This window comes from Nicotiana tabacum, chromosome 6 (assembly GCF_000715075.1).
Source record: "Nicotiana tabacum cultivar K326 chromosome 6, ASM71507v2, whole genome shotgun sequence".
In the NCBI taxonomy this organism is placed as follows: Eukaryota; Viridiplantae; Streptophyta; class Magnoliopsida; order Solanales; family Solanaceae; genus Nicotiana; species Nicotiana tabacum.
In genome coordinates, this window is record NC_134085.1 from 129,367,826 (window position 1) to 129,439,914 (window position 72,089).

General features: G+C 36.7%; 2 protein-coding genes and 1 long non-coding RNA gene across 3 annotated transcripts in view; all 3 read left to right on the forward strand.

Moving 5' to 3' along the window:
• Positions 1–3,986, forward strand: part of LOC107831840 (uncharacterized) — an 8,614-nt gene extending 4,628 nt beyond the window's left edge. Inside the window, exon 2 of the long non-coding RNA XR_001658450.2 lies at positions 3,443–3,986. This is a non-coding gene — a long non-coding RNA (uncharacterized LOC107831840). The remainder of the gene's footprint in view (positions 1–3,442) is intronic.
• A 2,528-nt stretch (positions 3,987–6,514) lies between these two features.
• LOC107831838 (transmembrane ascorbate ferrireductase 1) lies at positions 6,515–9,848 on the forward strand. The gene is made up of 4 exons (XM_016659633.2): positions 6,515–6,989; positions 8,222–8,270; positions 8,388–8,587; positions 9,260–9,848. Exons 1-4 carry the CDS (start codon positions 6,846–6,848, stop codon positions 9,560–9,562), a joined length of 696 nt encoding a protein of 231 aa, XP_016515119.1. The 5' UTR covers positions 6,515–6,845; the 3' UTR covers positions 9,563–9,848.
• A 32,355-nt stretch (positions 9,849–42,203) lies between these two features.
• LOC107824746 (remorin-like) lies at positions 42,204–45,243 on the forward strand. The gene is made up of 5 exons (XM_016651559.2): positions 42,204–42,693; positions 43,149–43,196; positions 43,286–43,373; positions 44,533–44,614; positions 44,813–45,243. Exons 1-5 carry the CDS (start codon positions 42,483–42,485, stop codon positions 45,005–45,007), a joined length of 624 nt encoding a protein of 207 aa, XP_016507045.1. The 5' UTR covers positions 42,204–42,482; the 3' UTR covers positions 45,008–45,243.
• Positions 45,244–72,089: the final 26,846 nt, after the last annotated feature.

Below are 72,089 nucleotides of genomic sequence, written 5' to 3' on the forward strand. Positions count from 1 at the left end.
CTAAGTTTATTCCACAACTCTTCCCTTTCAATGTTAGTGTGTGGCCCATAGACCCAACTAAAGCACCAACTAAAGCACCAACTGAAGACCTCATTTAGACTTTCCAACATACAAGAGATAGAGTAAATCCCTTGCTGTATTTGAGTGCAATTCCACAGTCTTTTATCCCACATGATGATGATCCCACCCCTAGTACCACTAGCTTTGAGCTCAACCCATCTGTTTTCCCAAATCTGCCTGTTAAGAATATGTTCCACTCTTCTAATTTAGTTTCTTGAAGAGAGAGAACATCTGGCTTCCACTTACTGATTCGTGATTTGAGAGTGTCCCTCTTCCCATTGCTATTCAACCTCCTTATTTTCCAGCTTAAAATTTTAACTTTCATCCAGAAAATGATTGGTATTTCCTACCCCTGTTCTTCTTTTCAACCCCATCATAATTCACGGAGCAGATCAACCTCTTGACTTCAGTTTCTCCCTTCGTCTTCTTTGTTTTCTTGTCCCTATGTCTTGCTTTATTGATTACCAGTTGTTGTCTTTTTTATTCCATTCTCATATTCATGTCGAAGATTTCATGATCAAAACCCTTTACATAGATTCCAAACACCTTGCATGCTTTCCCCATCACCAATTTGGTCCACTTGGATGCTTCAATTATAAAAGGATTCTGAATTCTCTGGTCTACAGAGTCGTACCATGGGAGAGATGGACAGTCGTTGAAAGAGAGAGAAGAATGAGCAGAATCAGTGTCACTTACCAATGGTGAAGTGATCCCCATAGTTGGCCCAGGTAGAAGAAGAGGGTAGTTCCTTTCCTCTAGATCATCATCCGCTTCCAGGTGTTGTTCTGTATCTTTTGGGAGGTGAGAATATGACGAGGATTTGATATGAAGAGTGGGTAATATAATAGGTTGGCTATGAATTGGTGTAGTAGTAATTGGGCCTTTATATTTCCAGATTTATTTGGGCCTTTTATAAATAAATTTCTCCTTTCCTTTTCCCCTGTGTTTCGTGCTTTTAGAATAGTATGCCTGATCCAAACTTTTCGTACCCGAAGGCCCAGCATCATCCAGCTTAAATGAAAATTGAACCGGCATCGGTTCTTTGCAAAAGCTGTCCATCGAATTTGGATCCCTACTAGGTCTGACCCCCACATGATCCTCCACATGCTTGTCAATAGACTTGACAATAGGTTTGGTGGGGTTCGAGGTGTCCTTTCCCTAACCCATCCCCTTCAAAGAAACGGCGACTTTCTTTCCGGCGATTCGTACGTAATTGCTATTTCATATCTCCAATCACCCATTTCTACCTCCACCTTGCTTGGAATCTCTGCCAGCGATTCTTTCACGCAGATCCGAGCCCATATCAAATTGGTTCTTGATTGTGTATCCATGTCAATTCCGATAAAGCCTCCACATTATTCCCCGATAGACCGGAAATATGCTTTCTGACCAGACATGTAATGGAATACCCACGGCTCTAATATCCTGTTTGGCCAAGCTTTTTTTGGGCCAAAAGTGCTTTTTTTGGCCAAAAGCACTTTTGGCAAAAATTTGAGGTGTTCGGCCAAACTTTTGGAAGGAAAAAAAGTGCTTTTGAGGAGAAGCAGAAAAAAGTAGCTTCTCTCCAAAAGCACTTTTCTGAGAAGCACTTTTGAGAAAAATACACTTAGAAGCAGTTTTCAAAAGCTTGGCCAAACACTAATTACTGCTCAAAAGTGTTTTTCAAATTAATTAGCCAAACACAAACTACTTCTCACCAAAAGCACTTTTTTTAAAAGGTACTTTTGAAAAAAACACTTCTCAAAATAAGCTGATTTTTGAAGCATGGCCAAACGGGCTATAACCCATGTTTGATCTGAGCGTGACTTTGCCATGTTAGACCCAGTCACCGGCGACCACCATTTAAGTGATAACTTTCTTCCATTCCAAAACCACTCCCCAGCTTTAACTCTCTCGGCTTCCTGATGTGATGGCGGTCGAAAAAGAAATTGATTGTGGGTTAGACTTGTTACACTGATTCCTGCTGTGACTTGCCATTTCTTAACAAACTAGTTTCGTAACACCTCTAGTGATGGTGAAGGACTGAATGGGTCGTTGAGAGTAGCAATCAGGACCATAGACAAAAAAAATTGAGTGTTGTTGCTTGCATTTGGTATGATTTTGACCATATTATCCTCCGCCACAGCTTTCCCTCTTGAACCTTGTTCTGTCCATTCTTCCTTGCTAGCAGCTTCAAAGTATGATACTTCTGGCTTAGTGCGACGATGTATGGTGATGCGATGATTACCCAGAAATTGCAGAATTTTACCTGCAATATCTCTCCATCCAGTATTATACCCCTCTTCTGGAATTATCACTCATGATTTCTTATCCCCTAGGCATGCTTCAATCCTTACAAAACGACCATAACGGTTGAAGTTATGATATACTCGATAGGTGTAAGCTTGAATCTTTCGCCCCCAACGTCTGCATAAATCACCTGTATCCATTGAAGCTTGTTGAAGCTGTTCGCAGGCCTATCTGAGATTATCCTCGTCGATCTTTTAGGCTGTTTGTGAAGCGTTTGCTGTTTCTACTAATAAGAACCATCTGTTGAAATTCAAGTTAGTGATTATTAGATCGAAAGATTTCCCTCCAACTGGGAAGGAAATCTTCTTATCCATAATAAAGAGAAGAAAAAGTCAACTGGAAAAGGGGTAGGAGGAAAGATTTCCCTTCTGCTGGGAAGGAAATCTTTTTATCCATAATAAAGAGAAGAAAAAGTCAACTGGAAAAGGGGTCGGAGATGGCCATCGGAAAGAGAAAAGTAAAATTGCACATTTCCCAAGTCAGAGCTTCTCTCTCCTCTTTCCCTTGACTAATTCTAGCCATACATGCCTTTGAGATTCCTTGCTGTTATATAATTTGAACCCAGTCAGCTACATATGGTGTTTTTTCCCCCTATATACAACACTTTTTCCAACAGACATAAAAGTTCTCTTTTTTAGACTACGAAAGCTTTGCCATGTATATACAATTTAGGGAAAGAAAACTACATCATTTTAATAATTTGTTTTGTTGACGTTTTTCTATATTTACTTTTTTGTATTTTGAATCCGCTTGATAAAAATTCTGGGTCTGCCAATGATGTTGAACGGGTGTATATATGTATGGTCACTTCATTTCGGATTTTCATAAATTTTACATAAGATAAAAGCTCTTTTCATATCAGAAACAACCGGATTTCCGACCTCTTGCATTGCATTACCATAATGAAAAGAAAAAAGAATTGAAAAAAAAAGCTAGCGGATTTTTCAAAACATCTAAAGTTAGCAGAAAATTTACGTATTTGTACTGGATACTTGAAAACATACATATTGAATATGTACCTATGATGAGTCCATGTAATTAGAAATATGCTGATCAGGAGCTTTTTCTCATTACTTGATGACATAATTTGCAGTGGATTTATGGCTTTGTGGTGTTCTTCTACCCTGGGGGAAGTGATGCAGTTAGACGTGAGTCACTTCCGCGGCATGTGCTTTTCGGGATGTTTGTGTATGTTATGGCTGTTGGCAATGCCTGTCTAGGATTCCTTGAGGTTAACGGTTTGGCTAAATATGGTTCTGAGGCTTTCCTAGTCAACTTTACTGCCATTGCTACAGTTTTTTATGGGGTCTTTGTGTTTCTGACCATTCTTTCTCAGGCTCCTAATGAGGATGGTTTTAGTTACTCTGCCATCACATTATTTCCACTCAACTATTGTTGCATATTGTGTTCTATTGCACGTTGACTAGCAGATACTCTTATTGGTGCCTCTACCTTTCTACTTTGCGCTTCTTGTTTTGATATCTTTGATTATCTACCTGTATAGTGGAGTATGATCCGATTTCCTTGCTCTACTGTAATCATGCAGCTCCATCTTGACGATGGCACAATCTTGATGTGTATGTTATTATATGGGAGCTAAGATTTGTATTTAAAGGATTGTCGTTGGAGGGCTTGAATACTTTGAATACTTGTTCTTTTAACTTCTTTTTGCTCAATTGTCTGGATTACTTTAACTAACTTCTCTTTTGTTTGAAATATTTTCCTACATAAAATGGATGAAAAGGCTGGCACCTGCTTTTACCTTTGCGGTTGATATATAATATTCGAACTTCAGACTCTCATCTGAACTGATTTGAGTTTTTCCAGATGTGCCCCCAAGACCGAACAAAGACGTTATTTGTTAAGACTATCACACTGTTGACTTCTTAGTCTATATATACCATTGTTGGTTTCTGCATCCTTGCAATTGTGATCTGTAAGTGCGTGATGTAACGTGGCATCCCTACCCTATCCCCCCTTTTCTTCCACAAAAGAACTCATCCTTCTATATTTTTCACAATGATGAAAACAAGATTAAAGTTTTAGAATTTATACATATTCTCAATAATGTAAAGACTTTTCATATGTTCGTTGTAATTTTGATTTAACTTGCTGATTGTTTCTTTGGTTGATTGATTCTTAAAGATAAGCATTCAGACAACAACATGGGTCAAAATACAAACCATGTTTTACAAAAGATCCATGGGGCATCATTTTCTGCTTCCTCAATACCTCAAAGCCTGTCATTGATATCTTCTGCTCAGCCAATACCGTATGATTAGTAGGGCCCGTATGAAGGATTAGATGCAAATAGAAATGGAGTAGTCGTGATTGATGGAACCAGGTTGGTCCAGGAATACATTAGTGTAGGGTCCATCTAATCCTATTGATATCATTGATTACTTCAACGGCTACATAACTCCAGTATAGTTCTTCATCTTTCTTTGTATTTTCGAAATAAATAACTTTATCATCGTTAGGTGCCATTATCAGGCGCTTGTTTAAGTTTTGGAACTTGTTAAGTTTGCAAATTCGATTTTTAAATTTTTGTATAAAAATCTGGATGTTGCTAAATTTGTAAGGTTAATTTTTCAAATGTTTCAAAACCTAAAACAGAAGTTTATAGAGATTTTTTGAAAATTTATAATAATTTTAGCCATAAAATTGTGTGAACATATTAATGCTGTTTGTATAAAAATTCCTCTTCTGTTTCATTTTAATCATTAAAGATAATTAAGTTCTAAAGCATATGGATGCAAAGTTATCATTTGACTTATGCAAGTGCATAATTATCATCTCATGTAAATTCATTATATTATTCGCCTTTGTTAAACTTAAATTGACATTTAATTGTTTCAAAATTATGATGAAATGGTAAATTGTCTTGTATACTTAGCTAAAGATCTCGAATCTACCCTCAAGTATGGAGTCATCTTTACCCCCAATCTATATTAAAGACGGGTGTACGTGGACCTGGTTGGTTCAGTTTTTATCAAAATCAAACCAAACCAACTATATCGATTTGGATTGGTTCGGTTTTGTCGGATTTTTCGGGGTTTTCGGGTTTTTTTTTTGTTACTTAAATATTATTTCAATCTTACTTTATTAATTTTTTTATAAGTAATAAATATATGTTTAGTAAAAATATAAAAATTTGACAAACATATTATCTATTAAAATATTCTTATGAGAGAATTTTCTTAGTAACACATAATAGTTATATTTTTAGTCGTCTAACAATAATGTTTCATTGATGTACACTTTCAAGGTTAACCGAATTTAGTAATTAAACATAAAAATCAATATGATACCTAAATAATAATAATAATCAACTTTACATTCGACAAAGATATAACAATTTAGTAGATCTTAATATATGATACGAATATGGAAGAACAAAAAGATTGACGCATTTCAGCAACACTTGGTGAGAAAGTGATCATACAACCCATTATTTAAGGTTAATAAATATGGAGCACTTCATATATTGTTAAATATTATATCCCGCAAGATAATCCCAAATATTTTTAGACATTTTTTAAAGAAAATTCTATATAAAATCTTAAAAGTATATATAAAAATTATATATTTATATGTTGGTTTGCTTCGGGTTTTTTTACTCAATACCAAACTAAATTAAAGCAAACCTAGTCGGAGTTTTTAATCGGTTTGGTTTGACTTTTCAGTTATGCAGTTTTCCGGTTCGGTTTGTACACCCTACTCCTAAGACTGATAATGCCTCTTCCAAAGGATAATATGAGATTTAAGCACGAGCGGATGTAATGTGTAAATGACGGGTTCAATTGAACTTATAATTTTCGATGCAAAGTATAAAATTATATGTAAAAAATCGTTAAAATTACAAAATAGTAGAGATAAAACCGTAATTTTGATAATTTAATGGGTTTAAGGCTAAAATCTTAAAAATTGACCCATAGAATGAAATTTTGGATATGTTTCTGGATTAAAGTAAAGTTGTGTATATAACGGAGTAATAACAATCTTCAGTTTCCTCCTTTCGAGTTCCCACGGTCCACCTACCCCAACGTGTTCCTTTCTTCTACATATATCGTACCTAATTTTGGAATGTGGATCGAAATCGATTTTACCATACTTGGCCTCTTGTTTTGGACTTACTTAAGATAATCTCTCACGTGTGAATTCAGGGGAGGTAAAAACTAAAAAGCGACAAACGCAGAGGTAAACACGAATCCCGAAACACGACGAAACACGTGTGTTGCTGTCTGAACCTATCCAATTTGGACAATTGTCAAAGACCCACGTATGATGGACAGATCCTCATCATCCGACGGCTTAAAGATTATCACCTGTAAAATTTACAGTTAAAATAACCCAGAGAATTTCCCAGAAATCAAATGCCAATAGCGACTTCAGAGTAATAGGATAATACTCCACAAATTTCTCCGTTTATGTGTGGTTCCACGTTTTAGCATAGTAACACAGAAGAGGAAGAAAATCAGAGAGTAGGAAGGGAGATGGCAACAGGGTTAAAGGCACTGCCTTTCTCATTTGGGGCACACTTTCTGGCCGTAGTTGCGGCTATTATGGTGTTGGTTTGGTCTATTCACTTTAGGGGTGGCTTAGCTTGGGAAGCTGATAACAAAAATCTCATTTTTAATGTACGCCCTTCATCTTTGCCTTCTTTATTTTCAAGTTTATCTCTGCCCCCTTTATTTGACATGGAAATATGGAATCTTGTTGTCTGTCAATTCTGTATAGTTTTTTTTTTTGTTGTTGGTGTCATTCTATGTATTTAATTAATGAAGATTAGAAGATTTGATTTGTAAAGTGATAATAACCTTTTGTAGTGTGGATCATGATATGTTCAGCTGCAATAAGTTTTGTAATACTAGTCAACTCTATTTGAGACGAGGAGACATGTTTTTCTTCTGGTTCTTTTTTGATGTAAAGTGGTTCCTCCTGGTTTTAAATTTTAACAGGCTGTTCGCAACTGAATCTGATTAGTTTCTTCCTTTTAAGCAATTGCCGTCGTTACAAAATAGAAATTCCAGGGTTTAATTTGAGAGAAATCTTCAGTGTTTAATTTGAGAGAAATCTTCAGTGTTGGATGTTATGCGTAGTGCAAGCAGAAGTTTTTAGTGGTGTTTGCCCTGTTGGGTTGGTTTAGGAGAAGGATGAATTATATGGTGATATTTCTCCCTTTTTCGGTGTGTTCTTTTTGTTATATGTATATTTTGAAGTTGACATCCATGCTTTCGATCATTTCACTACCTACCTTAACTCTTTATGGGTAGGTATGTGCCTCTAAAATATGAAACATTGGAATGTACAAATCAGGAGTCTGTTAATCTTGACGCAGTTAGTTGTCCAACAACACCATAGAAGTAGTGATCCCTACATTTCTCTTTCTAATACTAATGTTTAGGCAGCCGGTGATCAAAATTTGATTATTTTACAAATCATTAACATTGATCCAAAATATAGGAAAGTCATTGAATTTATTAATTCAGTGTTATGCGTACCTAAATGCTCTTGGGGGAACCTTATGACTGTAGAAGTTAGAATACAAGAGAACAAGTACTATGTGACCTGCAGCCCTCCTACACTAATGATGGATAATTTGTAGTTGTACAATGTTGCTAGATGAAATTTGAGTCAAATTATGAAAATTAAGGATAATGCTATTGAATTTACTTATAAAGAGAAAACTAGAGGAAGATTTTTTCTTGTTATGGATTCAGCTGGTAAAAACTCAACCATCACTTCCAGATTCTTTTAGCTAAGTACATGATAGTTTTCCCTACTTTAAGCGGTACTGATACTGATGCTTATAACATCATTTTTCCTGTTATGGTATTTTCATCTTTTCTCATTGTTTTTTGGTTTCCAGATTCACCCTGTACTGATGCTTATTGGCTTCATTATTCTTGGGGGAGAAGGTGATTGAGATGTTTATAAATATCTTTTTTTTATTTGCCTTTTTTATTAGTTTTATCCTGTTTCTTCTTGAATAATTCCATTTGACGATTAATGTTTTATTAATCCAAAATGTGCAGCCATCATGAGTTACAAATCTTTCCCCCTGAAGAAGCAGGTGAAGAAAGTAATCCATCTAATTTTACATGCTATTGCGCTCGTACTTGGTATAGTTGGAATCTGCGCTGCATTCAAAAATCACAACGAAAGCAACATCCCCAACCTGTACAGTTTACATTCCTGGGTCGGGATCGGTGTTATTGTTCTTTATGGCATTCAGGTAAACATCCCATATTGAGTACTCCATATACCTGGTAATATGACTACATATGTTTTCATCTCCTTGTTATTTTTTGTCCGATCAGATTCTCTAGCAAATACCTGAGACCATGCTCCATTTTAATCCTCTTATCTAATTTAATAGTGCAGGAGTAGTTTGAGGCTTGTAAATTGTCATGAGATGACGTTCCAGTAGGTTCTTACATGTGTTCTCTGATCCAAACAGAGTTTGACTTCTTTTTAGGACATTTTCATAATATTTCTTGTTTATTTTGCATTTCGTGATCTTTATTCTTCACTATACATAAGTAAATGATAGCCGTTTACAATGAGGCAATACACTACTTAGATGTCAACCATGAAAACTTTGTGGGAGAGCCCCCGTTTAAGGCCCTTTCATTGCAAGTGGACTGATCGCAATATGTCCATTCGTTCTTGCTTGAATCTCCTGGTCTATGTTATTAATCCTTTATCTGCCTTGATGTACCCAATGTAAGGTGTACATAGGTATGGTCTGTCACTTTTAGCGGATTCTTCAAAACGTCTAAATATTAGCAGAAAACACGTACGCTGATCATATAGTGTAGCTCCTAGCTTAATCCAATATTTATCTGTATAACTAGAAATATGCTGATGAGGAGCTGTTTCTCATCACTTGATGACATAATTGCAGTGGATTTATGGCTTTGTGGTGTTCTTCTACCCTGGGGGTAGTGCTGAAGTTAGGCGTGATTCACTTCCCTGGCATGTGCTTTTTGGGATGTTTGTGTATGTCATGGCTGTTGGTAATGCCTGTCTAGGACTCCTTGAGAAGCTTACATTCCTTGAGGTTAACGGTTTAGCTAAATATGGTTCTGAGGCTTTTCTAGTCAACTTTACTGCTATTGCTACAGTTCTATATGGGGTCTTTGTGTTTCTGACCATTCTTTCTCAGGCTCCTACTGAGGATGATTATAGTTACTCTGCCATCTCATGAGTTCCACTCAACTATTGTTGCATATTGTGTTCTATTGCACGTCGACTAGCAGATACTCTTACTGGTGCCTCTACCTTTCTACTTTTGGTCTTCTTGTTTTGATGTCTTTGATCAACTACCCGTATAGTGGAGTATGATCCGATTTCTTTGCACTACTGTAATTATGCATCTCCATCTTGAAGATGGCACAATCTTGATGTGTATGTTATTATATGGGAGCTAAGACTTGTATTTAGATGATTGTGGTGGGAGGCCTTGAATGCTTTGAATACTTCTTTTGTTCAAATTCTTTTTTTTTGTTCTCAATTATCTGTGATTACTTTAACTAACTCTTCTTTTTGTTTGAAAAATTTTCCTACATAAAATAGATGAAAATGCTGGTATCTGCTTGTAGTTTTGCCGTTGAAAAATTTCTAACATGTTTTTGTCTGAGAATAGTTTGGTAAATTGTTGAAATTTCAATTGTCCCCTCTCTCTATAAGTCAAGTGGAATTATTTAATTGGAAGCGGGGAGACAAACAATTATACTACTTAGTAGTCATTACAATCTTTGCTTTCAATAGCTGGAAGCCTGGAACTTAGCTTGGAACTGCACATAAATTTGGTTGAAATTTGAAAAAAATGAAAATTTGAAGATGAGATGAGAGTTAAAGCCACTTTAAAAGTTAAAATTATGTTTGGACATACATTTTACTTTAAAAGAATTTGAAGTTTTGTGAGTAGAAAAAACTACTTTAGAGTTGATTTTGGGACTTGAAGATTTTGTTTTCAAAATGTATAAACAACTAGATTTTTGAAAAAAAACGGGAGCAAGTCAATTGAAAGATGTAAATCTTTGCATTTAATGACAAAAGCGTGAAGATCTGGTTTCATCTATATTTGGTGCCATTCTTTGCATAACTGTAGTTCAAGTTTTAAAGGACATAAAGATCCACTAATTAGTAGTAGTATAGTGCAGGTTAAAAGTATAGCTTACTCAAAAGGGAATATGCTAAACTAACCAACACTTATTATCAAAGATCTACCAACACTGAATCCTTTCTTTCCAAATCAACTAGCACCATTTTTCAAAGTTAAAAGTGGTTTCCAAATTATTTAAGTAGATGAGATGATTATTGATTAGACCCTTAAAGGTGTTGAAAGTGGCCATTAATCTCTTAATTTCTGAGAAATGGTAGATACATTCTTATAGGTGTAATTGTGTAAATGATTATCAAAGTACTATTTTGCTTTTTTGAACACTCACATTAAGGGGAAAGAGAAATGGATATTGTAAGAAAAAGTAAATAGCACTACTTTTGTTAAGTGACAATTAAGTTCTTTCCTTATATTTTGTTTGGATTTTATTTGGACTGTGTAATTAGAAAGTCTTTCATTACCATGAGTCCATGACTATAGTTTTGCGTCTTACTTAATTCATTTTTTCTGTTTTTTTAGCTTGATTTTCAATTTATTTTTCTTGCCTTGATTATTAAATAAATAATCAGAAGTTACTAAAGGTAAAATTATGTACATTAGATTAGACTAGAACCCACAATTTCAAAGTTTCTAACATTTCAGCATCGTCACTTTGATGACCTTTATTCGCGGGCCAATTTTTCATTAATATTAATATGAGGTGGATCCAAAATTTAAATTATATAGGTTTGAAATGCCATTGAACATATTGACTATTTGAGTTATTTGGTGAAATTTGACAATTATACATATTTAATAAATATTTGAACACATAGTACAAGATTTGAGCCAGAATTATTGGATCAATTACTCTACATCCACTCATGATTAGATGGTTATAAGCTGATATATAACAGTAAATTGAAAGATGCAGATAAAATTATAGCTCGCCTATGTTATTGTGCTAAATTTGAATTGCTAAATATCAAAGTCTAATATGCACAAATCTCGAACTATCAATCTTTTGAAGAACCATTTTCCTATAAAATCAATTTGAATTTCTTAATTATCATTTTTTTTACTTAAATACTCCGTATATTTCCTTTACAAATGCTTGATTCTTGAACAATTAATGTCTTCACTAAGAAGGGTCTTTATCCTTTTATTCTGTTCATGTGGTTGCTTAAACATGGTGGGGAGCATAACCTTTTTTTTTATCTGTTTAATTTAATTTTGGAGAATCCATCGCAAAGATACCTAGGGGTTAGGGAAATAGTTACTATAATTTCCACAGCTAGGGGACTCATGTATGAGCTGACAACCGGGGCCCAACAGAAAGATCTACCCGACCCGTTGTCGGCTGATAAATTCCATATTAATTCAATGATTGAAATATGGTTGTGACATAGCCAACGATATCCTCCTATGCTGATAATATAAGGTTAAAATGTCATCAAAAACTTGAGTTCAAATCTTTAGAATTAGAAAAAAGTTTTAAATCAAGATTTTTTCCGACTTTTTTGTAAGAACAAACGCCAAAAAGAAAACTTTGAAGTTTCTAAAAAAAAATGAAAACTATAAAAGCTAGTTAAAAGTAGTTTTTGAATAGTTTTTCCCATTTTGTAAGAAAGAAAAGAAGAAATTTGGGCAAAATACAAAATTGACCACTCGGCCAAAAGTAATACTAGCATTTCTAACCAAAAAATAAATAAAATATGTATATTTTTTTGTATATAATATACATACATACAAAAAAATATTGAATTTGTCGGCTATTATTGTTGGAAACAGCTAAAAATATACATTTGTTAAGAATTTTGTCCGTGTTTGGTTAAAAAGAGTTGTGTAAGTTACTTGAGAGTATAGTAACAATCCTTCTTTCGTGATCAGTTTTGTATGAATTTTCTTCTCGAATAACAAAATTACATAATAAATATATTTAAACCTCCCTTTAGAGCTTTCCCCAACTTGTGCAATTAAATAATGTAGGTGGCTCTATATAAGTTGTAAAGTGTGCAATCCATCATCTTATGTAAAGATAATCCACGCTGTTATGGAAGAGCGATCCAGCAAAGAGCAGACACAACTTCAAAGCAACTATAATCCTTTTTGCAAGAAAAATTATATCAACGCCAGAAAGCTACGGAAATTTAAGGAATAAAGAAATGCAACCTGCAGGTGTGGGGACATAGTTTGGGCAAATCCGAAATCCGATCTTTTTGTTTTTTTGGTCTGGATTTTCAGATTATGGATTTGATTTCGAATTTATTTTTAAAATTTTTGAATTTCGTATTGGATGTTGGATTTGCTACTTCGAATTTTGGATATCCAAAAATTCAATTTTTTTATAATTTATATTTAATTCATTATCCAAGTGCAAATAATAATAACTTCAATACCCTACCCATTAGAAATTATCTCATGTATTCAATATTAACTACTAAGTTATTGTAAGAATACTTTCTATTTGGACATGATTTTACTATTGCTAATTCTTATCGGCTTTATCAACGTATATATTGCATTTTTAATGATTATTTCATTACTTGAATACTTTATTTGAATGATTGCGGTGAGAATGAGGAACTTTTGAAGCAGTTTAACATGAATACATCATTTGGTTGTTCATTTTTATAAGAAGAAGAAGAAACATCTCAACTTATAGGCGCAAAACTGAAAATCCGAAATATCCAAACCAATTAATCCAAATCCGAACTTAGAAAATCCGATCCAATCCGAGCTTATTTGGATTGATTTTGGATTGTTATTTCTTCAATATGGAAATCGAAAATCCAAACCGAACTTCTAATATTCAATCCAACTGCCCGAACGCCCACCCCTAACAATATGTATGACGCCTTAGGCAAATCCACCATTAGAAGGAAAAAGAGAAAAGTAAAGTACTATTCCCTTCGGTCCACTTTAAATAATTTTTTTGGCTCTTTTCACACATATTAAGGAATTTACCTTTTAGCATTAATTAATAATGAAATTGACCATATTAACTTCAATTTGCTCATTGAAAATATAAGAAATACTCATAGGCTCTTTACTCCAAGGGTAATTTTGAAAAGAAGAAGTTAATTCTTTCTTGATATCTGAAAAAATCAAATATTATGGACCACAAAAAAAGGTAAAAAAATTACTTAAAATGGACCGGAAAAAATATATAAAATATATAAAATGGACTGTTCATATGGTACACGCACCTTTGATCTCGATAATAACATTAGCTCGAAGGACAAATCTGTAAGACCAATTGGATCAAAGTGGACAGTATGTTTCATGAACTTGGGCTGGGACATGGCAAGTACTATTCATGCATCACATTTGCTAGAAAGTAAAAAGAAAAATGATAGCAAGCAGAAATTAATACAAATGGATATACAATTAGTATAAGGTTAGTGTGGATAACAAATCGATATGTTTTGCAAGAATGACCACACCACACATGTCGTTTATTTTGGAAAGATTCTGAAGGCTACGTATGCCAAACTGCTTTAATAGGTGGTGTGGGGGGACCCCTCCAATCACCAATTGTTGAGCCAAGCAAATTAAGACGCTTTCTTAATACCAGAAGCTATTTTTTGTTTGTGCTCTTTCTTTGTGACTTTGCCCCCCCAACCATACAGCTACACGTCATTTCATTACGCATGTCTTGACTACTTTTATATATGGTCTTTTTATCCGTCATAATTTTGGGTGAAATCCCTAAAGCTTATGTTTTTTAAATTCATTTGATTGAAATATCATCTTTTAAGTTTAGAGGGTCAAATAGGCGAGTTGTATTTAATCTAAACAATTTGAATTAATTAGCTGGTTGGATCATATTTTGCCCTATTTTTAGGTCAAGATGAGCTGATAAATTTTTGCTAATGGGTCATAACCCAAACCAAACTCATAATATATTTTCATTTGTTTGTTCGTTCTTTTAAAATTTGTTTAACTACTAATTCGAAATAACGAAAATATTTTTTTAAAAAAAATTATTAGGACTATATTTAACAAACTAAACTTGAAAGATTTATTTTTCAAATATGTTCTGATAGTCTTTTTTACGAGCTAACTTGAGTTATGCCTAAATTGATCTGCCAATAAATATATGTTCAACTCAGTTTTGTCAAAATTTTATCTGATCAAGCGAATTATATCTGTATGAGCTAAATTTGATACACTTCTTTGAGAATTTGGGGGACCTTATAGCTCTAACAACATTTATTATATTCCCTCTCTTCTAAAGTATCTTATCATTAAGGTAATAGTTGGCCCTTTATTTTCATGTTCTCATTTTATTAAGGGAAAATGATACTCTATAGTCGCTCTTAAAATAATAGTCGAAAAATATTTATTTTTTTCTTCATATATATACATTCTGTATATTATATAAAAAAGATTATACAAATATTACATATTTTTCAGCTACCGAATATAAATAGTGTCGGGGCGGGTTAAAAGTGGAAAACGCCCTTTCTTAATGTCGGCAAGGGGCTCCTCCTTTCTATATCTTCTTTGATGTTTGGAATACTTTATTAAAGTGAATAATAAGGTTATGAATAACATCCCATTAACACGCACTAACCAAATGCAAAGTGTGCAGATTCTCATTGAAAATTCTGAGACTTTATACCTTCGGTTAGGGGTTTACGTAGGTCGGGTTGGTTCGGATTTTGTAATTACCAAACTAAATTAATTGTGTCGAGTTATTAAATTTAAAGACCAAACCAAACCAATAAAGCTCGGGTTTTTCAATCTCAATTTTTCTCAGGTTTTCGGGTTATTCGGATTTTTTCGATTTTTTTTTTCCGGTAAAATCTTCGTAGCACAAAACATATAACTTATGCTCAAAATATTTCTTGTAATATAAATATTGCTAATTAAAATCTATAATAAAAATAAACATAATCTAAAAGTACTAAGTCATGCTAAAATAAGTAGACTAATAAGGGAATATTAATTACATGACTAAACGTTAAAAAATAAATAGATTATGCATATTTATCTAAATTATTGTAAAATAAAAAATAGATATTCAATACATTGCCGTTCATAGTATTGAATTAAATATCTTTTGTTAGCATTAATATTGATTTTATTGTGGTTTGGCCTTTTGTTAGCATTATTTAAGTTACTAATATTAATGGCTATAAAACTAATTGGAATATTCAAAAGTTCTAAGTCCAACTTTGAAATAATACCTTAAAAGATAAAATTATGAAAAAGTTTGAGAAATGTTTATAAATTACATCACAATAAGTATATTTATATATTAATATATTTAAAATTTCTATATATGTAATGTCGGGTTGGTTTGGTTTCGGTTTGACTTTCTTTAGTTAAAACTAAACCAAACTAAACCAATTATGGTCGTGTTTTTTTTTCCAATACCAAACCAAATCAAACCAAATTATAGTCGAGTTTTTCTTCTCGGTTTGACTCGAATTATCGGGTTAGTGCGGTTTGTCGGTTTACTTTGTACACCCCGCCTTCTCGTGCATGGCAAATGAGTGCATTCCTTTTTTGTGTTTTCTTGATAAGACTATAGTTCAGATAAACATGAATAATTCCCTGTACTCAGTGCTCCTCTTTTTGGGCATGATTTGGAAATTTTGAACAGCTAAGCCTTATTTGGTTGGTGACTTGAGCATGGATTCATTGTTGAGAGGTTTTTTAGGCGATATTCTGTGCCGCATCGAGGCCCGAATAAATTTATTTTCGCATTGGAAAATTCTATATTATGGGGTAAAATAATCCCTAGCAAAAATACTTCCATACCTAAGGATCCAACATGACATCTCCAAATAAGGATGAAAGTATACTTACACTGCACCACAACCTTTGTTGGTTACATTACAGGGAGTTGTGGCAATCAATTAATAGTTCCATGTGGATGAAAGTCGTGCTCACCACAATCTTCCAACCAAATCCTTTCAATTCTTATCATTTAATCATAAAAGAAATCCTACTAGCACAGGCTATTAGAGGCCCTACCATATCAATCTTAATTTCTACTTATCTTTTGATATTGCGTATCTTGTTAGTGTACCATCTTCACCCTTCATTTAGACTTTCGTTTTCTTTCTATACCCTTTCCCTTTTAGCTTATTAATTTTGAACTGTACTCCTTTGCACATTCGACCAAGATCGTCTTTTTCAAGATTTTACAATGGCGAGAATCAAACTTTTCTTTGACAGGACTAGACAGCGAAATTTTATCTCTGATGGAGTATAAAATAAAAAGGTAGATGGTTTAAAATTTTAGAGTAGGCATAGCACTCTTCACCTAGAAGTATATTTTTGTATGGTTTCGAAAATTATTTTGCTTTCCGATATCTTGAACATTTTCATTCGTGAATTATTTTTAAGATGTATAATTGAGTTTGAAGCAGATGCAAACTGTATGGGTCAAAAATTATCTTTGACATAATCAGACCATGTTAACATTAAAGAGGCACTCGCAAACTACCACATGTTATCAGTACAACTTCAATAAAGACCTGCCCAAGGTTGAAGTGGTCCATGAAGCGATGAACGTTGCGTTCGAAGAGTCAGTGAAGATCACGGCCGAAAAGACGTCATAAATCAAGTTCGAGGTCGAGCATCTTAGACAGAGTTATAACGACTAATTTTAAGATATGACACAAAAGAGTTATTCACTTGTAAGAAAATACATTGATTTTAGAGAGAATTTGGCTCTACCATAAGCACACGAGAAATATCTTTTCACTAAGATTCTTGCACAACCTTTCCAGTTTCCACTTGATCTAAGAACTACTTGAATATTCAATGGCTCATCAATGATTCATCATTGTCAGAAGGAATATCCGCAAATCTCACCCCCTTTTCGGGTGACTCACATGTTCTTATTTACTTGGATGCCATTCATCATCGTTTATTATTATTTAATGTTATCTTCTACCTTTTAGGTCATTAAATATTGTTATTGTTGTCCATAGTTATTGCCTTTCGATCAAACATACATATTATCTATTACAAAATCGGTTATTTTATTTTTTGGATATTAATATTAGCTCAGATTGATTCTACTTTATTTAAATCTAATTGGTTGAACCCGGATCTAAATTTTGGGTCAAACAGTTTGCCGCTGACTATCGGGACATCTTAGCTAATTTTTTAGTTTCCTTTAGATCTACAACTCGCGTGAGTCACTAACCTAACAAACTCTTTCTCTTTCTCCGCATGTAAGGAAACCTACATGGCAGGTAACCAAGAAGATATGACTAAAGTGACATGTGACTTTCCCAGCAACCTCATGGACACTATCAACGAGAGCTGTGAAATGTTAGGCGATGACGTGACACCCACTGCCTCCCCTAGGTGGGAGAGGTCGTTTCCCCCCATTGCAGCATAACAAAATGAAATGGAAAATGGGCCTCTAGGTCCACAGGAAAGGGTATGCCATTGGTTATGAAAAAGCTCATCGAAGAGTGGATGACCGTTACGTTAGCAAGTGTGCTCAACAAACCTGCTCTATGCATGACCATAGAGACTGCAAGATCCCACACAGTGCAACAAGCAAACGAGCAGGACGACTAACCAACACTAGGTATTACTCACAGTGTTACTATCACACCTCCTTTTTACTACACCCCCGTAAGGGTATAAAGGAGTTTTTTTTTTTCAATTTAAGTGACAATCGAAACAAGATTCATTTATTATTAAAAATTCAGAGTCGCCACTTGGGATAATTTATGGTGTCCCAAGTCACCGGTTCAAATCCCAAATCGAGGAAAGATTGACTCTGTATTACAGTCCGCGAACACAGAAATCCAGGTAAGGAATTCTATTAACCTGGGAGAAGGTGTTAGGCATTCTGGAGTTCCGTGGTTCTAGCACGGTCGCTCAACTATTATTTTTGGCTCAATTATCTGATTTTAAAACACTTTTAAACCTATGTGCATTTTTAACTTTAAATCGCTTTTAATTATTTTTAAGGAAGATTTCAACGTCATCTAAAACACGTCTTTGGAACACGCCACATGAAATACACCTGCAGTCCGAGATACATTTTATTTAACGTTGTTTAGATTTGGATTTGGGTCACATGAAATGCACACCCGAGTTTAGGAAGGTAATTTTAAATTATGCGCCTAAAGCAACTACGCATTTTTCAACTTTGCGAGGGCCATAGAAAATTCGCTAAATGGCATGCCTCGAATTCTAAGGATTTAAAATTAATTAAATGAGGACCATGAGTTTTGAGGTTTTATTGTGGATGGAGTGGTATAAATTGATAAGTACAAAAGGCCTAAAGAAATAGGTTAGCTACATGTATATCACTGGAGCCTTTTGTTATAGCATACTACAATTCAGAAAGGTGGAGTTGACATTTATGTGAAAATAACAAAAGACAGGTGCCAGCTTTGGGTTCCTCTCCATATCATCTTCAAAAGACCGACTTTTGTTTTCAAATTCTAGAAAGAAACCAACAAAATTTTATAACAACATAATGAATCTTAAATGACCATATGAGCACAAAAAGAAAAGGAAACCATGCTGAGAACTATTCGGATGAACCAGAAGGAACAAAACAAACGTGGACATACAAAAATGCATTTTAAACTTGATTATAACAAAGAACACTTAAAGTAATTAATTTATTTAACACTATGCTAAGGAGAAAGTTGTAGTATCACCACTATAACTTCTACAATACCATTTTGAAACAGAGGAAGTTGAATCTTCACATGGTTAATCTAAGAACATATGCAACCAATAGCATAAATTGAAGATAAGATCCTTCCACTAATGCAATCTATTTTTTTTTAGTGTTGACAAATTGTTTAACTTCACATACTTCTTTAAATTTCAAAATATGAACATGGTCCTACATGGGCTTGAAATCTAAATGTAAACAAAACAATACCTGCTGGTTACAAGTCATAAGCCAAGAAAAATACAAAAAAGAAAAAAAATAAAGAAAAAAAATTAAAAACGAAATAGAATCATGAACATACTAAAATAACGTTAACATTTGCAAATCTCAATTCACTCAATCAAAGAAACATTCTTCATGCAAACAGATCAAATACGAAAGAAACTTTATCAAAAGAACCAAATCAATTTGCTTCTGCTTTAATAAAGATGCTCCGACATTTTTTAACTCAAGAGCTTGAATTACATACCTACAAGAGAGTGAATTCAAATGAATAAAATCTAAAAGTTGTAGAGTCAATACAGCAGCAACAACAAAATCTCTATCAACTCTTCTTCAAACCCAAGATTCAAGGCCCGAAATGTTGAAAGAAAAATTTAATGAAAATTTTCAACCTAAATTTCTCTCCTCCCACTCTCTTCTTTTTTTTTTCCTCAAATTTTCTCTTCTATTTATAGCAAAATTTTCGAGATTTTTCAGATTTGTTTTAAAATATTTTATTATTTATTAATTAAAAGAAATCCCACTTACAAATTGCTTTTATTTTTTTATAAAAAGAAATCCCACCTTTCTTTACTTTTATTTTTTAAATTCCAACTTTAATTACTTTTATCTTATTTAAAATCCCACTTTTTTTTACTTTTTAAAAAAGAATTCCACTTATTTAACTTTTCTTAAAAAAACAATTCACTTTCTTTTGCTTTTCTTTTAAAAATGCTACTTTCTTTTACTTTAAATTTTTTAATTTTCAGATACCTTTATATTTATTTTTTAATTCAAACTTTCTTTTACTTTTTATTTTTTTAAAATTTTCACAAAACTTTACTTTTATTTTTTTTAATTTTCTACTTTCTTTTACTTTTTAAAAGAGAATTCCACCTACTTTTACTTTTATTTTTTTATTCAATACTTTCCTTTTTCTTTTTTTTTAAATCACTCCTGAAAATTTAAAAAAATTAATATTTTTTCGAAATTATTTTATTATTTTAAAATAAAAATAAAAATAAAAGAATATTAATAGTAATAATTTACCTTTTAAAATTTTGTATTTTTACCCTATAATAAAAAAGTGTAACAAAGCTAAAAATTGTAGGTTAAAACCCCTAAAATATTTACATAGAAGAAGTGATAAAAAATTAAATATTGTCAAAAATTAGGTGCTCACTGCTGCCTCTCTTTGTTTGGAAACATGAAGAGTTTTCAAGCAAAGATAAGGTGAGCCATATGACTAATTTTTGAACATATTTTTATTCAAAAGGGAAGAAATAAGGATAAGAGAAAAGAGAAAGGATGCAACCGAGTCTTGGTTTTGGACAACCTACATATCCCGGGTTATAGGGGAATCAGGTCATGTGTAGTTCAAGAAGTTTTGGTAGCTGGTACTACCGAAGAGCTGTGATTTTGTTGCTATTGATGCTATTTTTGCTTACTGAACTCCTTATTACACCGTGACAAAATAAAAGAAGCCAGACTAAACTATGATATACGAATTACAAGAATTCCTATCTATATCTTCAAACTTGAACTTGCAGTTTCTGCTGCCCTGCTGACTTGTACTCTCCGAGTGAGATTCCTTTGTTGCTGACTTGAATTGAATTCTGAGATGCTTTCCCTTTGTTCTTCAAGTGGGCTCCTGACTGTTGTCTTCCTTTGAACCCTGCTGCTTCCATTCGTTCTCCAGGTGGACTCCTGATTACCAACACTTGCGCTGCTTTTCCTCGAAACTTGAACTACTTCCCTTCATTTCTCAAGTGGGTTCCTGATTGCTGAACTCCTTTGAACCTTGCTGCTTCCCTTCGTTATCCAGGTGGGCTCCTGATTTCCAATACTTGCAATGTTTTTCCTCGAAACTTGAACTGCTTCCCTTCGTTCTTCAGGTGGGCTCCTGATTACCAATACTTGAACTGTATTCCCTTGCTCTCCAGGTGGGCACCTGATTGCCAAAACTTGAACTGTATTCCCTTGCTCTCCAGGTGGGCGCCTGATTGCCAAAACTTGAATTGTATTCCCTTGCTCTCCAGGTGGCGCCTGATTGCCAAAACTTGAATTGTATTCTCTTGCTCTCCAGGTAGGCGCCTGATTGCCAAAACTTGAACTGTATTCCCTTGCTTTCCAGGTGGCCGCCTGATTGCTGAAACTTGAATTGTATTTCCTTGCTCTCCAGGTGGGCGCCTGATTGCCAAAACTTGAATTGTATTCCCTTGCTCTCTAGGTGGGCACCTGATTGCTAAAACAGGAATTGTATTCCCTTGCTCTCCAGGTGGGCACCTGATTGCTGAAACTTGAATTGTATTCCCTTGCTTTCCAGGTGGGCGCTTGATTGCTGAAACTTGAATTGTACTTCTTCCCTTCGTTCTCCAGGCGGGCTCCTGATTACTGAAACTTGAATTGTATTCCCTTGCTCTCCAGGTGGCGCCTGACTGCTGAAACTTGAATTGTATTTCCTTGCTCTCTAGGTGAGTGCCTGACTGCTAAAACTTGAATTGTATTCCCTTGCTCTCCAGGTGGGCTCCTGATTGCTTGACTTGAACTGTCTTCTTCTTGAAACTACTTTTCTTTGACTTGTCATCCCTTGTTTCTCCAGGCGGGTTCCTGATTGCTTGACTTGAACTGTCTTCTTCTTGAAACTACTTTTCTTTGACTTGTCATCCCTTGTTTCTCCAGGCGGGTTCCTGATTGCTTGGGTATGAACTGCTTTCTATTCTTTGAAACTAGTGTTGTCCTTCCATGCTCTTCAGATGGGAACCTGACTTCCACAAAATAGACAAAACAAAAGAAAATTTTCTGCCCCAGTTTGGTAGACGGGCATATCCGTGAGTGTTAATTGAATCATGCTACCAAATATCTATAAGAATTTGAACGCAAGATCCCATTATCCAGGAGGGTCCTGAAAACTTCTAGCAAAATGCCTGTTTCAAAGCTACATTATATCTTCTAAAGGTATGACATCTACTGAATCTTGTTATCTAAGACAGACTTAAAACTCATCCCATTATCCAGGAGGGTCCTGAAAATCAAAATCAAGTTTTATCTTAAGAATGACATTTTTATGGCTAAATTATACTCCCTTATAGTAGAACTTACGCTAAATCTTGTTATCTAATGGAGTTCTTAAAGCTGGGTCCCATTATTCAGGAGGGTCCTAAAAATTTCTAGTGAATCCTACCTTAAACATGCAAACTTCGAAGTTCCGCTTATATTCCTTTGGGGTACATTTATGCTAGATTCTGCTACTCATGATTATTTTGAATTTTAAACTAAGTCCCATTTTCCAGGAGGGTCCTGAGAACTTTACGATCAAACCTGCTTGGTACTTGCTCTTTCTTCACGTAGAATTTCACCGAAACAAATGAAATTTTTGCCCCTGTTTCAAATCAAAAAAAAATCTTGTCAGTTTAAAACGTGGTGGTTAGTTGTGGCATTCCTGCTGAAGGTGGTTCTTCCTTTGCCATGCTTTGCTTTGACTGGCTGCCTTGAGCCGGTTGAGAATTGTTTGACCTTATTTATCCTTAACCCTAGGGCCCTAGATGATCTGAGTGCTCTACACCCCAACCGTTGTTTTTCATTTCTGACCTCTGCATCTCCCGCGACATTAGTGAACCATTTCACCGATTTAACTTTTGCTTACACTCTATGTCCCACTTTTCATCACACTATCTCTGGCATGTCCTAGCCGCATTTTGCTTTGTGCAATTTTGAAACTGGTAATAAACTTTGAAACTCCTTCTTATTTGTTGAAACAAGGCTAACCTTGGAAGAACTTTAGAGGAGTAAAATTAACAGCAATGAAATGCGACGATTTTGAGAATTAAGAATAAAGAAGAAAATCCAAATTTGGATGACTGTTGGAGAGAGAAAAAGAAACTTATCTGAGTGGAGTAACTGGCACCAATAATCATGGTATGAATTTTGGATTAATCAACCCAGTCTATTTAACCAATCACTTTTCCAATTGTTTTACTTTGTGCTCCAAGATCTCCGCAACCCGATGTTTACTTTACCGCCAGCTTACAGACCTTGTTCGGCTTGCAGTGCCCTGAAGGGTTTTCATCGACAAACCTCTCTCATTTGTTCATTCCTCAATTCCTTGTCGCCTCATGGTGCCCGTGAAGGTTTTCACCAATAAGACTCTCTCATTTTTACTTTCTCTTAGCTTTCGTCGCCTCATGGTGCCCACGAGGGTTTTCACCAATAAGACTCTCTCATTTTTTGATTTCTCTTGCTTAAACCGGAGTGTTGCCCCTGATATGAATCCTCTTTACTTGCTTGACTTGGCATCTCTCGAAGACTGATCGGTAGGTATTTCTTTGATCGGTAATGTGGGCTTTTTGGATATGTTTGGAAAGAAAAGGGTATCAAAAAGGCTCAAAGCAACTTAAATGGGTCAAAATTACAACTTTTGGAATCTGAGCTCTTACCACAATCACAACTTCTGTCCCAGTTTCTTGCTTAGGGATTTTTTATTTTTATTTTGATATGATATGACCGAGCCGTGAGGCTGCCTACGTATCCTTAACAGGAATCAGGTCAAACATAGTTCACACCTAAATTTCTTTGTCTTCTTGTATTTTCTCTTTTTGCTTCTTTTCTTTTCTCTTTTTTTTCTTTCTTTTCTCTCTTTTTCGTTATTGATTCCAAAAGAGGGGTATGAAATAAAGTAAATAAGGCTCAAAAGGGGAAACAAAGGGTAGAGTGTTTAGATAGCAGAACAAATTGCCTTCGTCATTCCAATCTTCGAAACAATGCCAAGTACAAACAATCAACAATTGAACCAAAGAAATCATACATAATATCTCTTGACTGCATCAGAATTGATAGCCATGTCTACACATTTGCCTTCGATATCTGTTAGATACAAAGCACCATTGGACAACTTTTGTTATAATGAACGGCCCTTGCCAATTTGGGGCGAACTTGCCCTTCGCTTCGGCCTGGTGTGGAAGGATGCACTTTAATACTTGCTGACCCACTTCAAACTTTCACGAACTCACCTTTTTGTTGTACTCTCTCGCCATTCTGTTTTGATATAACTGGCCATGACACACTGCTGCCAATATTTTTTTATCAATCAAACTCAACTGCTCCAAACGGGTTTTGACCCACTCATCATCATCAATCTCAGCCTCAGCGATAATCCGAAGGGACGAGATTTCAACTTTCACAGGTATCACTGCTTCAGTGCCATATACCAACAAATAAGGAGTTGCACCTACTGAAGTACGGACAGTAGTGCGATAACCCAGCAACGCAAATGGTAATTTTTCATGCCATTGCCTGGAACCTTCTACCATTTTCCGAAGTATCTTCTTTATGTTTTTGTTGGCTGCCTCGACTGCTCTATTTGCCTTGGGACGATATAGGGTGGAATTGCGATGTGTAATCTTAAACTGCTGACATACCTTTTTCATCAAATTACTGCTAAGATTAGAACCATTATCTGTGATGATCACCTTTGGGATTCCAAATTGATAGATGATATTTGAGTGAACAAAATCAACCACGGCTTTCTTGGTTACAGACTTGAAAGTTTTAGACTCAACCCACTTGGTAAAATAATCAATGGCTACCAGAATGAACCTATGCCCGTTGGATGTTGCTGGCTCAATTGGTCCAATGACATCCATGCCCCAAGAAACGAAGGGCCATGGTGCTGACATTGTGTGCAATTCCGATGGTGGAGAATGAATCAAATCTCCATGTATCTGGCACTGATGATATTTGCGCACAAAACTAATACAATCTCACTCCATGGCGAGCAAATAATAACCTGCTCGGAAAATTTTCTTCTCCAGCACATACCCACTCATATGCAGTCCACAGACTCCGGAATGCACTTCGGTCATGACATTCGTGGCTTGTCTAGCGTCTATGCATCTCAACAATCCAAGATCTGGAGTTCTTTTATACAAAACTCCTCCACTGAAGAAAAATCCATTTGCTAACCGTCGAATTGTTCTCTTTTGATCCCCCGTGGCTTGCACCAGATATACCCCCATTCTGATGTACTCCTTGATATCATGGAACCATGGTTCACCATCAAGTTCTTCTTCCACCATGTTAGTAAGCATGTTGATCTCGGACTTGAATATGCAGAGGATCAACATAAGCTTTGTCCGGATGGTGCAACATTGATGCCAAGGTAGCCAAAGCATCGGCAACCTCTTTATGGACCCTTGGAATTACTCCACTGATCGAAACCGTTGACAAAGATCATGCAAACATTGTCGGTACGATATGAGCTTCAAATCCCGTGTTTCCCATTCTCCTTGAATTTGATGCACCACAAGGTCCGAGTCTCCCAAGACCAAGACTTCCTGGACATCCATGTCTGCAGCTAGCCTTAAACCCAAAATGCATGCCTCGTACTCAGCCATATTATTGGTACAATAGAAACAAAGCTGAGCCGTAACAGGATAGTGGTGCCCTGTTTCAGAAATAAGCACAACCCCTATTCCAACTCCTTTCATGTTAGCAGCCCCATCAAAGAAAAGTTTCCAACCTGGTTTTTCAGTCTGCTCCAGTTCGTCGATATGCATCACTTCGTCATCGGCAAAATAAGTTCACAACGGCTCGTACTCTTCATCGACCGGGTTTTTGGCCAAATGATCGGCCAATGCTTGGGCTTTCATCGCGGTCCGAGTCACATAGACGATGTCAAACTCTGTGAGCAAAATCTGCCACTTCGCAAGTCTCCCTGTAGGCATAGGCTTTTGAAAGATATACTTCAACAGATCCAAGCGAGAACTGAGGTAAGTAGTGTAGGATGACAAATAATGTTTCAATTTCTGTGCTACCCAAGTTAGGGCACAACATGTACTCTCAAGGTGAGTGTATTTAGACTCATAAGATGTGAACTTCTTGCTGAGATAGTAGATGGCTTGTTCCTTCCTGCCAGTAATGTCATGCTGACCCAATACACAACCAAATGAATTTTCCAGGACTGTTAAGTAAACAATCAAGGGTCTCCCTAGTTCCGGTGGAACCACCACATGTGGGTTTGACAAGTACCCTTTTATCTTGTCAAATGCTTCTTGACACTCATCAGTCCATTTGACCGCAACATCCTTTTTCAGCAACTTGAAAATTGACACACAAGTTGTCGTGAGCTGAGCAATAAACCTGCTGATGTAGTTCAACCTCCCTAACAGACTCATCACCTCAGTTTTGTTCCTCGGAGGTGGCAATTCTTGGATAGCTTTGTTCTTTGATGGGTCCAACTCAATGCTTCGACGGCTGACTATGAATCCCAACAGCTTTCCGGATGGAACGCCAAATGCGCACTTGGCGGGATTAAGCTTAAGGTTGTACCTGCGAAGTCTCTGGAAAAATTTCCTTAAATCTCTGACGTGGTCGGCCTGCCGCTTTGACTTTATGATCACATCATCCATGTAAACCTCAATTTTCTTATGTATCATATCATGGAACACAATAGTCATTGCCCTCATGTAAGTTGCCCCAGTATTTTTCAAACCAAATGGCATTACCCGATAGCAGTAAGTTCCCCAGGGCGTGATGAATGTTGTCTTTTCCGCATCTTCCTCATCCATTAAGATCTGATGATACCCTGCATAGCAATCCACAAAAGATCCAATCTCACGCTTGGCACAATTATCGATCAAAATATGGATATTGGGTCATGGAAAATTATCCTTTGGACTTGCTTTGTTGAGATTGCGGTAATCAACGCATACTCTGATCTTGCCGTCCTTCTTTGGTACCGTCACAACATTAGCTAACCAAACAGGATATCGTGTGACCCGAATGACTTTGGCATCCAACTGCTTGGTGATTTCTTCCTTAATCTTCACACTCTTTTCAGTTTTGAACTTTCTCAATTTTTGCTTGACGGGAGGGAATACCGGGTCATTGGGCAATTTGTGGACCACCAGATCAGTGCTTAGACCCAGCATGTCGTCATATGACCATGCAAAAAATCTTTGTATTCAATTAGTGCTTTGATTATCTCTTCCGTGATCTTTGGTTCAAGGTGGACGCTTATTTTAATTTCTCTGATATTATCTGCGTCCCCTAAATTGATGGCTTCGGTATCATTCAGGTTGGGTTTGGGTTTTCCTTCAAAGTGATTTAATTCCTTACTAATCTCTTCAAAGGCCTCATCCTCATCATATTCTAATTCGTCATCACACTATACTTCTTGAATTATTATTGCATAATCAGATTGATTTTTAAGACTGGGCTGAGGATTCCTCACGCATGCCATATCATTAGAACCAGCGTAAAATGAACTGTACAGAAAAGAAAAGAAAAACAAAAAATAAAACTATCAAGAATGATGAAGAAGATAAATTGCATTTCATTGAAGGATAAAAGATAACAAGGTTTGCACACTCAAACAGACTGAAAGATAAAAAAAACTGGATTAACCCCGAAATAACCCAGACAAACTGAAGGAAAATTAAAACAAACTACCAAAACTCCTTCCAAGTGGGGAGTGGAGTAGCCTTCCAATTGTTAAGCTTCATTTTTGGCCCGACAAATTGCACTTCCGCGTTACTAGAACCTTCTCCAATTTCCACCATGTTTACATCGTCGAACAACTTCTCGAATTTTTCAATTAATTCCTTGTCAGGATCAATCACAGAACTGGGAATTGTTGTTACTGGGCGACTTCTGGTACCGGTCTTGACAAATAATCTAGAGATACGTGGGATCGGCTATGGAAGGACCCATGCCCTCTGTTTCAATTTTCTGGCTCTTTTTATGTCTGCGGCTGTGAGCTTGAATCCCAAACCAAATGTTCCCAAGTTTTTAGGGAGGGACACTGGCTGTATGATGCCCTGCAGAGATGAACCCAAACCCTTGCCTGGTACGAAACCATTCTTTAACATTTCAAAGGCCACCATGACTGATGCGACGATTATCTTCAGATTTGGAATGTATTTCCCCTCTGGAATTTTCTCTACCAACATCGTGTCAAAAACCCGGTAGACCCACGGCCCCTTGTCATCTTCCACTTCAATGAATGGTACAACGACATTACTATGAGAGCATAAATTATCTTCACCGTGCACAACTATTTCCTGTCTATCCCATTCAAATTTGACCATCTGGTGTAGTGTAGACGAGACTGCTTTAGCGGCGTGAATCCAGGGTCGTCCTAACAGCAGATTGTAGGAAACAACTATATCCAACACCTGGAACTCCATCGTGAACTCAACTGGTCCTATCGTCAGCTCTAGCACTATATCACCAACTGAATCTTTGCCTCCGCCATCAAATCCCCCCACACAGATACTGTTCTTATGAATCCTCTCATTTTCTACTTTCAACTTGCTCAGAGTAAAGAGAGGGCAAATGTTCGCACTGGAATCATTGTCGACCAATACCCTGGTAACCACAGAGTCCTCACATTTCACTGTAAGGTAAAGGGCTCTGTTATGCTCAGTACCCTCTACAGGCAATTCATCATTAGAAAAAGTGACTCTGTTCACTTCAAAGATTTTGTTGGCTATCTTTTCCAAATGGTTCACTGAGATCTTATCGGGAACGCGAGCCTCATTCAGGATTTTCATTAAGGCTCGACGGTTCTCATCTGAGTGGATTAACAATGACAACAGTGAAATCTGAGCAGGCGTCTTTTTCAATTGTTCCACGATAGAATAGTCTTGCATCTTCATCTTTCTCAAAAATTCCTCTACCTCTTCTTCAGTTACGGTTTTCTTCACTAGCACTGGGTTATCTTTGGAGTTCTTAGCTTTTCTTAACTCTTCGGGGGCAAAGCATCTCCTCGAACGAGTTAAACCCTGGGTTTCATAGATTTCTTCTTTAACTTCTTTTCCTTTGTAAGTCATTGTCACCCGTTCGTAATTCCACGGAATAGACCTGCTGTTGACTATCGATAATTGGGTTACCGGCTTGATAATGACATGATCTATGCGGGCGCCCTCCACGATTACGACAGGTTTGTTCGCCACTCCTGGCACAACCACTTTTAACCTTTCTTGTTTTTCTGCCACATCACTTGAAGATCCCTTCTTAACTACCATAGATGGCTCACCGTTCCTCTCGCTCGACTTGAGCACTGATCTTTAACTTGTTGATTGTTCAATTGGCTTGACCTCACTGGACCGAATCATCATGACGGTCTGTGAAGGCTTCCTGGGCTCCCCTTCCTTATGCATTATTTCAATCATATTTGTCTCCTGGTGGTTGGCATCAGATTCCGGTTGATATTGGGCGCCTTTGGAGCTTGAACTTTAATTTTATTAGTATCAATGAGCTGCTGGATAGCACTTTTTAGGTGCCAGCACTTCTCCGTGTCATGACCCGAAGTACCAGAACAATATTCAAAGCTTACAAAATAATCCAGATTCTTTGGGGGAGGATTTGACAGTTTCGACTCGATCGGCCTTAACATATCCAATTGTCTTAGCCTGTGGAATAAACTGGTATATGACTCTCCCAATGGAGTAAAGGTTTTCTTTTTCTGCAACCTCTCACTCTTAAATGCTTGGTTGGGCCGGAAACCTGGTCCAGGCAGGTTTCGGTAGGCTCGTGGGGGTGGGTAAGTGTTTTGTGGAATGGGAGCACGCCATTGTGCATGGGTGGGGGGTTAGTTGTATGTTTGGGCATGGTGGACAAATAAATGATGGTCTGGTGGTGGGTAGTAGTGTTAGGGTGGATTATATGGGGTATAGGGGTAAGTTTGGTGGTGGGGTCGAGGCTGATTATAGTGGTGAGATGAGCCCCTAGGTCCGAACCAAGCTCCTGAATCAATCGTAGCCACATCCTCTCTCTTTTCTTTTCGATTATTCCTCCGGTGCCGCCCTGAATGGCCTGAGTGGTTGCCTTAATAGTAGAATAGCTCATGATCTTGTTCGACTTGAGCCCTTTTTTACCATACCGCCCATCTTTACTACTTCATTGAAGGACTTGCCTATATCTAATACTAGATGGCCGTAATAAGTAGGTTCTAAGGCTTGTAGAAAATAATCTACCATTTCGCTTTCTTTCATTGGAGGGTCAACCCTCGCTGCCTGTCTCTCGATCGAAAGCCATACTCCCTGAAGCTTTCATTGTGCCTTTTCTCAATCTTTGTCAAAGACAGACGGTCTGGGACAATCTCAAGATTATACTGGAAGTGAAAAGCGAATGCTTGGGCTAGATCATCCCATGTGTACCATCTTCCGTGATCTTGCCGGGTATACCATTCCAACACTGAACCACTCTGACTTTGACTGAAATATGCCATTAGCAATTCATCTTTCCCTCCAACTCCCCTCATTTTGCTACAAAACCCTCTCAAGTACACTACTGGATCACTGTGCCCATCGTACAAATCAAACTTGGGCATCTTAAACCCTACCAGCAATTACACATCTGGAAACAGACATAGGTCTTTGTAAGCCACACTTACTTGACCTCCCAACCCCCGCATGTCTCTGAATGACTGTTCTAAGCTTTTAACTTTCCTGAACATCTCCTCCTGTTCGGGATTTTTGGACGGTTTCTTAGTTTCCATAGGAAGATCGAAACGAGGAGTGTAAGAATAGGGTTCCGGAGCTTTGAAAGTGGGCTCCGGGGGGTAATACTGGTTATCATGAGCTTGGAACAAAGGCTCGCTGGAGGATCTGTGGAGTGTAGCGGGAGGAGGTGCCACGAAGATAGGAGTGGCTGGTGGAGAAGGGTATGGAACTGGTTTGGGTGGTGGAGCTGGTAGTGTTTGGGAAGTTGTGCTCTGGTAGTGTTGGTAAATGGGAAAACTCAGGGACGAATCGGTGGCAGGATGATCCTGAGACTGATCCAGGGGCGGGATGAAGGCAGAGTTGGCAGGGTAAGCTGGTGGTGGTTGCCCTTTTGCCCAGGTCTGGTACATTTTGGCCATTTGCCGCTTCAACTTATACATCTCTTCTTTCATCGAATTAACATCCAACTCTTCCACCTCTCTTGAAGGATCGATGACACTCGCATCAAGTTCTTGGTTAGACATGATCAATTCGCCTTTGGACCTGGTGTTGTATGGATGGGTTTCCAGAATGCTCAACAAACTAACCACCTACCTTAGTTCTGAAGCATCAACAACAAACTCGTTAGTGATTAGAGCTTAACATATTGGTAACCGCATATTTGTGGAATGCAATGCACCTAAGTAATTAATCATTTCTATCATGTGTTTGCTCGATTGCTTGTGTCATCCCAGCTTTTCCTTATTTCCATTTGCAGCTTCCCCTTTTCTTTTTCTTTTTTCATTCTTGCCTTTCTTTGCTTGACTTCTCTTTGTTTTTATTCTCTCATTTCCCTCTCTTATTTCGCCATTGTTTCTTTCTCACGGTTTCTTATTTTCTTTCTCTTTTCTTTTGGTTATGGTCGAGTCCTATGGAGATTGCCTACGTATCATGACTCCACATGAATCAGACCGAGCGTAGTTTTGGGGTATAAGTGTAAAAATAAGTAATAAAACATTTTTAGGATTTTAAAAAAGCAAATACTTTGATTATAATGACTCAAAAACTAACAGACTTTAACAGAAAGAAAATACAGACTCAAGTTAAAACAATTATTAATACATTAATGCCTCAAATGCTCCTGAGGCCTGCGGGACATCATTTGGTCTCGCCATGGGCCTATATGCAAGATCCCTTTGAAGCCTCTCCAAGTCACTAATTATCTGTCGGACAAACGTCATCATTGCCGTGAAGAAAGTGGTGCGAGTCATATCCTCACATGCTTGGCATTTCACAACAATGTAGTCTGCGATGACTCTGACTCGCTCTCGGATTCTACCCTTTTCCTGAAGCAGACGCCTGACCTGTTGATTCCGAGCTTCTAACACCTGAGTGTCGTAGAGATGTTGATTTTGCAACTGTTGCATTTCTTCCTCTATCTGAGCCATCAAATCATAACAGTGTTCCCTATCAGCCTTGCAGTCCTTGGCTGCTTCATTTTAGAGGGTAGTCATTTTTCTCTTCAGGCTGGTGATTGTCCCTTTATACTTTCTTTTCATTTGTTGCACAAACTTTGAACACTCTTCCGCCTCCTTTGCCCATTGTGCCCGGACTTTGGCTAGGTTGGCCTCAGACTTTTCCAGGTCATATTGACACTCAAGGGATTTCTTTTTCAGACTACTTATAAGCCTTTCATCCGCTCGGCTTCTTTTCGGGTTTCTAGCAGCTGTTCTCATTTTCTGAATTTGGGCTTTGAGGGCTTCATTTTTCTGAGTTAGCTTTTTCTTCTCGCCTTCATCCGCAACAGCTTGCAAACCATTCTCAAACTGAAGGTCCATGACTTGCTTTTCTAGCCTGCCTATGGTGGCTCTGTACTCATTTTCTTTGGCCAGCCAATCCCATTGCTCTTGTGATGCTCCGACAAATTCTTGAAGATGAGGTCTTTTGGACGACCTTCTAAACTCAACTTCCCTTTTATACCACGCAAGATATCCTGGTGCAACTTCACCTCTAGACAGATCACGCACTCGAGTGTTCGCCGTCAAGTACTGACATTCGCTCCAAATTTGGCGGACTGTTGCTTCATGAAACTGACCATCGGGACCAATCTCGACCATATGGCGACTAATGTTTTCATCCCTAGGAACCATTTTATATCTCCCTAATCGTCTCAAAACCCGGTATGGGGCATAAGGCTGGATACTCCTGAGACCCATCAAAAGGAAATGAGGCCCGGTAGCTGGCATGTATATGATCTCATCTACGGGAAGCCACCCTAACGTCCACTCTATTTGACTTGCACTGATGGAACGAAGATGTGATACCCATTATATAACCCCTTTTGGCAAGCTGATCCCATCAACCCTCGTATAAAATTCCTCTATGCAGGTTTTCTCTATCGACCCATGACTCAGGAATTGAGTACGATGGCATAGATGTTCAATCATCCACATCTGCAGCAACAAGTTGCAACAACAACAACAACGACCCAGTATAATCCCACAAGTGGGGTCTGGGGAGGGTAATATGTACGCAGCAACAAGTTGCACCTCTCAAAAAAGTCTCCTTCGGCTTTGCAGGCTGTGAGAGCGCAGAAGATTTCAGCTACTATCATGGGTGCGAGGGTGCTTTTGGACTGAGTAAGCGAAGTGCTGACAACCCCAGCTATTCGTATGTCGATATTTCCATCTTTCCTAGGAAATACTAAAAGTCCCAAGAAGACCACCATAAAAGCAAAACACCCGTGTTCTTCCCATTTGAGGCGGTTCCCTTTGCTACAAATTTTATTTTCTGGATTGTTAAACCCTCCTATGTAACCGTATCTTTGGTATATAAACTGCGGAGTGGAAAATCCTGTGGCCAAATCTGGGTTATGGACCCCCTGCTTATCTTTAAGGAATCTAGGAATCTGTGCACAACAACGACTCTTAGAGCAACCAGATACTTGTGTCTCAGAGGAACTTCAGTGCTCCCAATATATCCGGCTATTTCTTCCAGAGTTGGGGTGAGTTCAAAATCTAAGAAATGAAAAACGTTGTGGGTCGGGTCCCAGAATGTAACCAATGCCTTTATGATGTCCCCTTTAGGCCTGATCTTCAATAACCCGGTGAGTCCTCCCAAGTATAGATTGACCTTATCTTGCCCTGATTTACCTAGATCTTCTCACCACATACACAACTCCAAAGAGATCTTGTTCATGACTGTTATTGACAAATTTTGACTCTTGCACATTCTACACATTTATTAGGGTGATTAAGCAAAATCATGACTCATTTGACTCAAGAAAAGTTAATTTTTGAAATTGTCATTTCAAAAATAAAACCCGGCTTTGCAAATACGGCCTTTCAGCACTTTCGGGGAGAAGATTTTAAGGTTGTGCTTGCTAACTGGCCAAAAATTCAAAAAAGAGACCAAAGGTGGTTGTTCTTGCTAAAACAGCCTTCCGGCGTCCTTTTGGGGACATTCGGCTATTTTAGACAAAAATGGCATCACCCTGCTTATTTAAAATAAAATAAATTTTTTTGTTCTTTTGGGCTATTTTTGCAAAAGGGAAGTTGGATCCGATGGGGGTTGCATACGTATCCCACATCCGGAAAAAATCAAACTGACGTAGTTCGGGCAATTCTGACAAAACAAAAAACCAACTCTTTTTTTCTTATTTTTCACAAAAAAATTCTCTTTTTTTTTTCACAATTTTGGCAGAGTTTCGGTATGTTTTGGACATTGGTTTTCAAAAACAGGCAATTATCTCTCTCAGTCCCCACATTTTCCTTTTCAACTTTTTATCTATGAACCGGTCAACATGCAAATCCGAAGCAAATGAATGCACAAGTAGCAAGTAAGATGCATCAGGATGGTCTTTTCATTTCGGGTACACCTGTCCTAGACGGACCCAACCCCTATGTTGAGTCTCCAAAGTCAAATGCACATGATGCAAACAAACGTTCCTACTAGGGATCCGGTATGAGGCTGAGTTATTCTAGGTTCAAAACTTGGGTATGTGTTCTAGACCGTGTACCCGAGCGGACAACTCGAGCTGAGGAGGAGGCTACGTACCGGGAACCAAAAGGTCATCCGGCTTAGTAACTTGTCCGAGCCTCTTTCTTATTTCAAGGTATGACACTAACAGAATAGGGAGTCTCGACCAGCGAGCACATCCCCAAAGATGAGAAGAGAAGGGTTTCATAGCAGTTTATATACAGTTCAAATAGTATCAAAGCAATAAAAATAATATTTAGCACATTAGGCCCAAACATGTAATCAAATAATAAATAAAGCTAAATATAACAATTCATCTAAGCTCGAATTATGAACCCTGAACCAGAAGTTCTGGGTTCCATTCCCCAGCAGAATCGCCAGAGCTGTCACACCTCCTTTTTACTACACCCCCGTAAGGGTATAAGGAAGTTTTTTTTTTAATTTAAGTGACAATCGAAACGAGATTCATTTATTATTAAAAATTCAGAGTCGCCATTTGGGATAATTTATGGTGTCCCAAGTCACCGGTTCAAATCCCAAATCGAGGAAAAGATTGACTCTGTATTACAGTCCGCAAACACAGAAATCCGGGTAAGGAATTCTGTTAACCCGGAAAAAGGTGTTAGGCATTCCGGGGTTCCGTGATTCTAGCACGGTCGCTCAACTATTATTTTTGGCTCAATTATTTGATTTTAAAACACTTTTAAACCTATGTGCATTTTTAACTTTAAATCGCTTTTAATTATTTTTAAGGAAGATTTCAACGTCATCTAAAACAAGTCTTTGGACCACGGCACATGAAACGCACCTGTAGTCCGAGACACATTTTATTTAACGTTGTTAAGATTTGGATTTGGGTCACATGAAATGCACACCCGAGTTTAGGAAGGTAATTTTAAATTACGCGCCTAAAACAACTACGCATTTTCAACTTTGCGAGGGCCGTAGAAAATTCGCTAAATGGCATGCCTCGAATTCTAAGGATTTAAAATTAATTAAATGAGAGCCATGAGTTTTGAGGTTTTATTGTGGATGGAGTGGTATAAATTGATAAGTACAAAAGGCCTAAAGAAATTGGTTAGCTACATGTATATCACTGGAGCCTTTTGTTATAGCATACTACAATTCAGAAATGTGGAGTTGACATTTATGTGAAAATAACAAAAGACAGGTGCCAGCTTTGGGTTCCTCTCCATATCATCTTCAAAAGACCGACTTTTGTTTTCAAATTCTAGAAAGAAACCAACAAAATTTTATAACAACATAATGAATCTTAAATGACCATATGAGCACAAAAAGAAAAGGAAACCATGCTGAGAACTATTCGGATGAACCAGAAGGAACAAAACAAACGTGGGCATACAAAAATGCATTTTAAACTTGATTATAACAAAGAACACTTAAAGTAATTAATTTATTTAACACTATGCTAAGGAGAAAGTTGTAGTATCACCACTATAACTTCTACAGTACCATTTTGAAACAGAGGAAGTTGAATCTTCACATGGTTAATCTAAGAACATATGCAACCAATAGCATAAATTGAAGATAAGATCCTTCCACTAATGCAATCTATTTTTTTTTAGTGTTGACAAATTGTTCAACTTCACACATTTCTTTAAATTTCAAAATATGAACATGGTGCTACATGGGCTTGAAATCTAAATGTAAACAAAACAATACGTGTTGATTACAAGTCATGAGCCAAGAAAAATAAAAAAAAGTAAAAAAATAAAGAAAAAAAAAACAAAAACGAAACAGATTCATGAACATACTAAAATAACGTTAACATTTGCAAATCTCAATTTACTCAATCAAAGAAACATCATTCATGCGAACAGATCCAATACGAAAGAAACTTTATCAAAAGAACCAAATCAATTTGCTTCTGCTTCAATAAAGGTGCTCCGACATTTTTTAACTCAAGAGCTTGAATTACATACCTACAAGAGAGTGAATTCAAATGAATAAAATCTGAAAGTTGTAGAGTCAATACAACAGCAACAACAAAATCTCTATCAACTCTTCTTCAAACCCAAGATTCAAGGCCCGAAATGTTGAAAGAAAAATTTAATGAAAATTTTCAACCTAAATTTCTCTCCTCCCCCTCTCTTCTTTTTTCCCTCCTTTCTTCTCAAATTTTCTCTTCTATTTATAGCAAAATTTTCGAGATTTTTCAGATTTGTTTTTAAAAAATATTTTTTTATTTTTTTATTTTTTAATTAAAAGAAATCCCACTTACAAATTGCTTTTATTTTTTTTATAAAAAGAAATCCCACATTTATTTACTTTTATTTTTTAAATTCCAACCTTAATTACTTTTATCTTATTTAAAATCCCACTTTTTTTACTTTTTAAAAGAGAATTCCACTTATTTAACTTTTCTTAAAAAAACAATCCACTTTATTTTGCTTTTCTTTTAAAAATGCTACTTTCTTTTACTTTAATTTTTTTTAATTTTCAGATACCTTTATATTTATTTTTTAATTCCAACTTTCTTTTACTTTTTATTTTTTTAATATTTCCACAAAACTTTACTTTTATTTTTTTTAATTTTATACTTTCTTTTACTTTTTAAAAGAGAATTCCACCTACTTTTACTTTTATTTTTTTATTCGATATTTTTCTTTTTCTTATTTTTTAAATCACTCCTGAAAATTAAAAAAAAATAATATTTTTCGGAATATTTTTTATTATTTTAAAATAAAAATTAAATAATATTAATAGTAATAATTCACCTTTTCAAAATTTGTATTTTTACCCTATAATAAAAAGTGTAACAAAGCTAAAAATTGTAGGTTAAAACCCCTAAAATATTTACATAGAAGAAGTGATAAAAAATTAAATATTGTCAAAAATTAGGTGCTTACAATTACTAATAATACAGGTGACGGCGTCCTCGCCGGTATTCTGAAAAGGATGGAAGAAATAGAGAACGAAAATAAAACACTCAGAGATCAGATAAAAGAATACCGAGAACGAGTCGACAAGATACCAGGTGCCTCTAAGCTATTGCCAAAGAGGGACGCCGGTTGATTCATAGAGCATCCGTATAGCGAGGAAGCGGCCACACATATCATACCGAATACCTTTAAAATGCCACAGTATCTCAGGATATATGACGGAACGACTGACCCCGAAGATCATGTGACTCATTACATCACTGCCGTGAAGGGTAACAATCTCACCAAGGAACAAGTGGCGAGACCCTCACAGGAGAGGCATTAACATGGTATTCACAGCTATCAGCCCGCTCCATAGAAACCTTCGAAGAAATGGCAGATAAGTTCGTGACGATGCATGTCGGGGCCAAGAAAGTCGAGACAAGAGTAAACAATATATTTGCCATTAAGCAATCGTTAGGAGAGTGACTGAGGGACTTCCTTGCCCGATTCAACATGGTAAGGATGACCCTAACAAATGTGTCCGAAGGGATGGCAGTCGCAGCCTTTCAGAATGGGTTGAGTAGAGAGGGTTCAAGAGCGACCAGAAAGTTGCTGAGCCGATTGATGAAGTACCCTCCAACCACTTGGGATGAAATCCATAATGCTTATTGTGCTGAAGTCCGAGCAGATAATGACGAACTTAATGGACCAACTCGACGGCTCGACTCGGTGCAAGCTTAGCCCAAGAAAGAACGAAGAGATAACACAAGGAGATATTACCTAGTTTCACGACCAAACAGGGAATGACATCAGCCATACGTCAAGGCCCCCAGCTCATCTTCCTTCTAGCCCATCTTCTTATGACGACGACCCACTAGTCCAAGGACGGGGACTCACCAAAATGAGAGAGGTATGCCCCATTGTTATCTGCTCATAATATTTATGTGTCACTTACAAAAATAGTCTATATTGGAGAAACTCGAAATGAAAGTGAAGTGGCTGCCAAAGATGAGGCCCGATCTGAGCACCAGAAAATTCACGCCATCTTTCAATCAAGAATGCAGACACAAGAAAGAATATTGCATCGCCCTCAGGCAAGAGGTTGTGAACATGTTGCATCAATGACACCTCAAAGAGCTGCTGAGCAACAAGGGGAGGAATAACTTCGCTAGAGGTCGTGAACGCCAAGGCACTCGGATGCCGCCATCACCGTCTCGCACCATCAACATGATCATCGGTGGTGGTAGTGATGCCTCCATTAATGACGTTAAATTCATTGTCACTCATAAGATCAAAATATCTATCACTCATGAACGATATGATGGACTCGTAAAAAGTATCATCTTCGACGAGTCAGATGCCGATAATTTGACTTTTTCTCACAACGATGCTTTTTCCATTACTTTACAAATTTTAGATATTGATGTCAAACGTATCATGGTAGACGATGGGAGTGGAGTGTGCATTATCCATCTCCGAGTTGTCGCCCAGATGAGATCGAGGACAAGATAGTGCCATGCCGTATCACACTAACTAGTTTTAATAATGCAGTTAAATGGAAATCGGGTGAAATTACACACCCCGTCTTGGCCGGCAGCATAACTCTAGAGACAACGTTCCACATCATAGACCAAGCCACTGTATACAACGCCATAGTAGGACGACCAAAAATACATCCCATGAGAGCTGTTCCCTCCAGCCTATACCAAATGATCAAGTTCCTAACACCTTGGGGGATATTCAGCATACAGGGAGAACAACGCATGTCCCGGGAGTGCTACTGCATCGCCTTAGATAGCACGATAACCCAATAGAAGAAAGACAAGGAAAAAGAGGCGTTAACAATCAACATGGTTGAGGTCGATACAAGGAGAGGTCGGGGACTTCATCGTGGATCCCGAACCGGTCGAAGCTGCAGACTCAACTATAAAGGACCTCGACTCCGTTCAATCAGACCCCAACGACTCCAGCAAAAAAGCCTACATTGGCTGTAAACTCCAAGAACAAGGTAAATTTAGCCATTTTTAATAACTAACATAGATTTGTTTGCCTTCAGCCATATAGATATGCCGGGCATCCCCAAGGAGATCGCCACACACAAACTGAGCGTCGATCCATTCTACCCCTTGGAAAGACTGTCAGATGAAAATTGAACCCCGCCATCAATGATGCTATCCACGAAGAGATGGAGAAACTATTAGAAAATGATTCCATCAGGGAATCGAAATACCCAAGTGGATCTCCAACGTAGTGATGGTTAAAAAGAAAAATGAGAAATGGAGGATGCGTGTAGACTTTACGGACTTGAACAAAGCATGCCTAAAGGATTTGTTCCTGTTGCCATATATCGAACAACTCATTGATGCAACAGCCAGGCATGAGTTGCTGAGTTTTTTGGATGCGTACTCGGGCTATAACCAGATACTTATGGAAGAAGAGGACAAAGAGAAAATCACATTCATCACTCACCGAGGAATATATTGTTTTAGGGTCATGCCATTCAGGTTGAAGAACACATGGGCTACCTATCAAAGATTACTCACATAAATGTTCAAGGATCAGCTTGGCAAGACCAACGAGGTATATATCGATGACATGTTTGTCAAATTCTTAAGGGAGAAAGATCCGGTGAAGTTTTCATATAAATGTTCATAACTTATATGAAGGAATCTTTTGATATACTGAGACGGTACGAAATGAAAGTAAAGCATCGGGGAAGTTTTTAGGTTTCTTAGTGTCACAATGAGGGATCAAAGTCAACCTGTACCAAATCAAAGCCATCGAAGGGATATCATAGCAATGGACTGCTAAGAAAAAAGTCCAAAGTTTGACTAGTCGAATTGCGCCCTATCAAGATTTATCTCGCGGTCATCCGATAGATGTCACAGATTTTTTGGCGTGCTCAAAAAGGATAACAGCCTTGAGTGGATGACCGATTGCATATAAGCTCTGCGAGAACTAAATGCAAACCCGTTGTCACCACCTTTGCTCTCAAAGCCTAACCCCGGGGAACACCTCCTCGTCTACCTTGCCGTCTCCAAAGTGTCAGTAAGTGTAGTCCTGATCCAAGAAAGTAAAGGTACGCAATCTCCCATTTATTACATTAGTAAAACACTCTTCGATGTCGAGACGAGGTACCCACATCTCGAAAAACTGGCCCTGGAACTTGTCATAGCTTCACGAAAGCATAGACCCTATTTCCAGTACCACCCTATCTCGGTCATTACCACATTCCCTAAGAAGCATTTTACATAGACTCGAATTGTTGGGGAGGCTGGCCAAGTGGGCCATCGATCTAAGCAATCACGATTTCACGTATCAATCGCAAACAACGATAAAAGTGCAAGTGCTCTCGTTGACTTCGTTGCAGACTTCAGCGCAAATATAATGCCTAAGGTCGAGAAGGAAGCTGTCCAAGCTTCTCTCCAAATACAAGACCAGTGGATCCTATACACCGACGACACATCCACTGCTTTCGGATCTGGACTAGGACTCGTACTCGTGGTCCCTACCGGCGAATTAATTCGCCAGTCCATAAGATGCCCAGATATGACTAACAACGAGGTCAAGTATGGGACCGTAATTTCAGGATTAAGACTAGCACTTAAGTATGGGGTGAAGCGGTTGAAACTCCATTGTGATTCACAACTCGTTGTGAACCAATTCGCAAGGACTTTCCAAATCAAAGAACAAAGGATGGAAATATATCAGACCGTGATCTGTAAGCTGCTACCCAAGTTCGATGAATACCAGCTCAACTAGATCCCACGTGCCTAGAATGTAGAAGCAAACAGTTTTGCCAAACTAGATGCAGCCACCAAAAACATCACGACCGGGGATAAAAGTGTAGTCTACCTCCTCAACTCGTCGTTGGACAAAATCGAGGTAAGATCTGTAAGTTTAACTTGGGATTGCATTATCACTTACTTGCAGGACGGCACACTCCTAAACGACAAAAGGAAGCCCAAATACAAAAAATACAAGCAGGAATATACAACCTCCTCCATAATGACTTATACAAGAGGACATACAACGGCCCTCTGGAGAAGTGTTTGGGCCCAAACCAGACCCAACGCGTCCTCGAAGAAGTTTATGAAGGCCATTGCGGTGCTCATTCCGGTAATGGAGCACTCGTTAGGTGTCTCATACGGGCGGGTTACTACTGAGCCACCATGAAAAAGACGCCTCAGAATTTGAGAAGAAGTGCGAACAATGTCAGAAATATGTCCCAATTAATCATTATTTTTATAATGTAAGAATTTAAGTAAAAACATAATTTAAGTTATATGTATAAATACTGTGAGAATTCCTTATACCATTAGTATAATTTAACATATTATAATAATTAATTATTATTTTTATTATGTTATTAATTATATTTATTTTAAAATTTATTATTGATCTGATTGTGTCATTACTTTTTTGCACAATTGGTGCATATAAGTTAAACTAAAAAAAAAAAAGAACAGATGAAACGGTCATACCAAGGTAAAAATAACGTTGGAACTAAGGACCACATAAATTGTTGTAAATCAAAAGTAGTAACATGATTTTTTAAAGAGGAATTTGTCCCAAAATACTTTAGTCCAACGGCTCTGTCATGATTATAATTTATCGCTAAGTTGTGGGAGAGGGCAAACGATGAAACGTGACAGCTCACCATTGCAAGACTGTACAAATCATAAACCAGCTAAGGCCTTAGTCCCATCTGTCAACTCTTCTATGGTCATTTATAAGTATGTCCAAACCAATTTATTAAGGCGACAGTTACCTTCCGCCAACTACTAAAAAAGATCTTTCATTTCTGAGACTCTGATTCTGTTCCAAATCCCAGAATTTCCCTCTAAATTCTGTTTGTAGCCATGGCAGAAGTAGAAGCTACGAAAGTGGAGACTGAGAAAGTTGTGGACCCTACTCCCCCTGCAGCTGAGGCTCCTAAAGAAGCAGAACGTGTTGTTGAAACTCCTAAAGAAGTGGCTGATGAGAAAGCTATAGTTGCACCAGCTCTGCCTCCTCCTGAAGAAGTCAAAGAAAAATCCGATGACTCTAAAGCACTAGTTGTCGTTGAAGATAGTATGATTTCTCCCTACCTTGTCTCTGTTATCATGTATTTTAGTAATTCTTACTATATGTTTGGGTATATATACTCTGTGTTATCTGCTCTTTTCAGCTGAATTTTATGTTTCTCTGAGAGAAATTCCAAACTTAATTAAAATAGATTATGAATAATATTTGTCCTTTTGTACAAAAGTTAGTTTGTTAGTGTAAAAAAGAAAAATAATTGCTTGTTGAAGCAATTGATGAATAATTGAATACGTTTTATTACCCATGTTGAAAAAAGATCCTGAAAATTTTCTCTTTCAGGCTTGATTTGTGGCTTTGTCCTCTGTATTTCCTTAGGCCTAGTCAAAATTTTGACCAATTTCACTTCTTTTTCAGTGCTTAGCTTAGACTGCTCTATCAACTTTTTTTTTCTTTTTACCTTTTTTATGGTCTCTCTAACTTTGTGCAACTTGTGTCATTCGCAGAAGCAGCAGAACCTGCTGAGGAGAAAAAGGAGGGATCTATTGACAGAGGTAATTTGAACTATTCTTTTGCTTTCCATTGATTTTTGGATCATTTACTGCCTAAGGGTATTTGAGTAATTTGGTTATATAATCCTCAGATGCTGTGCTTGCTCGAGTTGCAACTGAGAAGAGACTCTCACTAATCAAAGCATGGGAGGAAAGTGAGAAATCAAAAGCCGAAAACAAGTATGTACTCAATCTGCTGATTTTTAATATATGTTGATGCTTATTTACTGAGGGCTATTATACATAAATTGGTTTAGAATGTGTAGGAAGACAATATTGTATAAGTTATGCTGATTGCAAATAAAACAGTGGTTATTCCAGAGTACACAAGGAATAAGCAAAAGAGGTTTCAGCATATTAGAAGTTTTTACTTTGTTTCCCCAGAATTAAGATCTTGTTGATTACTCATGTGGAAGCAGTGACGAAACTAGAAATTTTTCTAAGGGTATTCAAATTTGAAAGAAGTGGAAAAATTTCCGGACAAAGGGTGTTCAATATATGTTATATACCTCTAAAACGTAATATTTTACCTACATACACAATATAATTTTTCGGCACCCTTATGATCATGTGGCTTCACCACTGTGTGGAAGGGGAGCCTTGGCACAACTGGTAAAGTTGCCTCCATGTGACCAGGAGGTCACGGGTTCGAGCCGTAGAAACAGCCGCTTGCAGAAATGCAGGGTAAGGCTGCATACAATGAACACTTGTAGTCCAGCTTTTCCTGAACCCCGCGCATAGCGGGAGCTTATTGTACCGGGCTGCCCCTTGATTACTCATGTGGAAGCCTATTTGTGAGACACTTTTCTCAAGGAATTTTTTTAGTGTTTCCCAGTAGCTTCACTTGGTTATGTCATTTGCACATCTAGTATCAATCCTTTTTGTCCTGAGCTTGAGAGAGTAAAACTAGAATTTCTTCATGTGTAAACTACTAAATGACAGTGTGTTCCAATTGCTGATTATGGATTCAGCAAGGACAATGCACTAATTTGCTTCATTTACCATCTTTTTCAATTGGTTTGAGGTGATTTATCTTGTGACTCAAGAGGCCAATCTCTTTATTTGTTTGTTTTCTATTTATCTGTTGCAAAGTTTGCACGACATACGGAGTATGAGTTGCATGACACTAGTATAACTTTTGTAACAATTATCATCTATCCCCTGGATCAGTTCTTTGAGAAAGTCCTGCAGTCAATTTTAAGATCTGCATATACCTTCTCTTTAATTTTCCTTGACAAGAATGGGCAATGGTCACAATTTTTACTTAAATTATGGGGAAAAGTTGCCTTTTGCAAGTGTTATGTTTTTACTGAGTATGGTAACCTGAATCTGTTAACAGAGCTCAGAAAAAGGTATCTGCAATTGCTGCATGGGAGAATAGTAAGAAGGCAAACCTGGAGGCTGAGCTCAAAAAGATGGAGGTTAGTTGTCGTCCTTCAATTTTGCTACATAGTCAGTCAGTTGTATGAAATACAATATTTACTGCTATTTTGATGATAAAGATCAACCCTTTGTTGATTATACTATAAATCTCGATATTAGCATAAGATCCTTAACTGAGGAATATTTTCTCAAGAAGTTTCCATTATATTAACCTTTACATATCTTGTGGGGAGCAGGAGCAGCTGGAGAAAAAGAAGGCAGAATATATTGAGAAAATGAAAAACAAAATCGCTCTACTCCACAAGGAAGCAGAAGAAAAGAGAGCGATGATTGAAGCTAAACGTGGAGAAGATCTTCTTAAGGCAGAGGAATTGGCAGCAAAATACCGCGCCACTGGAACTGCTCCAAAGAAACTCCTTGGATGTTTTTGAAGCAGCAAGCATTAGACCTGCATCGATGGTGATTGAAAATGCTTTTGTAAAGTTTGTGCAATTGGAATTTTTTTTTTCTTATTAGATACATTGTGTGATTATGTATTTTAGAATCAATCATTGTTTATTATTATGTGTGCATAGTGATGTATTCCAGTGTATATATCACCTGGACAAAATTAACTTTGCGGGATTGTATGAACCAGTGTTGAAGGAAATCTTCATGTTAGTACCCATCTCCTGCGCAGAAAGCCTCTTTATTTAGAATGGCTGAGGTTATCATTATGGTACCAATTACTACAGATATTTATAACTGCAGTAAAATGTTTCGCTATGGCAACTAATTGAGTGACTTAGAGAAGTCTGAGCTATCCAGGGTTTCGACCACTTGCCTCTTGGCGTCTAATTGAATCCCACTCATTTCTCCTGTGTTGCTACTCCTCCCATTGCCTCCTGCAAATTTAAAAGAAATGACTGAGGTCTGCATGATAGGATACAGGCAAGTGTAAGGACAAGTGCGTAATATCTTATAGAGAACTTTAGTGATATATGCTTACAGGTTTGGCCGCGTTTCCTCCTCCTCGTCGATTATAATCTTTTCTGTAACTCCACCATTATGGCTAGATTGCACAGGAACAGAGTTGTTTTGTTCATCTTATGGACTAATTTGCAATATTGTCAATGTAGCTTTGTAGGTTATGACTATCAACTGATGGGAGGGCTGGGATTACTAAAGAAGAACTGCTATGCTTCTGCCAGAACCTAAGTTTGCACAAGGCTTTTTGAAGTAGTTTATACTGTTGAACATGTCGATGTAGCCAAAATCCAATCTAGGAGATGTTTTTCTTTGCATTCACGCCTTTTGTAAAGAGCCACTAAAATTAAGTTCTAGTTTAGATGAAGTATGACCCCCTTATAAATGGTTGAAATTCAATCGGGAGATGTTTCGGCTTATATGGGACAAATGTTCTTATCCGCCTACCTATTCAATTCTGGAATCAAACATGCTATTAATATGGGTATCTCTGTTTCTAGAGTGGGGTCCGTAGCTCAAATAAAAGCTATGAAACAAGTAGGCGGTAAATTAAAATTAGAACTAGCATAATTCACATAATTAGAAGCCTTTGCACAATTTGCTTCTGATCTCGATAAAGTTTCTCAGTATCTATTGGCAAGAGGTCAATCATTACGTGAATTGCGTTAACAATCCCAATTAGCTTCTCTCACGGTGGAAGAGCAGATAATGACCATTCATACCCGAAGAATCGGCTTCATTAAAAGTTGGACATGTAAGGAGATTTCTTGTTGAGCTATGTACTTACTTTAGAAACTGATAAACCTCATTTCCAAAAAATCATATCTTCTATCAAGACATTTAATGAGGAAGCATAAACCCTTTTGAAAGAAGATATATTTAGGAACAAATGGAACGTTTTATACTTCAGGAACAACCATAAAGAAATATTTGATCACTTTTGTCTTCATCATAATTAAAAAAAAAAAAGAAGAAAAAAATCAAGCGTCTTAGATTCAAACAGTCTTTCTTGCTATCGAAATCTAAAAACAAAGAGGAGATATGAAAAAGTAGTAACAGCAACCATGAAACATTAATAAATTAAAAGAGGAATGAAGTTTGTGGTTGTAATCATATAAGTATTGAAGGTAAATGAGACACAATCAGCTTCAGGTTTCTTGTAGAATTCCTGTATCAGTAGAATTCAGAGGAATCATCCAGAAATACAACTCTGATGGATCTGAATTAACAGTCATATCTGGTTGTCCTGATGGTTGAAACTAATACTTGAGAACAAGTTTCTTCGTTGCAGAAATTGTTTATCTCATTATCTGTTGTTCCTGTTAAATAGGAGGCTATAGCAGCAAACCTGAAGAATTTTAATGCTCGACCAATGAAAATGAAGAAAGAGGGCAAGGAGAACATTGCATACAGAGTTTAAAGCATTATAAAATATTCTAAGAGATGATACGGCTTAATTAAGTAGTATTATGGCCAAAGGTTGAAGTTCCAGAATATATGAGCTAGGAATTGGAAGGAAAGTAATGCATCTATCTTATGGTTTAGAGGAAATTTCTGTGGAACCTTCCACTTTTAAACTCTCTTAACTAATTTGTACTAGTACAATTTTATTCAACAGTTTCATGGAGAAAAATTCCATGACTTCCAATCATTAGACCTTCATTCTGCGAAAGCGATCAAGATATGGACATCTGATAACTTACCGAAGTCACAATTAAGTAGTACATATCAATATATATATATATCAACTCTTTTACAATATCGATATATAATCAAACTCTAATATATACAAAGAGGAAAAACAGAGAAAAAAGATACATAAAGAAAAATAATTTAAACATAAATATTGATATGTAGGAAACAAGCGAACAAATAGCATCTGAATAGTTAATTTATGAGGATTACTTTCACAATATATAGTGGCAGCAAGTACAGCAGACAGCAGGACATCCGTACGGCATCTCTGCAGCCCCAGCATCTATTTTATTATTAAAGATAGCGAGAGAGATAGAAGTTTCAAGTAGCATATGTGATGAACTAATAAAGAGAAATTCCACCATTCAATACTTCTTTCACAGAATCACATCATTAAATTTTTTGACAGGAGAGGGAATTACAATTTACAAGATGGGGAATCGAACTATGTGAAATTAGTTCAGGTAGCCAACCAACTGAGCTATTAAGATTCTCCAATTATATTATTAATTAATCCACAAGACTTTCTCGCAAATATGAATATTAAGAGAAGTTGAATGCAATTAAGATATAATCATGTGAAAATGTTCTTCAATTTGCATGCGTAGAGAATTAAACAAAGAGGGAAATGGACACCTAACAGATGATGGAGGAGGAAGAAACATAACAAGGAATGTGGTGATTACTCATTGAGGTGTAACTTGTTGTTTTTATGTAAGTTGATAAACCGGTTGTACTTTACAGTGAGGCAGCTAGGGGTATTCATGATTCAGTTTGGATCGGTTTTTTCCTAAAAAGAAATCAAATCAAGTAAGTCGTTTTTTCAAATATTAGAACCAAACCAAACCAATTAAGTCGATTTTTTCTCGATTCGATTTATGTCGGTTTTTCGGTTTTTTCGGTTATTTGTCGATATTTTTCTTAAATATAAGACATACTCTTCCAAACACATATTTCGGTGACCACATTTTTAACGTAACATTATCAAATCAATTGCCCTTTGAGAAATCTACTATTTACCAAGATATATTGATGATAATTGAATCAAATAGTGATGAATAATTTAAGGACTCAATTAAAAATATATTATTTTTAACATGAAATATATTCTTACACTTAACAAAAGAAAACTACCAATCAAACTAGAATGTAAAGGTAAAGAACTGCACTAAAAGTGCAAACGATTAACATTTACTATAAAATTTTTGAAACTTTGTATAAAAGTTATACATATATATAGGTGTAATTCTAAATTTAAAATAGCTACTCTTATATTCGATTTGGTTCATTTTTTATTTATTAAAACCAAAACCAAACCAGACCAAAAAGTATCGGTCTTTTTGATCGATTTGATTTGATTTTCGGTTTGGTTCGATTTTTCGAATTTTGCAGAAAAGAGAGATTGTTGACCCCGAAGTACTACAATCCTATGTATCATTGTTTTTATAGTCATAGCAATGTCGGAACATGTCTAAAATTACAAGCTTTAATGATACTTTTTGCTTTGTGTCAAATTAGAATTTTTTCTTTCATTCTTAAACTTTGTGCACAATCATACAATGCACTTGTAGCCACCATAGCAATGTCATGGCATATGCTCATATGTAAAAACACAAATTTTAAGGATACTTTTGATTATGTCAAAATCTTTTTTTCCTTCTTCAATTTTACGGTAGTCAAATATTACCAAAAAAATAAAGCAGGATGAGTAATTTGTATACTTTAATTTTAAGTAACAATCAAAATAAGTGTGATTATTAACCTGAATATTAAGGCATGAAACTGCTAGGACAAGTTAGATTATACTGATAGTGCAACAATTCGTTACATTATCGAAGTGTATAAATTAATCCAAATCAAAGAAGTTTATGGGTCCAAGTTTGTATGAAACGAGTCGCAATGCAAAGTTCTGGAGAAAATAAGGAACTTTTTGGTCATGGTGGGCCTGATATGAGTATTCTTGGGGGCCAAGCATTACAATTACAGAGTATTATCAAGTCAAATATACTTTTTTTTTCATGTAAAATTAAAAATGGTAAAGAGATCGAGACTAGAAATGAGTCATCTCTCAAATTCCTTCATACTATTCCTTTGGCTTCTTTCTGACGAGGGTGAGGTTTTTTCTTTTCACATTTTAGTATTAACACTTTTGTAGTTTTGTGTAAGTTGAAGGAAGAAAAAGAAAGGGAAAAAAAGAAAGAAAGAAGGATAATGCCTCGTTTGGATTTGTTCTACAAATAAAAATTATTAAAGGGAGCTGAATAAGGGATTGTTAAATACACGATAATTTAGCGCCTTTATTCTTTTTTTCTCTCTTTTAGAGTACTAGTCTTTATGTTCCTGCGATGCACGAATATTTTATGTCAAATGTTATCAAACACTTTTTAAAAGTAATAAACATTCTAAAATGATATAAATATGCAATTGAAGTTGTAAATCGCTTAAAGAATACAACAATACTTAATATTATTTTTTTGATTGAATGATTCACTTTAATTTAGTTAAGCCTTAATGATTCAGGTACATAAAAATCATATTATTTTAAATTAAGATACATTAATAACGAATAATAAAAGATAAAAAGTTATTAGGAAATAATTCAATTTCAAGATTTAACTCTAACCGTGATTAATTAAACTCCAATCATGTGTCTCTTCCATAAGCGTAAATGCTCGTGCATGAAATAGTTTAGTATATCCAAATATCGATTATCACTCGTGTATCTATATATACGTGTTCTTATTTTTTCCCCTCAAAATAATCAATGTGGTTGTTCATTATTTGCATTATATTTGAACAATTATTTTATATTGGTAAATTATTTTATTATATCAGTATTGAGTTGTGATTTTTTGGTTCAACTCCGTAGTGGCTAAAGCTTTATATATTATGATCCATCCAACAAAGGGCATTATTTTCTGGAAGAATATATAATTTACCTTTTAAAAGGAATAAAAATAAATTTACATAACATATGACATAAAGTGCAACTTTTTTTTCATCTACCATTTTCTATTCATTTTCGGGCCTAAATAATTCAGTTTTTTTCCTCTTCAGAATTTGGAATTAATATTGAGCATATATTTTTCTTTGCCATGTAAATTTAGAGGAGATCACTTAACGAAAAATCACAAAAAAAAAAAAAAGAAAAAGAAAGAGTGATTAGACGAAAATTTATTAATTGTTAAATTTCCTTAATTTTAAGAAAGTAAAAAAAAAATCATAAAGTTAGTTAGTTGTATACTTTAGCAAGTTGTATGAACAAAGATTTTTTAAGTTTTTTCCATGCAATATAAAAAATATAGAAAGTAGAGGCAAACATGTAAAAAAGTAAAATCGAAAATAATCATATTCATGATTGAGAAATGTCTAAAAAAGATGTTTTAAACATTTATTTTAAATATATAACTAAATAAAAACTTAAAAAATTAAAGTCTAATATATTAATATTCAAAAGACTGCGTACTATCTAAATAAAGCTAACTATTTAAAATATTGTACAATACTCTCGAAGTCGGAATCAAGTTACTCAATAAAAAAAAAGGAAAAAGATTTTAAAAGCTATTACTACATTATTTTTGAAATACCAGAAACAATCACAAGTCTTATTTTGTAGTCCTACTTCAAAAGTTATAGAAAACTTAGAGCCCCTTTGGACATAATAAATTTTTTTCTTTTTTTCAAATATTTTTTACTTTTTTTTCGAAATCAGCGTTTGTTCATAAAATCTTCAATTTTCACTTGAATATGCATTATGAAAATTTTCGAAAATTTGAAAAACTTCAAAAAGCTATTTTTCAAAATTTTCACTCAAATCACTCACAAAACTTTAAAAACAACCCAAAATTATATTCATGTCCAAACACAACTCTAAATTTCAAATACCATTTTTCACTTGAATTTTTTTTCCACCATATTTTGGAATTTTACAATTCTTATGTCCAAACGCCCACTTATTCTTTTTTTTCCCTTACATAATAAACTCAATTCTTTTACTGTTGCAATTGATTATTAATAATATACTTTTTTACCTCCTATAGTAAAGGTTAACACCTTATTTATTTTAAATAAATATCATTTAAAAAAAATTATATTTTATAGATACCTTTTAAGGTTTATAGCAAAATATTTAATTTTCGTTACCTCCTAGCCCTAAGCCACTAAATACGCTAATCAGTTATAATATTTTCTTTCTCTCTCTACTTTGATACATCCCCTTCTCTTCCCCATCCCACTAAAACTTCCGATACTCTTACTCTTCTCTGTCTACTTTGAGAGGAGTTTTCTCTCTCTTTTATATCGATTCCATTTCAGAATCCTTATAAAGTTTGGCCATACACGCACACACACAGTTGAATCAATTTCCTCAAAGAAAACAATTATGTCGTTAGCAATCCTTCAAAAGATTCTAGACCTACTTATTGTCGTAAATAGCAGTCTCTCTGTCACGACCCAAACCGAAGGGCCGCGATGGGCATCCGGTGCCTTACTCAATCGAGTACCAACGTAACATATCTTTCTTAACATGTTATCATGAGTAAATGAGCCAGAAAACCCGTCATGAGATAACAAGAATAAAACATAAGGGAATACTCAACATATGAAGACCCAACATGATATACAAACTAATATATGTGACATATGGGCCTATAAGGCCGACATGACCATTAGTAAACTCGAAACATAGGCCGACAAGGCCATACAAGTATCCATACACCTGACATCTGTCTACAAGCCTCTAAGAGTACATAAAATCATAAAGGTCGGGACAGGACCCCGCCATACCAATCAATACATATCCAAAGCATACTGACCAAATAGGCAACTCCGGAGCAAGTGGAGTGCACCAACACCTTCGCTGAGCTGATAGACTACTGGAGGACTGCCAACCTATCAATCGATACCTACGGGCATGAAATGCAGCGTCCCCAGGCAAAAGGGACGTCAGTACAAATAAAGTACCGAGTATGTTAGGCAAGAAAGCATAAACAAGAACAGTAATGTAAAGAGAGAGATAGAGGAGATACAACCTGTAACATCAGAGTGCCTCTGGGGGTTACTGATATGAAATTCATAATACATATATATACATAAACTTATTAAAACATTCGCCTCTGTGGGTATCATCATCATCATATCGTACCCGGCCTCATAGAGGACTCGGTAAAAGCGTACCCGACCATCATAAGGTTTGGTAGAATCGTACCCGGCCACGTGGAGCTCGGTAAATCCAACTGATCAGTGGTTGCACAATAGGTGCCGTACCCGGCCGACTATAGCGCGGCTCGGTAGAGTAAAATAGATACTATATATAATGCATGCTAGACTCATAGAATCACCTTCTAAACCTTTTGGAGTGACTTAAGAACATTATGGATATCCCTACCATCAATATGAACCTTAGTAGGATTTAAGGATCATACACACTTGTTTAGAATAATTTTATATGGAAAGAACAACATGGACATCCTTAGTTGCTAGGAGTAGAGTCATGTGAAATAGCGTATCATTTATGTTCATTTCATTTTAGATCATGCCAAAAGAAAGAATAAAGTGCCTTAACATATCTTAAACCCATTGAGTCCTTAATCACTTCCAAGCAACTCTTCAAACAAGTCAACTCAATCTATCATAGTATAAGGAGATTCAAAATCAGTGCTGAGCAAAGGCTAAGTCTATAACTTAAGCTAGTAGCTCGTTTACGTAAATTTTGGTAGCATCTCCCTTGTAACAAGGGCCTCCTCCAATACCATATACAAACAATAATGACCAGAGCAATCCATCAATACATAATTATCAATATCAAGACACCATATAACCACAACAAGTCACAACTACATTACGACGAGCGGCAAGCTCCGATTGGAATCTGTATACCCCTTATCAATCCTTATAGACTTCTTACTTCAACATAAAAGTATCATTAACTTGATAATGAAGTCATAAATCAATGATTCCAGCCTTATACCATATATTTATAACAACGAAAATAATCCACAACTTCAACTATTCCCAACTAGCAACTTTATTCACTAGTTCATGTCTAACCCATCCATTTAACTTAATCAATATCAAGATAACCTTAGGCACAAGCAAGAACACAATATACATACCTCCTACAGTAACTTCAAGTTAAAATCCAAGTTATATTCATTTTACAACAACCCTTAATAGCAATACAACACCATAGAAGTGACTTAAGCTAGTCCAAGTATTATCTTGTAGTTTATCATCCTAACAACTTAACCAACATACAAGCAAGCTTAAGTACAATTAGTAGGATATTATACTCACCTTAGACAACAGTAACAACTTGGAATTTCATCCAAATACAGCCTACAACAATCCTCAATGACAACACAACCTCAAAGAGGTGTTGTTCTTCACTAGAACTAAGTTTTGATGTTGAAATATGGTGTAATCACTTTGGAATCACTTCAAACCCTTGTGGTATATGTTTAGGAGGGTTAGGAGAAGTTTGGAGACGAATATTAGTTGAAAAATGAGTAAAAATAGGCGTCCAAATCGTTTATAAATTGAAGTAGGTCAACCACCGCCTAAGTGGGACCCATTGGGAGCTGCTTGCGCGGTCTCGCGAAAACACGAATATCTCTCTACTACAATGTCGTATTGACAAACGGTTTAATGAGTTAGAAACTAGATTCGTAGATCTTAAATTTGGTAGGTAGAACACCCCATGATTCTAAGTATATTTGGAGAAATTCTCAGATACATTTGACCTAAATTTCAGCAAATTTATGAATGTAACTTGTGATGACCTTTGCCAACTCTTGTTCCACAACTTGCTTGCCTTCAAAATGTAGAAAATGAATATCATACGACTAAAATAACTCATAGAATAACCTCCTTATCATGTTAATAACCATAGTCTCACCCCAAAGTACATGTTATAACATTCGAAACTTGTCGACTTTCGACGAAACTTATTTTCTTCAATTGGTTTAGCTTCTAAGATTTCCAACCCTCTTGGTACTCGTTATTCATGATCTTAAATATTTGTAACCTCCAAGGTAATATGATTAACTTACTTTATTTTCTTTCAAATATAATCTCATTTCCGAGCTTACATCAATGACTTACGACGTACTCTCACGTATGAAAACTTGGGGTGTAACATCATTCCCCCATTTGGAACATTCGTCCTCGAATGTTGACTGATGCGCTTATCAGTTTCATAAACTATGGCTCTTACGAATACTTTAATGCTCATCTTTCCATCTAAGCAACTGTTTTGTGAATAAATCCAAATGATTGGGCATTTCCCCCTTTTAGGCCTCTTTGTCACACCATGACATGTGGTTGGAATTCTTCCAACATCGTAACATTTGATACCTTATGTAATGCAGTATGTACGACTGTGTCCTTGTATGAGTGCCTAGCGACTCATATTCTCTTTTTCCTCTATCTTTTAGCCAATCTCTAAACCTCACTTTATGAACATATATAGAATTATGACAAGCTGTCCCTCTAGGCATCTATAGGTGTACTGATGTCTTTCGCTTGGTACTTTATCGAACTTAAGATTATTTCTATCTCTTGTTTCATAGCCTTGTATATCTATCCTTATGGATTTACTACATCTAGGTAGGTTATACTATACCATAAAACTTACTTCGGTTTATTATTACCGAGGTTTGCTACCCAACTCCAGGTTACTCTTTCGCTGCTTATCCTATATGTATAAATCTAAGTCCTTTAGTGCTTCCTCATTATTATTCATCTAAGAATAACAAACAAATCTCATCTAGAACTTTGGAACTTGTACCCATCTATTGTTTATTCACCTTAATGTTGATCTATAATCTATCACTGATAACTTGCAACCTCTTACGTAATACACTGTCACTAGGGCTCACATCTTATCGGGGAACATATGAAGTGATTTTCCTGATCCACCTAGGGATAATACTATACTTCAATAACCGTATTTCATTGCATCCCAACGCGATTCATCTTATGGGGGTATTCTAATCCCGTGCAATTAATGAAATCCATTTCTCGTTAAATCATTACTCAATCAAAGGCCTAAGAATCATCCTCTTATCTATCACAATTACACCTTTATTCTACCGCCAGGGCAACATTCCATCTCTTCTAAATGCACCTAGTCTCAGACTCCTCTGTGTTCATTCAGGCTGTACCGAGCTTTTTATTACATATGAAAATCATCAGCTCCCTTGTTTTGATGGGTTTAATCCCGAGGACATACATATTCTCGTCACCTTCTCACTCACCTTTTCATATCCTTACTCCTATCTACCTAAAACCTTGTTGCTCTACAATACTTTACCTTAAGGACCTACACCGATCTATTTATACTACTCGCAACCTTCCTTTAACTTGCTAGCACCATAAATTTCCTTTCGTGCCTTCTCAGTTGTCCTTAAATGTAAGCAATTACTTTTGCTGGTCGTTCTATCACTTGTTGCATGAATACTTGGCTTGTCTTTTTGCCCACGAATACTATAATTTCCTGTACCTCATATGATCTCAAACATCACCTTTGATGGCTTTTTTTTTACCATTCATTAGCCATGATAGGTGCCACTTTCTTATGGAGTGTATACAATATTGTAGTGAGACTGTTGTTACAGTATAATTTACTCTTTAGCTTACTATGCTTAGGTGGAAACCTTCTTCCTTATTTCCTCAGCTAGTCTTTCATTGTAGTACTTAGGGAGACCTTCTGGCTCTTGTAAAGTTGCGAGCTTGATATATCGTACACCTGAAGGTAATTTTCGTTATTCTTACTCGCCTATAATAATCCTTAATTACATAAATTTATGCCTTTGTGCTCGTAGGGTTACTTCTAAGCTCAAATTTTTATTGTCTCCTTAGTGGAACTCTCTCTTATTTTCATAAACCTTAAAAATGGTACCTTTAATTGCCTCAACTCCTATCTAATTTTTTTTTCAAATGATTGCAATCTCGTATCTGCGAGACTGAATTCACTATGCTGCGGTTCACTACATTTATCTTGCATGATCTATTGATTTATCCGTGACCTCTTGTCTTGCCATAACTGGGCTCTTCCTAAATCAACTACTAATTACTCGTTGGTCCATTCTCATATATATATATATATTCTGCATAATCCCTTTTGGGATATATCCTTTGTCTTAACTTATCTCTCACCACTAGCTCCTGATGTATCAAGTGTCCATTCACACTTATTTATCAATAACATCCTGGCCGAAAACTTTTACTGCCTCTCCCCGGTGTCGTGCTTGTATAATGTTCTGGAATCGCAACATATCTGCAGGAACTGAATAAATGCAACATCATCCCTTTATCCTTTTTACCACATTCTTCCTTTACCATTCCATAGTTAACTGAACCGCTTAACTCCGACCTAATATCATATCACACCATATACCCCCCTTCAGGGGAGTACTAAGATTTAGTACTACGACGATCTACCTATAGTTGTTTTACCTCTTCATCTTTGGTGTCTTTTCACATTATCAATGAACCTTAATCACCTTATGGTAACCTTATGTACAAGGGATAACTAAATTTCTTACGCACGAAGGTGACACCTCCTGTAACTGGCACACTTAGTCCCTTAAGATTAACTTTGCTCAGAGTGCTTGCTTTAGGTAAGCGACTTCCTAAATAACCTTTAAAGGTTATTCGTCTGTTGTCTATTCTATTATTGTTGGAGCACGATCTTTGAAATTCTCACGATGTCGACCATTATCAAATCCTCCGGTCCCTAATTCATGTTCGATTTTATCTTGTTCACCAACCCATACTGATTTTTATTACTCTGGGATCTAACCTTTCCTCCTGGTAATCACGTTGAAGTCACCAACTCATTTCTCGAAATAAGGATATGACTTTATGGCTTATACTCTTTTATTGCCTTAAGGCTTGTCACCTCTTCTATTTTCTTTCACTTGACTATAGACTCTGCCATCGTGTCATATTTTGATTTACTGCTATCACCCATATATCACATCTCACTCATGATGCTTCATTTATTTTCTTTATTCTCCGGATAATATTGTTTTTGTCTATCACTCTATTCTGAAAACTTCAACAAAAAGTTCTTTCCCTATAAGCTCCCATAGCTTCATCTCACTGGCTCTTGGGAATGCCTAACATTCCTTTTTTTTACTCGGGGCTAGAGTCATACTAAGGTAAATATTTGTCCCTTCTAGGATCCCACTGCATATCTTCTGAAATTTCTGATATACCAGTATTCGTATCTGATTGTACTACTCTAGAGTTCACCATCTGGGTGTCTTAGAAGGAGATCTATTACCACATTTGTACCATCTTTCGAAAACGTTAGTTAATGATAACAACCTATCGATAATTTTTGGGTTACTCTAACTCTAACTGGATCTTGATATCCCATATTTTTCTTAAATAATATCTGTTAGCTCCCATAGAACATAACTGAGATGGGTGTGGCCAATTGTACTTACTTCTGTCATTGATGAAGGTACCAAAATGCTTATATTTCTCTGCCTGATTTGAAAATATTGATTATCTTCATTATCTGGGTGCCTCGTACCCCTCTTCACCTTACTTCTTTTACTTGTTAAAACTTGTATCTAGCTTCTGAATTCCTCATAGATTTTCACCATATTCGTGAATTGATATCCTTGCCTTAAGGCTCCTTATTAAGAAGCATACACATCTTAGTATACACATGATCTGTTGAAGACCTCATATTTACTCATCATAAGCATGATGTGAAATCGAGTTCCTCTGACTCAACTCTTCCACATCCACAACTGTCTCTTACCAATTGTCTTTGTGGATGTAGGTCTCGTTGTATTACGACTAAAGTCGAATTTAGGAGTTTGAATTCTTACAACTGAGCTCTACTGCACGATCTAGAGTAAGAAGAAAGAGTGACAGACCTAAATGCCCTGTAGCCTCCTGCTTATAAGTGTGGTGCACAACACACCCATAAACAAGACTCTACTAGACATGGCTTGTAGACTCCCTAGGACAGAACTGCTCTGATACCACTTCTGTCACGACCCAAACCGAAGGGCCGCGACGGGAACCCGGTGCCTTACTCAACCGAGTACCAACTTAACATATCTTTCTTAACATGTTATCATGAGTAAATGAGCCAAAAAACCCGTCATGAGATAACAAGAGTAAAACATAAGGGAATACTCAACATATGAAGACCCAACATGATATACAAACTAATATATGTGACATACGGGCCTATAAGGCCGACATGACCATTAGTAAACTCGAAACATAGGCCGACAAGGCCATACAAGTATCCATACACCTGACATCTATCTACAAGCCTCTAAGAGTACATTAAATCATAAAGGTCGGGACAGGGCCCCGCCATACCAATCAATACATATCCAAAGCATACTGACCAAATAGGCAACTCCGGAGCAAGTGGAGTGCACCAACACCTTCGCTGAGCTGATAGCCTACTGGAGGACTGTCAACCTATCAATCAAGACCTGCGGGCATGAAATGCAGCGTCCCCAAGCAAAAGGGACGTCAGTACGAATAAAGTACCGAGTATGTTAGGCAGGAAAGCATAAACAAGAACAGTAATGTAAAGAGAGAGATAGAGGAGATACAACATGTAACAACAAAGTGCCTCTGGGGGTTACTAATATGAAATGCATAATACATATATATACATAAACTTATTAAATCATTCGCCTCTGTGGGCATCATCATCATCATCATATCGTACCCGGCCTTAAAGAGGACTCGGTAAAAGCGTACCCGACCATCATAAGGTTTGGTAGAATCGTACCCGGCCACGTGGAGCTCGGTAAATCCAACTGATCAGTGGTTGCACAATAGGTGCCGTACCCGGCCGACTATAGCACGACTCGGTAGAGTAAAATAGATACTATATATAATGTATGCTAGACTCATGGAATCACCTTCTAAACCTTTTGAAGTGACTTAAGAATATTATGGACATTTCTACCATCAATATGAACCTTAGTAGGATTTAAGGATCATACACACTTGTTTAGAATAATTTTATAAGGAAAGAACAACGTGGACAACCTTAGTTGCTAGGAGTAGAGTCATTATGAAATAGCGTATCGTTTATGTTCATTTCATTTTAGATCATGCCAAAAGAAAGAAGAAAGTGCCTTAACATACCTTAAACCCGTTGAGTCCTTAATCACTTCCAAGCAACTCTTCAAACAAGTCAACTCAATCTATCATAGTATAAGGAGATTCAAAATCAGTGCTGAGCAAAGGCTAAGTCTATAACTTAAGCTAGTAGCTCGTTTACGTAAATTTTGGTAGCATCTCCCTTGTAACAAGGGCCTCCTCCAATACCATATACAAACAACAATGACCAGAGCACATCAATACATAATTATCAATATCAAGACACCATATAACCACAACAAGTCACAACTACATTACGATGGGCGGCAAGCTCTGATTGGAATCTGTATACCCCTTATCAATCCTTATAGACTTCTTACTTCAACATAAAAGTATCATTAACTTGATAATGAAGTCATTAATCAATGATTCCAGCCTTATACCATATATTTATAACAACAAAAATAATCCACAACTTCAACTATCCCCAACTAGCAACTTTATTCACTAGTTCATGTCTAACCCATCCATTTAACTTAATCAAAATCAAGATAACCTTAGACACAAGCAAGAACACAATATACATACCTCCTACAGTAACTTCAAGTCAAAATCCAAGTTATATTCATTTTACAACAACCCTTAATAGCAATACAACACCATAGAAGTGACTTAAGCTAGTCCAAGTATTATCTTGTAGTTTATCATCCTAACAACTTAACCAACATACAAGAAAGCTTAAGCACAATTAGTAGGCTGTTATACTCACCTTAGACAGCAACAAAAACTTGGAATTTCATCCAAATACAGCCCACAACAATCCTCAATGACAACACAACCTCAAAGAGGTGTTGTTCTTCACTAGAACTAAGTTTTGATGTTGAAATATGGTGTAATCACTTTGGAATCACTTCAAACCCTTGTGGTATATGTTTAGGAGGGTTAGGAGAAGTTTGGAGACGAATATTAGTTGAAAAATGAGCAAAAATAGGCGTCCAAATCGTTTATAAATTGAAGTAGGTCAACCATCGCCTAAGTGGGTCCTATTGGGAGCTGCTTGCGCGGTCTCGCGAAAACACGAATATCTCTCTACTCCGATATCGTATTGACGAACAGTTTAATGCGTTAGAAACTAGACTCGTAGATCTTCAATTTGGTAGGTAGAACACCCCATGATTCTAAGTATATTTGGATAAATGCTCAGATAAATGTGACCTAAACTTCAGCAAATTTATGAATTTAACTTGTGATGACCTTTGCCAACTCTTGTTCCACAACTTGCTTGCCTTCAAAATGTAGAAAATGAATATCATACGACTAAAATAACTCATAGAATAACCTTCTTATCATGTTAATAACCCTAGTCTCACCCCAAAGTACATGTTATAACATTCGAAACTTGTCGACTTTCGACGAAACTTATTTTCTTCAATTGGTTTAGCTTCTAAGATTTCCAACCCTCTTGGTACTCGTTATTCATGATCTTAAATATTTGTAACCTCCAAGGTAACATGATTAACTTACTTTATTTTCTTCCAAATATAATCTCATTTCCGAGCTTACATCAATGACTTACGACGTACTCTCACGTATGAAAACTTGGGGTGTAACACTGAACCCTAGAGAGAGGCTGCCTATGAGCTTATACAACCGGGAAGGTATTGAAACCATAGGGCTTGATGATGCTGCGTGGAGATTAGGGGTGGAAAGACGGCGGATCTATGATATCGTGAATACCGTCCATGCCAATTAAAAAAATTGAGATATGAATGTCATAGGATGATTTTCTGTTAATATATGTCAATGTATTTTCATGTATTTCATTGTATTTATTATCTTTTTTTTCATTGTAATTTAATGTATCTCGTTGTATTTTCATGTATTTCATTGTATTCAGTGTCTTTTTTTCTCATTTTATTTCAATGTATCCCGTTGTATTCTATGTATTTCATTGTATTCACTGTCTCGCTATACGCCATGAACGTATTCATAAGTTTTTTTAATTAATATAATTTATGTATTTAGATGTATTATATAATTTCTCTGAAGATTTCTATGTTTTTGAGGTATTTTTCGGTTGACAATCTTTTTTATACTTGGTAGCTGCTTCTTCACCGTTCAAGTAGCAGATGGCCAGTGGCCCAAAGAAACAAAAGAATCGGTTACGTTACGAGATTCATATTGATCAATAGATCTCCGCGTCCTGCCAGTTCGCTAAGTAGACTCACTCTACCGTAAAAATACAAAATTTGTGTGTTATAATTGAGTTAGTTGAGTTATATTAGGAGTCTATTATGTTTATTGATTCACTTTCCCTTTTAAAAATAGTGTCATCCCCTATTTCACGTTGTGAATACAGTCGAATATAATAATCTGTCCAGCCGTAATCCCATGTTTCACTCCATGAATACAGTCGAATACACTCGAATACAACAACTAATTAGCTGGACTTCCCTGATTCACGCCTATTTTGCTAATGTATTCATGAATACAATAGCTTAAATACATCAAATACATCTTATAACCACATAAAAGGTATCTATAATCCGGAATATAGCAAATGGTATCTATAAATAGCTAATTACTACTAAAAGATAATGCTTTATGAAAATTTCCCTTACTAATAAAATATGTGGGCTGGCATTTGTATAATTGAACGCAACTTTTTTGTTGAAATTAATTGCCTTGTATATATTCTATAATTAATTGTATTAGACAGTCCGAAAGTAGTTATAATAATAGGATTCTAGGATTCCTAAAGCTATATCATGTAGGATTCTTAATATGTAGTATTATATCCTAAAACTAATAGGATTATAAGGCTAATATCTAGAATTTCGGTTATATCCTTTTATTATGAGTTATTTTGCTTAATATTATAAGGTTATTTTTATAAACCAACATTATATTCATGCTTTTATAATAATATAGATTAATATTAACTATTAAGGCATATGCCACAAGCATTTTTTGAAAATGTTATACAAAGTTCTTAGGTGTTTGGCCATAGAACGTCCTCAAAAGAAACTTTTGCCGAAATGAGCTAAGATGCTCGTTTGGTATTCTTTTCCCAAAAAGCTGTTTTGGATAAGATTAAAGTGCCTTTGAACACCTTAACAATTTTGTTTGGAACCTTCATTCAAACACATAAAAAAAAATGGGAGATGTTAAACGACCACATTGGTGTGACTCAACTTTAGCCACACGAGTGAAAAGATATAAATGACCCTCTAACTAATTAGCCTACATTTTTTCCTCCAAAATACAAAATTAAATTCCAAATCTTGAAGTATGCGAAAATTAAATGTTGGGAGATGAAGAGTCTTGTGTATTATATTTGTATTTATGTGTATTTTATACAAATTATATGTTTTTTAATTTTTAACAAATTATTATATTTTCTTCTTTTTCTTAAAAATAAATACGGTATACGATTTTGTATACTTCCTCCTTACCAAACCCTAAACCAGTGGACACTTTCCTCCTTGCCAATCCCTAAACCAGCGGACACTTTCTCCTTCTCTAAAAATAGATTAAAAAAAAATAATTTGGCGGTGCAACAAAATATGAATCCAATGAACATAACACAAATACAACAACCATGAATATCAACCAAGATAATAGGTTTGATCGAGTTAGGGACGAGTTGTACAGATCTTTAGGGATGACATGGGGCGATAGTTTATTGAATAATACGAACGGGTCGATGTTGATTCTCACGGCAGTTTCAACAATGCTGTGCACTTAGATGATGATGATGATGAAGAAGCCGATGGAAAATATCACGGAGAAGTTAACGATGATGAGGAGCAGGTTTTAGGAAACGAGTTAGAGTTATGTGATGTTGATCGGAAAATGGAGAATGAATTCACTGAAGAGGATGTGGTTGTAGGTCCAATCTCTGGAATGCGATTTAGAGATAAAGATACTTTGTTTGCATTCTACAAAGAACATGCACGACTGAGAGGATTCTCCGTCATAAAAAAAAATTCCAACAAGAAGGATGGTGGCACTGCCAGGTATATAACCTACTGTTGTGATAGGACTAGGATTCGCAAAATCAAGTTTACCACCAAGAGTAACAATTGTAAAGCTAGGCTAGTTGCTGTTTTAGATGATTCTGGTTGTTAGCGCATCTCTAAGGTCGTTCACGATCACAATCATGATTTTTCTCCCATCCGTATCGCACCTGATGGCTGGACATAGGTTTGTTTGTGATTCTTTAAAGAGGGATCTTGTAGCTCACGATCGATCTGACATTAGAGCCTCCAAGAATATTAGACTTGCTGAGATTCAACATGGTGGGCCGCAAAATTTGGGTTGCACTCCAAAGGATTGTAGAAATTATATTTTGAAGAGTAGGAATTTTGAAATGCAAGAAGGGGACGCACAGTCGCTGCTCAACTTTTTTCGTGAAATCCAGGTAAAGGATATGGAGTTTTTCTATTCAATCGACGTTGATAATATTGGTAGGCTGCGAAATGTGGTATTGGTGCATCACACTATAAGGCAGCATATGAGCAATTCCATGATGTGATATGCTTTGATACGACGCACCTTGTGAATCGATATAATATGCCATGTGCTTCATTTGTTGGCATCAATCACCATAGACAATCCATCTTACTAGGATGTGCTCTTATGTCCCATGAAGATATCGATAGTTACAAATTAGTTTTTAGAACATCGCTTGATGCCATGGAAATGTTCATCCAGATGCGATTATAACTGATCAGTGTCAGAGCATTAAGGTAGCCATTCTGAAGTGATGCCAAATACAATACATAAGTGGTATTGTATTTGGCATACATTCTCAAAGTTACCTCTTTACTTAAGTGGTGTTCGTCCTTCTAAAATTGCATGTGGAGAATTCAAATCCACGGTCCTTGATAGCATTACTGTTGAAGTTTTTGAGAGAAAATGAATAGAATATATTGCAAGATATAATTTGCATACAAGGAATTTGTTCAACAAGCTTTACTCTGAGAAGTAAAAACGGGTTCCCACTACTACAAAAAAAGTCTTTTAGCGGCAATTAATATGCTCTTTAGCGGCAATAGAATTTGCTGCTAAAATATTTACCGGCTTTTAATTTTTGGCCGGTGTAGCCAGCGTCGCTAAAGGCTTTAGCGACCATTGCACGAAGTACTGGTATAGATCCCTTTTATTGCCGCTAAAAATACTTAAGTTTTAGCAGTAATCACTTACCGACAATTAAAATGGCCACTACATATCCCTTAAGATATCCAATATTATACATTTTGTGGCTTTTGTTATTGCCGATAAAGATCCATTCAATTTCCGGTAAAAATATCCCTTTTAGCAGCAAATGTTATGGGCACTAACACTATATATGAGTTGACCTAAAGTGTCAACAACATAACTAAAAAGGTAACATATTTGAATCTAATAACTAGCGTAATTTGACGTCTAATAACTGGCATTAACAAATAACTATAATGAAATTAGTTGCTGATACGTATGACCGTAATGAATGAAATTATGTATCAGTTACTAAATTATATATATATAGACGTTCAATATAACTATAAAGAGCAACAAAATGAAATTAACCTTAAAGCAATTGAATTATATAGTTGCTACGAATAATTAGTAGCCGATACGTATGACCGTAATGCATGAAATTATATATCGGCTACTAAATTATATATATATATATATAGACGTATATAGACGTTCAATATAACTATAAAGATATATATAATGAAATTAACCTTAAAGCAATTGAATTATATAGTTGCTACGAATAATTAGTGGCCGATACATATGACCGTAATGAATGAAATTATGTATCGACTACTAAATTAAATATATACTTCACATTAGAAAAAAAAATATAATTTAATTATTTTCTAATATTTAGTACTTTGAAATTGATTAAAACTTTAGTATGGTAAGATTTATATTACCTTAAAAAATATTTCCTTACTTGAAGTTTTAACTATGTATTGCTTTAAGATCTAACGTGAGAGTTGGATTTCACAATTAAATTGGATAGATCTAGTTTTCTATGTTACTTTAAGTTTTTATATTTCTTTACTAATTATTTTATTAGCAACAATAAAAGGAATTTAGATGAACGAAAATGATTTTCTCTTTTATCCCCCCAAAAAAGGGAAAAATTGGTTCAAGTTTACTCTTAATATCTAAGACTTACCTTTTTATTTGGTAATTATATGTAATATTTACCTTAAATAAATTATTTTATTTATATATTTAAGTATGGGCAAAACTGTAATACCGTCCATATTGTAATATATTAACTAAACATTATTCATTTTTAAATTTAACATGGTCACAAATCTAAATGTGTGTATATATATAGTTATACCCATACACACACACAAAAAACTTTTAATACCTTAATTCTTACACAAATCCTAGAACCCAACCATGGACCCCTCTCCCAGCGCTACCAAACGATCCCCATCCGACTACTCCTCTGATGAAAACGACAAAGATAAAAATTCTTCATTTGAAGTGCTCACGAAGGATTCATACATTAAACAAGATTATATGGTAAATGAGATTTTTTTTAAATTCTGTTTTTCTAAATGCTTGTGTTTTTCGAATTGGTTTTGCAAAAGAATCGAAACGAAATAGATGATGTTTCGATTTGATTTTTGAAGAGGGGCAGAAACGAAATAGGCTATGTTTCGATTTGGTTTTGGAAAAGAAGTAGAAAGGAATTAGGGTTATTTTTCGATTTTATTTTAGAAAAAATTCAGTTTCAAACAAACAGATCTGGTTATAATAAAATTTCAAACAAACAGATTTTTTATTTTTTTTTATTTCTAAAATTTCTCATAGACTAGGAGTGTTGTATTACTTCAAAAAGATAGTTCTCAATATTACAAATTGAGGGTAAAGGCTATCCTTCTATCACGACCCGGATTTCCCACCTTTGGGAGTCGTGATGGCGCCTACTCATGAAAGCTAGGCAAGCCGCGTAATATAGAATCACTAACTCTTTTATTTAGCCTTTTCTAACAATTTAAATTAACATGCGATCAACAATGAAATATTAATGATAAATAAATACATGCGGAAGACTTAATTTGATAACATAGCCAAAATCAGTACGACAATACCAACATACACCTCTACCCGGAATCCGGTGTCACAATATCACGAAACAACTACGAATACTACATACAAATGTCTGGAAAGAAAGGTACAATCTGTCTCTGAAGTAAATGAAAACAGAATACATATAAATATAGAAGAGAACGCCGGGCCTACGGACGCCTGCAGGACTACCTCGGGATCTCTAACTAGACTAAAGGCAGCCACGCAATGCTACGGTCCAAAAGCTGCCGCTTCGGGATCTGCACATAGTGCAGAGTGTAATATCAACACAACCGACCCCATATGCTGGTAAGTGCCTGGCCTAACTCCGGCGAAGTAGTGACAAGGCTAAGACCAGATTATCAAATAAACCTGTGCAGTTATATAATATGCAGTGAAAAAATAGAACAAAAATAAACAAGTAAGGATGGGAGGGGAAATATACTGCGGGGGAATATCATTACCAGCAGTAATTTAAGAGAAAGGTATAAGGATAATTTAGAATTTACAGCAAAACGATAAAGGGCTCGTAACCAATACACAAACACTTTGTATTATCAATTGTTGCGGCGCGCAACCCGATCCTAAAATATAATAACATTGTTGCGGCATGCAACCTGATCCATATCATTTATCACTATTACGGCGTGCAACCCGATCCAATTATATTATTGTTGCGGCGTGCAACCCAATCCAAATATAATATTGTTGCGGCGCGCAACCCGATCCAAATATACAGTTCACACCAATCACAACAAGAGTCCCGACAAGGGATCAATAAAGAAACAACACTATCCCGGCAAGGTAATCGATAGTATAAGTAAATACGTCCAGGCAAGGGAAATTCAACTATAACCAAACTTGTTCCAACATCTATCTACATCAACTAACACCAATACTCAATCATAAGTAATTTCCACGAGAATAATCATAATCCTTGCTCAACGCCGAGAATCAACAACTTAGGCATTCGTAGTATTTATTAAGAACAAAACAATTTCAATTTAAGACTCACGGTCATGCTTGACACCAACGTATAGATACTCGTCACCATGTCTATACGTCGTACTCAACAAGTAACATGTAACAAATAGGACACAACTCCTAATCCCTCAAGCTAAGGTGAGACCAAACACTTACCTCGAACTTCCACGGCCAACTCAAGCCTCAAACACCGCTTTTCCTTTAGAATTCGCCTCGAAATAACTCGTATCTAGTCCAAATTGATTTAACAACATCAATAAATGCTAAAAAATTCGGACCCAATGCTCAATTATAGGGTTTCTATCATTTTCCCCAAAAAGTCAAAAATTGACCCCGGGTCCGCTTGGTCAAAACACGAGGTTCGTACCAAAACTTGATCACACATTCACCCACGAGCCCGAATATGTAATTAGTTCAAAAATCTGACCCCAAAATGATATTTAAATCCCAATTATTCAAAACCCCTACTCTACCTAAATCCCTAATTTTCTACCCTTAAGAACATGATTTAGGCCTAGAAATCTAATGGGTGTTAATGAAAATTGCAGAAATGAGTCTAAGATTACATACCTATGAATTTGTGGTGAAGTTCTCTTTCAAAAATCACCCAATTTGGAGTTTGGAAGAAGAAGTTATGAAATTTTGGTTTAATCCTAAGTGTGCTGTTTACTGTTTAAAAATCGCTGGGTAGACCTTCATCGCGTTCGCGATGGGTCTGCCGCGTTCACGAAGCGCAGCCTTCCTCAGGCTTACGTGATCACGAGTCCTCTTACGCGTTCACGAAGGGTTAGCCCCCCTGACCTTCGCGTTTACGGGCCTGTGCACGCGTTTGCATAGAGGAACGATTACTTCCCAGACTAGCCCCTATTTACGCTACGCGTTCGCGGGACATGGGTCGCGTTCGCGTAGAGCAACCCCCTAGTGCTCCGCGTTTGTGATCCTTACCTCGCGTTCGCGTTGAATAAAAACCACCCCTGCCCATTTTCCTTTTCGCGATCGCGTGAAGGGCTTCGCAATCACGAAGCACAGAAGGATTGTGCAACAGAACAACAGTTTCTGCCATTTTTCACAAGTTCAAAACCTTCCGAAACTCATTCGAGCCCTCGGGGCTCCAAACCAAACATGCATACTAACTCAAAAACATCATATGAACTTATCCGTGCGATCAAATCACCAAAATAACCTCTTAAACAACGAATTTAGCATAAAAATCTAAGAAAAATCTCAAAACTTTCAAAGTATCAATTTCCATAACTACGGGTCTGAATTACCTCAAACGACTTCCGTTTCTTACCAAATTTCACAGACTTATCTTAAATCACATATAAAACCTGTACTAGGCTTTGGAACTAAAATATGAGCCCGATACCATCAAGTTCTAAACGCATTTTATTTTCAAAACTCATAAATAATTCCAGAAAAGAATTTTCTTTACAAATTCATTTCTCGGGCTTGGGACCTCGGAATTCGATTCCGGGCATACACCCAAGTCCCATATTTTCCACGGACCCTCCGGACTGTCAAATCATGGGTCCAGGTCCGTTTACCCAAAATGTTGACCGAAGTCAACTTAAATCCATTTTAAAGTCAAAATTCATCATTTTTCACAGATTTTCACAAAATGGTTTTCTGGCTACGCGCCCGGACTGAGCATGCAAATCGAGGTGATACTGAAAGAGGTTTTTAAGGCCTTAAAACACAGAATTCATTTCTAAAACAAGTGATGAACACATTCTCCACCTCTAAAATAACCGTTCATCCTCGAAACGACATAAAAAGGAAGTACCTGAGTCGGGGAAAAGATGGGGATAACAGCTTCGCATTTCGGACTCGGACTCCCAGCTTGATGCCTCAGCAGGCTGACCTCCCTACTGAACACGAACAAAAGGAAAGCTCTTCGATCTCAACTAATGAACCTGCCGGTCTAGAATAGCTATTGGCTCTTCCTCGTAAGACAAGTCCTTGTCCAACTAGACAGTGCTGAAATCTAACATGTGGGATGGATCGCCGTGATATTTCCGAAGCATAGACACATGAAACACTGGATGCATGGCTGATAAGCTCGGCGGCAATGCAAGTCTGTAAGCCACCTCTCCCACTCGATCAAGAATTCGGGCTAAGCTTGCCTTTCTTCCCAAATCTCATCACGCCCTTCAAAGGTGACACTCGAAGCAATACCCGCTCACCGACCATGAAAGCCAAATCACGAACCTTACGGTCGACATAACATTTTTCTTGGACTGAGCTGTACGAAGCCTGTCCTGAATAATCCTGACCTTGTCCAAGGCATCCTGCACTAGATTTGTACCCAACAATTGAGCCTCCCCCGACTCGAACCATCCAACCGGTGACCGACACCACCTACCATACAAAGCCTCATAAGGAGCCATTTGGATACTCGACTAGCAGCTGTTGTTGTAGGCAAACTCTGCTAGAGGCAAAAACTGATCCCACGAGCCTCCAAAGTCAATGACACAAGCTCGGATATGCAAAATCTGAATAGTCTACTCGGACTGCCCATCAGTCTGAGGATGAAACGATGTGCTCAACTCAACCCGTGTGCCTAACTCTTGCTGAACTGTTCTCCAAAAATGATAGGTAAACTGCGCCTCGATCCGAAATGATAGAAACGAGCACACCATGAAGACGAACAATCTCCCGGATATAGATCTCAGCTAACCTCTCGGAAGAATAGGAGACTGCCACAGGAATGAAATGTGCTGACTTGGTCGGCCTATCAACAATAACCCACACAGCGTCGAACTTCCTTTGTGTCCGTGGGAGTCCAACAACCGAAGTCCATAATGATACGCTTCCACTTCCACTCAGGAATCTCAATCTTCTAGAACAAACTACCGGGCCTCTGATGCTCGTACTTAACCTGCTGACAGTTCAAATACCGAGCCTCATGTGCAACAATGTCCTTCTTCATTCTCCGCCACTAATAATGCTGCCGCAAATCCTGATACATCTTAGCGGCGCTAGGATGAATAGAGTACCGGGAACTATGGGCCTCCTCTGAAATCAACTCTCGGAGTCCATCCACATTAGGCACACAAACTCGACCCTGCAATCTCAAAACTCCATCATCTCTTAAGGTAACCTGCTTGGAACCTCCATGCTGCACCGTGTCTCTAAGGACACACAAATGGGGATCATCATATTGCCGATCACGGATACACTCCAATAAAGAAGAACGAGCGACCGTGCAAGCTAACACACGGCTTGGCTCAGAAACATCCAACCTCACGAACTGATTGGCTAAAGCCTGAACATCCAAAGCAAGCGATCTCTCACCGACCGAAATATAAGCAAGATTGCCCATACTGGCTGACTTCCTACTCAAAGCATCGGCCACCACATTGGCTTTTCCCGGATGATATAAGATGGTGATATCATAGTCTTTTAACAGCCCTAACCACCTTCTCTACCTCGAATTCAACTCTTTCTGCTTGAACAAGTACTGCAGACTCTTGTGATCCATGAACACCTCACATGCCACACCATAGAGATAATGCCTCCAAATCTTCAACGCGTGAACAATGGCTGCCAACTCCAAATCATGAACTGGATAGTTCTTCTCATGAATCTTCAACTGCCCCGAAGCATAGGCAATGACCTTGCCATCCTGCATCAACACCGCACTAAGTCTAATATGAGATGCATCACAATAAACTGTACAAGACCCTGAACTTGTGGGCAAAACCAACACTGGTGTCATAGTCAAAACTGTTTTGAGCTTCTGAAAGCTCGCCTCACACTTATCCGACCATCTGAACTGGGCACCCTTCTGGGTCAACCAGGTCATCGGGGCTGCAATAGACGAAAACCTCTCCACAAACCGATGATAGTAGCCTGCCAAACCCAAGAAACTCCAGATCTCTATAGTTGATGCTAGTCTAGGCCAGTTCTTGACTACCTCAATCTTCTTCGGATCAACTTGAATACCCTCTGCAGATACAACATGACCCAGGAATGCAACTGAACTCAACCAGAACTCACACTTCGAAAACCTGGCATACAATTGACTATCCCTCAGAGTCTGAAGAACCACTCTAAGATGTTGCTTGTGCTACTCCCGGCTGCGGGAATAGATCAAAATATTATCAATGAAGACTATCACAAATGAATCCAAGTAAGGCTTGAACACTTGTTTCATCAGATCCATAAAAGTTGTTGGGGCATTTGTCAACCCGAATGACATCACCAAGAACTCATAATGCCCGTACCGAGTGCGGAAGGCTATTTTTGGGACATCGGATGCCCTAATCCTCAATTGATGGTAGCCAGATCTCAAGTCGATCTTCGAAAATACCTTGGCACCCTGAAGCTGATCAAACAAATCATCAATCCTCGACAACGGATACTTATTCTTGATTGTAACCTTGTTCAACTGCCGATAATCAATACACATTCTCATCGATCCGTCCTTCTTCTTAACAAACAAAATCGGCGCACCCCAAGGCAAAACACTAGGTCTACTGAACCCTTTTTCAAGCAAGTCCTGCAACTGCTCCTTCAACTCTTTCAACTCAGGTGAGGCCATACGATACGGCGGGATAGAAATGGGCTGAGTGCTCGGAGCCAAATCAATGCAAAAGTCAATATCCCTATCGGGTGACATACCCGGCAGGTCTGAAGGAAATACCTCAGGGAACTCACGAACAACCGGCACAGAATCAATAG

What these genes read in the sequence shown, in the direction of transcription:
- LOC107831838 (XM_016659633.2), top strand. Translation starts at nt 6,846, where the DNA reads ATGGCAACAGGGTTAAAGGCACTGCCTTTCTCATTTGGGGCACACTTT. An exon ending in ACAAAAATCTCATTTTTAAT is followed by an intron (nt 6,990 to 8,221) that starts GTACGCCCTTCA and finishes TTTGGTTTCCAG; the next exon opens with ATTCACCCTGTACTGATGCT. An exon ending in CATTATTCTTGGGGGAGAAG is followed by an intron (nt 8,271 to 8,387) that starts GTGATTGAGATG and finishes CAAAATGTGCAG; the next exon opens with CCATCATGAGTTACAAATCT.
- LOC107824746 (XM_016651559.2), top strand. Translation starts at nt 42,483, where the DNA reads ATGGCAGAAGTAGAAGCTACGAAAGTGGAGACTGAGAAAGTTGTGGAC. An exon ending in ACTAGTTGTCGTTGAAGATA is followed by an intron (nt 42,694 to 43,148) that starts GTATGATTTCTC and finishes TGTCATTCGCAG; the next exon opens with AAGCAGCAGAACCTGCTGAG. An exon ending in CTGAGCTCAAAAAGATGGAG is followed by an intron (nt 44,615 to 44,812) that starts GTTAGTTGTCGT and finishes TGTGGGGAGCAG; the next exon opens with GAGCAGCTGGAGAAAAAGAA.